General features: G+C 33.8%; 1 protein-coding gene and 1 non-coding gene across 2 annotated transcripts; both read right to left on the bottom strand.

Moving 5' to 3' along the window:
* Nucleotides 1-1,552: 1,552 nt before the first annotated feature.
* Nucleotides 1,553-39,859, bottom strand: COL3A1 (collagen type III alpha 1 chain). The gene is made up of 51 exons (XM_001163809.7): nt 39,561-39,859; nt 29,254-29,456; nt 28,969-29,019; nt 28,437-28,550; nt 27,077-27,157; nt 26,083-26,136; nt 25,574-25,627; nt 24,766-24,819; nt 24,066-24,119; nt 23,855-23,908; nt 23,162-23,215; nt 22,688-22,732; nt 22,497-22,550; nt 21,991-22,035; nt 21,279-21,332; nt 20,760-20,858; nt 20,164-20,208; nt 19,914-20,012; nt 19,652-19,705; nt 19,419-19,526; nt 19,150-19,203; nt 18,458-18,556; nt 18,070-18,123; nt 17,772-17,870; nt 17,021-17,074; nt 16,850-16,903; nt 16,486-16,539; nt 15,920-15,973; nt 15,521-15,565; nt 14,856-14,954; nt 14,662-14,769; nt 14,344-14,397; nt 12,789-12,842; nt 12,650-12,703; nt 11,888-11,941; nt 11,177-11,284; nt 10,774-10,827; nt 10,451-10,504; nt 10,095-10,256; nt 9,874-9,981; nt 8,782-8,889; nt 7,981-8,034; nt 7,788-7,895; nt 7,262-7,315; nt 6,667-6,774; nt 6,336-6,389; nt 6,132-6,239; nt 5,053-5,350; nt 3,907-4,094; nt 3,407-3,649; nt 1,553-2,670 (listed from the first exon to the last, which is right to left on the bottom strand). The coding sequence occupies exons 1-51, from the start codon at nt 39,637-39,639 to the stop codon at nt 2,524-2,526; spliced, it is 4,401 nt and encodes a 1,466-aa protein (XP_001163809.1). The 5' UTR covers nt 39,640-39,859; the 3' UTR covers nt 1,553-2,523.
* MIR1245 (microRNA mir-1245) lies at nt 35,973-36,041 on the bottom strand. Its single transcript, NR_035601.1, has one exon. It is a non-coding gene; the product is annotated as a microRNA mir-1245 (primary transcript).
* Nucleotides 39,860-60,948: the final 21,089 nt, after the last annotated feature.

Here is a 60,948-nt window from a genome sequence, read left to right as displayed (position 1 = left end):
TTGGAGTATCCATTTGGGCCCAGTGCAATCATTTGGTTCCTTAAAAGTGAAATAGGAAGACAGAAGAGCCAATGTCAGAATGAGACAATGTGAGAAAGACTTGACCAAATATTTCTGGCTTTGATGTTGGAACTGGCTCATGAACCAAGGAAGCTGGGCAGCCTCTAGAAGCTGGAAAAGGGAACACACAGTTTCTCCCTAGTGTCTCTAGAAAGGAAGACAACCTTGTTTGACACTTGCATTTGAGTCCAGTAAGACTCAGTTTAGACTTTTGATGTTCAGAAGTGTAAGACAAGAAATCTGTGTGGTTTTAAGTCACTAAATTTATGGTAACTTGCTACAGCAGTAATATGAAGTGAATACAATTATCCCCAGATTGAGACCTTCAGGTGTGTGTCTCTAATTTGCCAAGCTCAGGTCGCATGGCCACTTGCCTACACCCTAACTCAAGACAGGTTAGGAAAGCAACTGTCTATGGCCTCTAACCTCAACCAAGACTCATCTAACTGTAACTTCCCTGCAATGAGATAGGGCTTTAGATACTTGGTAGCAAATAAATAAACAAATAGGCAAACAAGTAATTTTAACTAGTGTGTTCATTAAACTGAGTATTGGGATCAATAACACACAATAAGTTAGAGCTATATATAATGAAATGAACTACTCTCTGTGATACATTAAGTTACAAATACAGGAGGCAGAACATTGTGTTCCAGATATCTTTCTTGGTCTAAAATAAAACTCCAAGTATCTAATTTATTAATTCATACTATTGATTTGAGTTCTCTCTCTCTCTCTATACATATATATATATATGTGTGTGTGTGTGTATACATATATGTATATATATGTATATGTAGGAAGACAGAGATACATATGCATATATATGCAGTATCTCAGGTTCTCATCATTTCTTGTGGTGAGAATACTTACTCTCTTCGCAATTTTCAAAAATATAATACGTTGTTATTGACTGTGGTCACCACGTTTCACACTAGATCTCTTGAGCTTATAACTTCTATCTTACTGCAATTTTGTATCCATAGACTAAAATCTCCCAACCCCACCCCACCTTCTGCCCTTGGAAACCACCATTCTATTCTTCATCAATGAATTCAACTCTTTTAGATTCCACATAGAAGTGAGATCATGTGGTACTTGTCAATTTTTCTTAATATTAATATATTTCAACAGACCCATATTACAATTACTTTCTGATAAACTATCAACATCTTCCTCCCTTATTATTCCCAGTTTGGGAACACCTTGATTTACTGTGTTACCATTTCCAGGGATTGATCCTTTCAAACAGAATGCCCTCAGTGTCCAGTATGTCCCACAGGGGTTCCTGCAAATATGATCTAAAAATCTGCAGGATTCCTCATTGAGCATTATCTCTACTCTGAATATATGTTATATTATTTTATATTCTTAAAAATTATTGCATTATTAATCTATAGAGTTAGAATTCAATATACTTTTTCAAGATTACTGGAGTTCCTTAATGTAGACGTGCATTTTTTAAATCTTTGAAAAGTGACAAAAAACAGGAGAATTTTAATATGATATTTTATTATGGGTGTCTGTAAGGAAAAAAAAGATCAACAACCACATACAAGCTTACAAAGTTAAATTTCAACACATTCTCTATGCTAGTGTGACAAAAGCAGCCCCATAATTTGGTTTTTATTGTTGACCTTTACAGGATGAAGGAGGAGAATCCCCTGTGGCATGCCAATGAATCTTTCTGATGGGAGACATGTACAGATTTTGTGCATTTATGTTCTGAATGCAAGTCAACAATTCTGATCTAGAGTTTAAAAGTGAAAGTACATTAGCACCATAACATGCGTCTTTAAAGCCTTCCCAAATATTAGTAATCTTGACCAGCAATGACAAGAAAAAAGAGGAGCACCTTTACAAGCAGTTGATATCCAATATTAAAATAATTGTGGCTTTAAAAATATTTCTTTAAATTCTTGCACTACACTTTTCTTTTTAAACTAATCTTCCAGGAGATTAATCATGAAATTTATAAGTTTTATCAACTTATAAAATTTTTTTCATCTTCTGGGACTCATAGAATACAATCTGTGTTTCTGACCAGTTGAGGTAGTTAAAATAGGGAGGGCTTTTCTAATTTCGTATTTGACTATTTCAGAAAGAAAGGTTATCTTTTACTGGTGAGCACAGTCATTGCTCTGCAGATGGGCTAGGATTCAAAGAATATAACACAGTGTTGTTATCATAAAGAGTGTTGAAGTTTATTTATTATAGCACCATTGAGACATTTTGAAATTGGAATTGGTAAAAAAATAAAACAAAAAGCATTTGAATTGTATTTGGTGGAACAGCAAAAAAAGAGAAGTATCATTTTTCTTTGTCAAATTATACTGTTTCCAAACATTTTGGAAATAAATAACTGGAATTTTGTCGGTCACTTGCACTGGTTGACAAGATTAGAACAAGAGGAACACATATGGAGTTAAATTTTTTTTGTTGGGATTTCAGATAGAGTTTGGTTTATAAAAAGCAAACAGGGCCAACGTCCACACCAAATTCTTGATCAGGACCACCAATGTCATAGGGTGCAATATCTACAATAGGTAGTCTCACAGCCTTGCGTGTTCGATATTCAAAGACTGTTTTGCTCCATTCCCCAGTGTGTTTCTGTAAAAAAGGACAAAATGTACATGATCATGACATTACAATTACTTAGACAACTCTGACTTAACAAGTTAAAGAAAACCTTTTTACTCTAAAGAAGCATTCATCGTGCCATGTTATTATTCATATATATGAGACCTGCTCTACTTCAAAGCTGTAATCTTCTTAGTTGATAAACAATATTCTTAAACAAATGCCTTGTAAGGATTCTTAGTAAATGCAGCAGGGCAATTGCTATAGACCAGTGCATCCTCAGGAGGCCTGGTTCCGGCCATTGCTAACAGGTTTATAAATGGTTTATTAAAAAGAGGATAGGTCTCTCACAATGAAATTCGCTAATATTAGAAGTGAGTTTTCCCTTTGTTCACAAATAACAATAACAATGAGAGAGTTGAAGTTAACCTTTAAAATTTTAAAAAACAGATATTTCAAACTGAGTTAATGTGACAGGTATTATTCAAAACATATAGTAACTATCCCAATTATCTGATAAAGTTTGCATTATGGATTTAAATTTTAAATGCTTTTATTTAAACTGGTTTTCATCTGGAGGCTAAGATCCATTTTGTTGCATTTAACATTCCCTGCAATGAATCAGTAGATGCAATGTATGTAATTCATACCAAATGCTATCTTTATTTCATCCTATTAATTTTATTTCTTCTACTCAAAATAATTTGCATGATTAAACTAAAATGCTGACTGCTTTATGACCTATATTGAGAAAAATGTTTCCTACCGTGCAACCATCCTCCAGAACTGTGTAGGTGAATTTGCTATTTCCTTCAGCCTTGAATTCACCTTCATTTGACCCCATCAGCTTCAGGGCCTTCTTTACATTTCCACTGGCCTGATCCATGTATGCAATGCTATTTTTGCAGTGATATGTGATGTTCTGGGAAGCTCGGCTGGAGAGAAGTCGAAGGAATGCCAGCTGCACATCAAGGACATCTTCAGGAAGTTCAGGATTGCCGTAGCTAAACTGTAATAGGGAACAAATAAAACAGATCAAACATTTCAGTTGCAACTGCACGCAAGGGATTCATATGGGCTGTTTATATATTTTATGTATGAGTATTTTATGTGTGAAAATATTTTTATTGCATGCCATCACTTTCAGTAGCAAAAACTGCAATTATGTTTGTACCAACCTAGTAACTTTGCTTTGTGATGAACGTATAGGAAGAATACAAAGGATATAGAGGTGACTTATTTAAAAAAAGGTATATCCTTTCCTACCTGAAAACCACCATCCATGGACTCTCCAAACCAAACGTGTTTCTTCTCAGCACTAGAATCTGTCCACCAGTGTTTCCGTGGAACATTCAAAGGATTGGCACTTATGCATGTTTCCCCAGTTTCCATATTACAGAATACCTTGATAGCATCCAATTTGCATCCTTGGTTAGGGTCAACCCAGTATTCTCCTGAATAGTCACAAAAAAGAATGGGAATTGGTTATAAAATCCAGTAATAAAGTGATTTTGTTTGTTTACCTGTAAAGGCATTCATAATGTTGACTGCTAATGTGTCTGCATTTTATGTATAGAATGATGGAGAAGCTTTTTGATTGAAATTGCTGAGGTAAAAGAGTTAGCTATGACTACAGAAAGCACTGAAATAAAATGCAACATCTTGGTTTCTAATAAGGATGATACACTAAGCTAAGACCTTTTGATTGCTGTATAATATTTGCAAAAGTCTCTCCTTTAAAAAAGATGATTATTATATGTAATCTTGCTTAATAATATAAGCTGGTTGTCTAACCTAGATTTATTCCAATAGTTCTAAAGCTGAAGTCCCTATGATTGATGCTTGTCTCCTATTTTAAGTAATTTCTAGAAATGACTCCTAGCAAAGGCAGTGTTCCATGTCAAGATATTTGAAAACTTGAAATAATTTTGCTTTTCAGAAATATTTAACCCAATATATGCAAAACCTTAAACTATTACAATATTCTATTTAATTTTATACAGTATTCTGAAATTTTTCACTTGTTTAATTTGAAAATTTTAATAATTAGATTCATTGCAATAAGTAAATATTACAATAATCAGATTATAATTGTCTTCATCAAATTATGTATATTTAATCCTGAGAAAAAAATGATATATGTTACTTTATACTCAAATAACTTACGATTTATACTACAACTTCTACAAAAATGTCTTTATATTTTTCTGTATTTGGCATGATCTGAAGTTATGTTATATTTTACATCTGCAAAGTTTACTCTTTTATATCAAGCAGTTTCAATTCAGTTAACTTTCTTAAAGTACTATTTCAGCTTTCTATTGAAAGTAGATGTTTTTTCGTTCCCATTCTAATCTAAGCAGCTTTCTCTGTAATCCTGTTGCCATGAAGATGAAAGACTACCAAACATACCACTCTTGAGTTCAGGATGGCAGAATTTCAGGTCTCTGCAGTTTCTAGCGGGGTTTTTACGAGAACCATCAGGACTAATGAGGCTTTCTATTTGTCCATTAACAGACTTGAGTGAAGTCATAATCTCATCGGTGTTGATTTTGAAATCCATTGGTTCATCTCCATAATACGGGGCAAAACCACCAGCTTTTTCACCTCCAATCCCAGCAATGGCAGCGGCTCCAACACCACCACAGCAAGGACCAGGGGCACCAGGAGGTCCAGGAGGGCCTGGTTGCCCTGGGTGGCCTGGGGAGCCCTAGAATGAGTAAAACATGGATCACTGAGGTATGCACATTCAGTCACCACTCTAAGAATACATTGCTAGTCCAGGGAAATGCCTTAAAAATAATTCATTCATTGTGTCATCAGAATTATTTTACTAAAGATTTATTTGGGTGCCTTTAGGGTCACGTGATCACCGATTTATAATAACTACAATTCATTATCAAGAAAGATATTGTTCCACTATGTAAGAATCAGTAATGTCAGAGCACAAGTTTTCTCTATCATTCTTCCTTCTGGATGACTGATGTAAGCAAACACCTGTGAGCTACAATTCCAGTATTGACATGAGAGAGGGGAGTGTAATTTGTTGGGATAATTGTTTTTATTTCATTTACCCAAAGGCATGGAATAGAAAGTATTAGGAATGATAGTATCATTAACAAAATAGTAACCATGGAAGCTGTTTGAGAAGTAAAATGCACTACATAAATGCAGATAATTATGAATGTTGTAATTCCGAGATCTCTAGTGGGATAGCAATATGGACAGGGTTTATTTGGTTAATTGGGCAGATGTCATTATTCTGATACGATGGATACCTGATCAAATTTTTAAAAAGATATTTTTCTCCTGTTACAGTGTGGTAGAAACATTTTTAATGTGATGGAGAATGTCTTAAAGTCATTGTTCAGTTTCTAAATTGAGTGGATGCATTGCGTCTCTCTATTTCAATTTAAACATAATGCGCTGTGTTTCTGAAAATTGAAAGATTGTAGCAAATTAAATACACATACGTATAAGTGATGTCTTACCTCAGATCCTCTTTCACCTCTGTTACCTCGAGGCCCTGGTGGTCCAATGGGACCTGGATGTCCACTGGTTCCATCTTTGCCAGGAGGTCCACTGGGTCCAACAGGTCCCTAAGAAAGTATCATGACATCACAATGCCAGAATATCTTTCTGAAATGCAGACATCTGAAACATGTGGACCTGTAATATCTTTCTGTGCTACTTACTCTGGGGCCTGCAGGTCCTGGACTGCCGATTGCACCCTGCTGACCAGCAGGGCCCTGGAAAGAAAGGAAGTGTACATAGGAGTGAAGGCCTTAAAAAGCACTGGGAAACTGTACATTCAAGATCAGATCAAGAAACATGGGGATCATGATGAAATTTTTTTTCTTTCTTTAATCTTCCCATTGTGTCATGCTGATTGTTGTTTCAAATTAGCCTTCAAATCCATTTCTCATCTCTTCTAGTACATATTTTTAGAGATGGAAAGCTTTCTTCTCTTAATCTCTAAAATTTGTATACATTGAAGGGATTTTCCAACAAAATGAATGCACTTACTGGAGAACCTGGGGCACCTGGATTACCAGGGAATCCTCGATGTCCTTTGATGCCAGCAGCTCCACGTTCACCTGTTTCACCTTTGTCACCACGTGGGCCTTGAGGACCCTTTAGAAACATATTTTGAATTGAAGTCATATACACACATACATATTGGAAAAATAAAATAGAATTTATAATAATTAAATCTATTTTATGGCTTTCTATCAGCTAAAAAATCCCCCATCAACAGACACTTCAGATAGGAAATGAGATTTGTTTCTGTGGTTGTTTTCATTTTGGACTGATCATTGCATGGATCCCTAACAACTGATGTTTCTATCCTTGGCTCCAAAGAACTTTTAGATCCTGAACTGCTTTCCATATCATTGTCATTAAAGGAAAGTTTATATTTGTTCTATCTATCTATCTATCTATCTATCTATCTATCTATCTATCTATCATCTATCTATAGATAGAACAAATATATATATATATATATATATATATTCATTCTTTTTTCCTGAACACGCTGGAAAATAAAATATTTCCTACACTGTAGAATGAGTTAAAAAAAGAACAAAACAAAATAAAACCAAAAAATGACAAAACTTACAGGAGCACCTCGGGAACCAGCAGGACCGGGAGCACCAGCAGGGCCAGCAGGGCCCTAAGATGAAAGCATACATACACGGAATTAGTTTTATGTGTTGACACAATTTTGTTTTCAAAAGTAAATAATTTCATTATAATAGAATTATAGTATGCATGCAATTATTGGGAGTTAATATTGTTTTTGCCTTCAAAGTGCTAAAGCCCTGTTTATAGCTTTCTCAGGGGATCTAAACAGAAAAGTTGGGCAAGAGCCCTGTTAACTTGGCCTTGCATTTACCCAGCATATAGATAGTTGGTCTGATTAATATGATTTCGGGTTTCAGTAATGAATTCTTTATTGACTACTGCCAAGTACTTCTGGTATTGATTTATTCACACATTTGTCTAAGGAACAACTAGCATTAAAACTGTAAAACAAATGACAGTGGATATTTTGGTTGGCAGATCTGACATTCTACCTTCTACCTACAAATGTCTTTATTGAAGGAAATAGACAAACAAGACAGATGCTGCTTCTGGGAACTCACACTTTCTCCTCTGTCACCACTCTTTCCAGCTGGACCGACAGGACCAGGTGGGCCTGGATGACCAGGAGCGCCAGGGGCACCAGGAGAGCCATTTTCACCACGATCACCCTGTGAACAAATTCATAGGTACAAAATAAACATGATGATCACTTATTTTGATAACACAAATCAATTGCACATGTGTTTATTATACCTTGCCACCAGGAGATCCATCTCGGCCTGGAAGACCATCTGATCCAGGGTTTCCCTGATTAAAAAATGAGAAAGGAAATAAAATTTCTTGAAACCTTCCAAACGCCATTTCATCCATGCATTCTCAGCAGGGCAATATAATTCTCAAGGGGGTTAAAATTGGTTCTTGGGGTAAGAAATCTTAGATATTACAAAGCAGTGTGGCCCTTCAAAGGGTCACAATGTCCAAACAGATAGTTAGTGTATTCATGGAGGAGAGGTGATTAGAAAAATGATATCCAAAAAGAGTCTTTACAGACCTCTAATAAATAAAAGTTTAAGAAATAGTGATCTAAACTGTTAGTGGAAATCTACAGTTTAATTAGTTTGCTTTGATCATTCCACATTGTATACATATATTAAAACATCACATTGTACCTTATAAATGTATACAATTATGATTTGTTAATTATAAATAATATTAATTTTAAATTCTTTAAAAATAATAAAAGACTAACCATAGATAACCGAAGAATATTTTCACTCAGAAAACATGTCAATTGTGGTTCTCCCCACTAACTTTTTTCCTAATTTAGTTAGAGATAATATTTTCTCCACAAATGATTATTCATTGGGTAAATACTAATGAACAAGAGCTTTTAAGTCTATCCTAAATTGTAATGAAAGAATTTCTGTTATTAGAGATAGAAGAACTTTGCTATGTGGCCATATTTACACTCTTAGACATTAAAGCTCAATTTCACCTTTGCTGAAATAAATTATCAAATTCTACCTGGCTGGTTGAATAAAAACTGCTACTCACATCTCTTCCAGGTTCACCAGCTGTACCAGCCAGACCAGGAAGACCCTGGGGTCCAGGGGGACCACGTTCTCCACTGAGACCGTTAGCTCCTGGTTTCCCACTTTCACCCTGTATACAAAGGAATGAAAAACATTTTGTTTTAACTTAAGAAATCAATTAAAATGGTGTTATCAGATATCTTTATTTTCAGGTAAAAAACTTATTTTATTTAATCTTCATTGAATTTTAAAATTAAAACTATGCCTGCTATGGGAATAAATATGGGGGAGCAAGCTTCTTGCATTTTCTAACTTGCTCAGTGACTCTGGATGGCAAAGGGCTGAATAGTTACATTGATTATCTAATTCAGAATACTGTACATTCTAATCTGAGATGAATACATAAACATGATTAGTATAGGGAAAAACAATAATGAGCCATCATGAAACTAGAGGTGTATGGTGATCCTTAAAATTAGGTTATTTGTCTCTATCTGAAGAATATACACTTACCAGAAATATCATATCAATTGAACACACTTAAATATGAAATATTAATTTTATGACAATATTACATAATATTTTGTTGAAAGAAGTACTTAAAGTGCCATAATATGAGCCCTAATAAAAATGCAATTTTATGATCCTGTTTACCAAACGAATGTTTTAGATGCTAAGCACTAGAATGTTATAGGAATATAATACTAGTGAAAGAGAGTCAGGAGTGCAAGATGACTTGAATGGATGGATAACTAGCATTAATGAAAGGCTTTCCAAGATCTATAAGCTAACACTATTTCCCCCTTCAAAACTGACAGTCAACAAATTGAAGAATATTCACAAGTTTCCTAAAAGAGGTGTTTGAGATGGCAATATTGTTTTCATCATATTAATTTATTTGTGTTTATATTCAAGGTTTGTCTATGATATGCCCTGTTTTGTGTTCTGGAGCCATTTATTAAAATGTATGCTTTTAAAAATCTAAAAATAAAAAAAATTATCTCCTGGCTAATTTACTCCAGTGACAGAAAAGCTTTTCATCCTTGATATGGTTAAGTGATCTCTGAAGGCTACCAAAGGAAGGAAGAGTGTAGTGGAAAATGACTATACTCACCTTGACACCCTGAGGGCCAGGGCTTCCCCTAGGACCTGGCATGCCTGGTGGTCCTGCAAGACCCCGTGCTCCAGTGATCCCAGCAATCCCAAGTGGGCCTGGAGCTCCCTAATACAGATAATGAAGACTTAGCTCATCTTTATGTGACAGTGTTTTTCTCTAATCGATTTGTGATAAAAATCAAAATAGTAGAATCAATTTAAAAAAATGAAGTTACTTACTGGTGGGCCCTGGGCACCAGGCGATCCCTTCTCTCCTGGTTGGCCAGCATCACCTTTTGGTCCAGACACTCCAGGGCTGCCAGGAGCACCAGTGTTACCCGCAGGACCTGGGGGCCCATCCTTGCCTGGAGAACCGCTGGGACCTGGGGGTCCTGGGTTACCCTACAAATAATTGTTTGAAATTTGAATATTTATAATAAAAATTGCATTTTTTCTTTCTTTTTTTACTTACTTCAAATAATTTTATTTGAGACTTACTAGAGAAATAAGTAGCAATGTGTAAGTTTCTCATCCTATACATACATGAATGCTCTTTCTGAAGTGTATGATGAGAAAAGACTTTAACAATTACTTACATTACTACCAGGAGGACCAGGAAGACCACGAGCACCAGGGAAGCCAGCAGCACCCTGTGAAATGGTAATATATTTTTGAATTTCAAAAGTAGAACAAATAACTATACAACAAACAAAAAGTATAATGTGTGGTATGATCTGCATTGTACCTGAAAGTCATTTATGGTTTGTGTTTCCCCTTGGAATTTACATATAACTCATGTATGAATGAGCGATTACAATTTTTACATTCTCTTTATGGAACTAGTGTCTCAAATGCAGCTTTTATACAGGTTGATATCAATTAATGCTTTTCAATAATAGTTAAGAGGATCAATACTTACGGGTCCACCAGGACTGCCACGTTCACCTTTGACACCTTGGGGACCAGGAGGACCCTATATGAAATGGAAGGAAGGTATGTAAGAATAGCACCAAAATCAAAATTTGGGAAAAGCATTAAGCCTTTGAAAACCAGGAACTCTATGAAGAGGTTAAAATAACTTTTAGACTGCTGGTGCTGAGATTCATACTTGGACCATATTCATATAAAGATTATATTCTTGCCACTATGACATGCTATCTCAGTATAAAATATTAAATTACTGATAAACCTCCATGTTTTTCCATTAGAACACTTAGGACTTACAGAGGGGGGAGAGGGAGAGAGAGAGGGAGAGATAGACAGATAGATCAATAGATAGATAGATGATAGATAGATAGACAGAGAAAGAGGAGGGAACTTACAGCAGGTCCAGAACCTCCAGGGGGTCCTGCAACTCCAGGAGGGCCTCCTTCACCTTTCTCACCCGGAGCCCCTCTTTCTCCTTTACCACCAGGTTCACCATTCTGTCCCTACATGCAACAACAACAGCAATCTCTCAGCTGACACTGTTTATGATACACTTGGCTTATTATTATTTCTCTTCAGAATATAGAATTCTTCAGATGGAAGGAGTTGAAATAAAATTTAAAAACAAGGCTTTCTGAAGACATGACAAAATGAAGCCAATCAAAATATTTTCATGATCAAAGAACATGACCAAGAAAGCATAAACTGTACATTATTTGCCATTAGGGAGGGAGGAAGTGTCTCTAAGGATTAAACATTTGAAAATCAGCACCAGTAAATTTTTTTGAGAAAGACCGGATTTAAGAGAAAATTTTAATTAGTACCATCTTATAATGGAAGAATTTACAAAAATTCAGAGTGCTTTTAAATCCATGATACTGCTTTAGTTCATTACCCAGTCATAAAAGCAGGACAGGTGTTTTTATTTCCATCTTTCAAAGAGCGACAATAGGGGTAAAGTAAAACAAAATAGGGGTACAATAATCCTATAGGGAATGAGCAGCTAAAATGAGACTAGAAACCAAACTTGACTATACTTCTGTAATTTTTCAGCAAGATAGAGATCCTGGGCTATGGGACATGTATGTATAAATATTCACACTTACAGGAGCACCAGGGAAACCAGCAGGTCCTGGAGGGCCAGTTTCACCTCTCTCACCCTGAAGAGAAAAATATCCTCCTTAGTCACAGTGAAGTGTGCGTCATCTCCTTTAGGCAGGAAATGTCATCTTATCATCTTATCTTTTCTTTCCTTTAAGCAGGAAATGTGCAGAGTAGCCAATAAACTTCTGAAGACTTTGCCACTTCTCAATAAAATTAGGAGTGGAAAATACCAGAACCATTGATTCCTTCTGCCTCCTACTGTGATATTATTTGCAAGAAAAATAGTTTGAGAATTTTCAAGTATTTAACACATTTATATATATAGATATTTATGTATTTCAATATATGGTAGAAGCTTAACTGAAAAATTAACTGATTTATTTTTAAAAACCATTTACTAAATATCTTTCCAGAGTCTTAAATCCTGAAGGTCAAGACTTTTAAATCTAGAAGGAGTCTCAGGCAAAGATTCTATAGGCTTAAGAAATACCTAATTATAAACATGTACTACTTGTGCAATTCATGTATTTTTTCCAAAGTTATTTAGGAAAGAAATCCTGATTTAAAATGGTCTCCTGTGAATGTTAGATTTAAGAAATTTAACATTCCCTTGCATGCTATATGGTTCCTTATATGGTTTTTGAAGATAATATCTCCAAATTGAGGCTCAGCGAACTGAGGGCAAAACTGCCAAAAAGGGAAGCATAAGTAGCTACTGTCTGTATGGGGTTAAAAAGTATGTTGAAAATGTCTTTAACACTTACAGGGCTACCACGAGGTCCAGCTATACCTGGAAGTCCGGGGGCACCACCTTCACCCTGGAAAAAGAGAAGCCATGTCACTGTCTTGCATCCAAAAGAGAGAGACATTTTCTTTTTATTTCCAGATAGTATTAAGGGTTACCTTATCTCCAGGCTGGCCAGCTGGGCCAGGAGGACCAATAGGACCAGTAGGACCCTAGAGGAAATAAAAATATTTTTTAATTTTGAAGATACAAATATCGTTTTTTGCATTAATCAAACAGAAAGTATATAGACATAGATACCTAATAAACTAGATAACATACTTTTAAAAAATTTTTATGGCTTGAATGCTATGCTTTTCTCTCAATGTGTAAATACTGCAGAGCTCAGTAAACACAAGCCTCTTTGGGGATAACTCTGGGAGAAAATAGGATTCAGCAATAGTTTATTGATTCATTTATCTTTATCTCCATTGTAGAAGATAAATAGGATGTCATGTAAGATCTTACAGTAATGTCTTTTTAAATTAAAGTACATTTCTTTATTCAATTGCTTGATAATTTAAATGTTTTCTCAAAGTCTCATTGTACATATTAAATTTTTCAACTTGAAATTTTCAAATAGTCGTTTTACTTATATTACAAAAGTGAAGTATTGAGCACTTTTTTTACCTGAATGACGGCTTATCTACTTAGTCTGTCAAAAGCGAAGCATTTATGAATTTCTTTAAGGCAACTATTATATAAATTTATTAAAAGACTTAATTATAATCATATTTAGGAGATGTTTTTTGTTTTGTTTTTGACTTTTAGTTTGAATTATAGATTCATAGGATGCTGCAAAGGAATATACAGGGAAATTCTGTGCACCTTTCTCCCAGCGTCCCCTAATGTTAACATCTTACACAACTATAATATAATATCAAAACTAGGAAATTGAAATTGATACCATCCATAGAGCATGTTCAGATTTCACCAGTGATACACACATTCATTTATGTGTGTGTATATGTAGCTCTATAGAATTTTATCCCATGTGTAGATGTGCCTGACTACCACCTCAATCAAGATACTCAAATGTGCAATCACCCTAAGACTCCCTTGTGTCATGTCTCCATAGCCACATCCATCTCTCTCTTTCTCATTCTTAACTCCTAGCAACCACTAATCTGTTCTACATCTCTACAAGGAAGTTATTTTGCAAATATTGTAGGAATGGAATCATGCAGTATGTATCCCTTGGAGACTGAATTTTCTTCACTGAGTATGTTGTCCTTGAGGTTTGTATAATTTGCTGTGTGTACAGCGTCAATTGTTCATTCCTTTTTGTTGCTAAATACTATACAATTTTTAAATATTAAGTCTGTTAATGAGGAGTACTTACTATATTGAATTTTGATGACTTTTAGTTTCTTAATGAGCAGCATTGATTATCTTAAATTTCAGTGATTATCTCAGATTTTAGTGACTCACAAATGCTAGTTTGTGACCTTTATCATACTCTTGAGGCTTTTTCATTCTTTAGTCACTGTAGATCTATCAAGTAGCCATAGATATAGACCACAAATTTAATTATAAATCAAGTCGTTCAGGTCTTTAGGTGGTAAACTATCTAATTTCTCTTGAGTAGTTTTTGGAAAAAATTAAAGTTGAAGTGCAGGACTGTCCCATATGACATATAGATAAGGCCTGCTTCTCCTCACTGGAAATACTTACCCTTGGGCCATCTTTCCCTGGGACACCATCAGCACCTGGACCACCTGGTTCACCCTGTCAAATAAAAGCCAATGTCATCAGATTCAAAGTATCTTCAGTGAAAATCAGCCAAGAAGAGGAGTAACTCTCAGGATTTGTAGGGATATATATTGGGTGTTCTAATTCATTGTTGCTTTAGGAATCCATCTTAAATTTCACTTACTATAAAATGATAACATTAATTTTGAAAATACAGTCGATTACTTTCCAGGAGTGTTGCTTTTTTAAAAACCTACAATGACTGATTTATTGAACAATTAAGAGAAAACAAGTCAACACCTTGTCACCCTTTGGACCAGGACTTCCAAGACCTCCTCTTTCTCCAGGCATTCCTTGCAGACCAGGAGTACCAGCAGCACCAGGTGGCCCAGGAGGACCAGCAGCACCCTGAAAATAAGTGAGAAATAATAAATGATCAGAAGGAAATCAAATGCATTTTTTAAACCTAGGTGAATGGAATGCTGTGGAGTTACCTTTCCTCCTTCGGGACCAGGGGGACCAGCTCCACCTCTAAGTCCTGGGGCCCCGGCCAATCCAGGAGGTCCACGTTCACCAGGGGCACCAGCATCACCCTGTGACAAAAATATGTAAATAACCATATTAGACAACCCAAAGCTAAAAACAAAGCACCTTAACTTGCATCATTTTGAATCAGGCCACTAGGTTATATTATATTGTGAACAATCTGGAAATTTGTATACTTAAAAATAGTTGAACAGCTGGGTGGGAACTAGAAGCTTAAAAGAGTGTCTAAAATAAAACTTGGATACTTAGTCTGGTTAAGTATGAGCTGTCATTGAAATACTTATTATTTTATTCACAAGAGCAACATTTTAAAGTTCTTTTACCAAAAAGTTTTCCTACATAGAATCAACATATTGGCAATATTTTTCCATTTGAAATTTTAAGCCCGTATTTGATTCTGTAGTGATTATGAATGTCAGAGAATTGGACCTTCCAGATTAAAGCAAATTTAATGTATTGAAAGTGTCTTGAGTTTCTCTAAGTGTACTTACCAAACATTTGCAATGATGCTCTTTTAAAGAAAGAGTATTTTGGCTTGATATACTAAAAATATACTACTAATCAATTGCTCTATAACCTGCTGAAGAAGGTAGAGAATAAATTGAAATACTACCTTGCCTCCTGGAGCTCCAGGTGCACCGGCATCACCCTTTGGACCCTGGGAGATTGGCATTATATGATTAGGCCCATATCAGAGTGCATTTTATGTAAATATAAGCAAATATGTAAATATAAGCAAATATGTAAATATAAGCAAAATACACATTTGTCATGTTGGCATACTGTATAATTTTTCAAATCTTGAAACTATGAACTCTCTATTTTATGGTAAAATTCAAACTCTATATAATAGCTATCTTTCAAATAATTTGTCTTTGTTTTGATAATATTTCAAAACTAAATGTTAAATCTCAAATATCATGGCATAAGAAAATTAAGAAGTTAATAGTTGACAAACAAACAGTGTGTATTCTTTTTGTTTCTGAGTTTTGAATAATGAAACGTAACTTACTGGTTCCCCAGGTTTTCCATTTTCTCCTGGAGGACCACCTGTACCAGGCAAGCCCTAGAAAGAATCATATTTGTATTAGGTAATTACCTCAAACATGGCTTATAGAAAAGCTTCTCATATGTACACATGTTTCTGCAAGATATTAAAAAAAAGTTTCAGTGGTCTTGTAGGGGTAGAAACGTTGTGCCATTCAAAATCCAGTGACACATACGTGATAATCATATTTTACAAACCCATGTTCATCTCTCTCTGTTCTTTCAATTGCTACACATAAAAATGTATTGACCAGCATGGCAGGATAGACTTGGCTATATGGATTTATGTTATAATAAAAATAAGTGTAAGCAAATAGAATTATTTGAGTTTCATTAATTCTTTTAAATAACTTATTAATGTGCTCTGGAACGGACATGGAAGATATGTCTATCTATTAACATTGCCTAAAATTTTATTTCCAGATGAAAGACAGAATCACAAGTTAAGCTTCAGATAAATTATAATCTATTAGGGACACAAAAAAATTTGACAGTCAGATATGCCGTGACATTTAAATAACAAGTTCTTACTTGTAATCCTTGTGGACCAGGGGGTCCTGTGTCTCCTTTGTCACCACCAGGCCCCTAGAAAAGTATAATGATACACTCTGTTATAAACATCCTTTTATATTTAGTCTACAGTATCCATTTCAACAGGCCTCTTGCTTAATTATAAAAGTAGTGATGTGAAGAAAAGGGAGGACCTGGACCCAAAGCACACATGTACACTCTAAACTCAATGCTAGCATTTAGCTAGATAACCAGGTCAGCAAGTTTCATCATTGCTTTGGTAAACTATAACAACATAGTGTCAGAGATTATGTAATTTTTGAAGCATTCTTCCTGCCCCACCTCCACCCTATTTTCATCTCCAATTTTATATGCGTGAACTTACAGTAGGCCCTGGGGGTCCCTGAGGTCCAGTTTCACCATTCTTTCCAGGAGGACCCTAAAAACAAGAACAGTTAGGGAAGTAGAAATAATACAGATTACAGAGAGAAGTCAGAAGGTTGGAGATGAATGCATCTATTAGAAGGCTAGAAATAAATTGAGGAAAGCTACGTACCTGAGGGCCAGGTCCTCCAGGGCCACCTCGTTCTCCATTCTTACCAGGAGCACCCTGAAGAAGAAGTGGTCGGTATTTACTAATCCTCAAAGGGCAATAACTAATCATATTATTGTCTCATATATATATGTCTCATATATATGTCTCATATATATATGTCTCATATATATGTCTCATATATATATGTCTCATATATATCTCATATATATATATATATATATATATATATATACACACACACACACACATACATATTTTTGAGACTGAGTCTTGCTCTGTCGCCCAGGCTGGAGTGCAGTGGCGCAATCTTGGCTCACTGTAGCCTCTGCCCCCTGGGTTCTAGTGATTCTCTTGCCTCAGCCTCCTGGGCAGCTAGGATTACAGGCACATGCCACCATGCCTGGCTAATTTTTGTATTTTTAGTGGAGACAGGGTTTCACCATGTTGGCAAGGCTGGTCTAGAACTCCTGACCTCAGGTGATCTGCCTGCCTTGGCCTCCCAGAGTGCTGGGATTACAGGCGTGAGCCAGCGCACCCAGCCTGTTTCATATTTTTTATCTGCCTGCTCCATACACACACATACAACCATAACCAATTATATATTTAGCTCCCTTCCTACATGCAATTTGATTTTCATATACTCCTCCATGCTTTGAAGAGGAGACTGAGTTTTGACCATTTCTTTACTCCATATGGAAAATAAAAGCCTTCCAGTCAAATATTTATTGAAGAAATTAATGAAGGAACTCACGTCATTTCCTTTAGGACCGGGGAAGCCCATGACACCAGGCTGACCTCGGGGACCAGATGGCCCAGGAGGACCTGGTCGACCACTTTCTCCTTGACTTCCCTAATAAGAAAACATTACATTAATAAAGTTTTGATAAAGATAAGATTAAAGCATGCTATATATATAGTATGTGTGTGTGTGTGTATATATATATATACATATACATATATATATACACACACACACACTCAAGGATAGGCCAACATATACATTCCATTTTAACTGGCCTTTTAAAATGAGATTTTAAAAATGTACATACGGGAGGCCCTGGTTTCCCATCACTTCCTGGTCCTCCTGGACTTCCGGGCATGCCCTGAAGTAAAGAAGTCAGTTGTTAGGTGATTTAAAATGAAATAATAAAAAATTACAACATACACTATTTGTATGATTTTGATATTTTCACTTACATGTGAAGCCTCAGATTTGCACATCTTTTTTCCTGCCTATAAAGTATCTAAGGCAAGTGTTCTATCTTCTCTTCTCCTTGAACTATCTCGGCTTAAGTTTACTTAAAAGAATTTTGTTTTGTTTGGGGCCTTACAAAATATGTAATCTGATTGATTTAAGTTGCTTTTTATCTGTCTTCATTTGTCTTGCCTTTCTTCTGTCTAAATTAAAGTGTCATTCAAACAAATGTTTCTCTGTACCCTCATTCCTGGACCTCCAGGGACACCATCTCTGCCAGGTTCTCCAGCAGCTCCTCTGGGCCCTGCAGGGCCTGGAGCACCACGCTCTCCAGCAGGACCCTAAGTAGTGAAAGAAATTTTAAAAAAATTAAAATAGCCTTCACTAACCTAGATAGCAACAATATTTTGGTTACAAATAGAGGACGTCATCTGAACTTTTAAAAAGGGTTCGTGTGTTGCTGAAACATTTATACATAAAATCAGTTATCTTAGCTTGGATTGCCATACTGAAAAAATTTTGAAGCAACTTTGTGAACATCACATGCTTAATAAAACAGTATTCACTGTGCTTGAAAATATAATTATGTGCAGCTAAAATCAAATATCTTAATGATATGAAATCATATTTGGATGTAACCTTAGAGTTTTCAAAGACTTTTCAGGCATTTTAGTTTACTGTACTCTTGCAACGATGCTCAGATAAATGCTTTCCAATTAACAGATAAGTAAAGGATTCTCATAGAGGGTAAGTAAGTGGCTTTAGTTACAAAGCCAGGAAAGTTGTTGAACAGAGGATGCATTATATTAGGAATTTTTTTTAACTCTAATATATATTCTTCAGATATTTAGGTTTTCATGAATGAGAAATTGTATACAAGAACTGCCCATTTGTGGTGCTAGCATTTAGGAACATAGAAACTAAAGTTATCTACCTTTTCTCCTGGGATGCCATTTGGTCCAGCAGGTCCTCGGAACCCAGGGGCACCCTGAAAATAATGAAAGACAAGTATTTCAGTCCAAAGGATTTCAATTCTTTTTCATAATTCTTGAGTGGCAAATATTTTTATGTCATAGAATGCTTTAAACAATATTTTCCACTGAACACTCAACTTAAGAAAAATTGTCTGTCTTACCCTGAAGGTAGTTTTATTTAGATGAGAGTGATGCTGCTTTTCTTTTAGATGCCCCATGGAAAACGTACCCTTTCTCCTGCAGCTCCTGGAAGCCCATTTGCACCAGGTTCTCCAGGTGATCCATCCTTGCCATCTTCGCCTTTAGCTCCTGGAACACCTGGAATACCAGCCTCACCCTGAAAAAAAAAATGGTAAAATAAAGAAATTATGACTGAATTTAGTTCAAAGTTTTTACCTGTTTACTTTCTAATTATGTTGCATTTTTTCAAGAAATAACCAGATCTGTTGCAGTAAAACTTACGCGTTCACCACGTGGTCCGGGCTCTCCTTTGGCACCATTCTTACCAGGCTCACCCTAAAGTATAACAAAGTCTTGGTTGAAAAACAGGGAGGATTCGACTAACAAATCATCACCAGTAACACATAATTCAGTTATAAGTTATAAGACAAGAGTGAAGTCAATATAAATTTAACTGAACAGGAGCAAAATTTTGCTATTAATTTTTTGTTGATGGAATTAAACTATACCTTTCAGTCAACAGAGAAAAAACAAGGCAACTTACTGCACCACCTCGCAGTCCAGGAGCACCATTAGCACCGGCTGGTCCTGGAGGACCCCGGGCTCCCATCAGTCCAGGAGCTCCAGGAATGCCAGCGGGACCCTAAGAACAAACCAAAGACACTATATCAGCCAAACTTGAATGTTCTTTTATGAATATCTCACTTAAATATCACAAATCTATTGTCATGCAAAATGCAAAAGAAGCCAGTAATGTGTGGATGAGATAAGGGTGAGGAGTGGGGACAGCTTACCATTTCGCCTTTACCACCAGGACTACCATTAATCCCAGGAGGGCCCTAAGTATACAAAAAACAGATAATGTATTAATAGTAATGCAAATAGTTCGTATATATTTGAAGTTGTTTGTGTGAAAATAAATGTATCGATGAGTGTTATGCTTTGTAGAGATTAAGTGAATCCTCCAACTATAACACAACATATGAAATGTGGTCAAAAGAATCATCATTATCTAAATAAATTAGAGATAATATGTACTTCGTATAAATTATTAAATGATACATACATAGAAGAGATTTTGAATTTGGTTCTTCTCTGAATTTTTATGATTGGTGATTAGCTTGGGGCACATTCTTGAAAGCATCAGAAAACTAGTCTATCCTCTATTCTTTTATATAAATATAAAAAATCATGAATTCTGGAATAGTGCAACAGTCAAAAACTATCATTTTTACTACTAATCAAATCAGTATGTGTCACAGGAGGATCATTTTAGAGCACTAAGCAACAATTTTTTCAAAGTAATTTTCACTGATAGCCATATTGAAGCACATGCTTTCATGGAGTAAGCATGAAACTATGCTTACTCCCTCTCAACTATGATACTTACAGGAGGACCTTGAGCACCAGCGTGTCCCTGAGGTCCAGGTTCTCCTCTTTGTCCAGGGGCACCATTTGAACCAGGAGACCCTGCAGGTCCAACTTCACCCTAATGGTAAAACCTTGTGTAGTCAGTTTCTCTTACCACTTCTACTCACTTAGCCACTTCACCCTTCAGTCCTGTTTAAACACATCTCCCAAAGGTTGGAGTAGTGGGACTCTATACTGCAGGTAAAGCAAGGAATCATTACTCGTAAAGGCAGAGAAAAATGTAACTATTTGTGTGTGATTGCATTATCAGTTTCCTAGAAAGAGTCTGGGGAAAAAAAGAAGGTAGCAGAAGAAATATCAAGATAGTTGAATACTAGGGACAACACCTCTTTTAGAATCAAGAATAGGGCTTTAAAGACATGTGTAGATAAAAGCTATCCATTTGACTGATTAAAAAAATCAGTTGCAAGAAGCAATCTAATGCTTTTCTCTTGCCTCCAAGATATTTTTATACCCTTCTATAGAAACACATGTTTACCTTAGCACCAGGGGATCCAGGGAATCCGGCAGTTCCAGGAGGACCAGGAGGGCCCTGAAAAAATTAAATACAATTTCAAGAGCTCTTTTTCAACTAAATGAAAGCTGACATACTAGTAAATAAGTGAGCACATATAAAGTAAAGAAGATATTTATGCAGATAAAAATGATATTCATATTTTATGGATATTATGTAGAGAAACAATGTGGTAAAATAAGAAAAGAGTGAAATCTAAAGTTAGAAATTCTTGGTTTCTCCCTACTTTGCCATGAATTCTGTGACTTAGTGCAGGCAACTTTTCCCTGGGCTTTTGTACTCCAGTTTACAAAATGGAGGTAACATCTATTTTATCCATTTTGTAGGACTCTTTAAAGTGCCATGTCTTACATAGGATATTAACTAACATTGGGAGCACCATTCAAATGTTAGCAGTTGATCAAGCAGAATGAGTGTCAGAACCTAGATTTTGTTTATGGGCTCAGTGTCAGTTTTAATCACAGGGGTGTATATACAATATTAAGTATTGGGGCTACAATATTTTTTCACTTTTTAAATTGTAAAAATGGTCAACAGAGATGCTAATGTGTATATTAGAGATATACATATGCATATATATATACCTAAGAGTATATACATATATAAAATATTAAATAATCCACAATCCATAACTTCTCATTACCCTACAACACATAAGAGATAGAAAGTTACTTACTGGTTGACCATCACTGCCTCGAGCACCGTCATTACCCCGAGCACCCTAAAAAGAGAAGTTTACATCAAATATCCTTTAAATTCTGAATGGCTGGTCATGAGTAATATTTTGACTAAAATTCTGACTCAAGTGAGTTGAGTTTTCTTCAAGTACATTAAAATCTGCTTAATAATTATATATTTTAAAGTCAATTATTACAATTCTGATATATACAGCAACAATCAAATGTAGAAGGATTGGAGTCTGTGTTTTCAGGACTGAATGCAGATATAATGGCTCAAATGACATATGAAAAGTTAACACAAAAATCCTCAATAGAGATAATAATTGTAAAACAATTATTCATTTCCTTTTAACTATAGCCAAAACTTTATCACAGTATCATTGAGTATAATTTTGTGGGAAGGTCTTTTTCCTAACATATTTTTACAGCCTGAAACTTTACTGAGGCTGTAAAAATCTGTCACTTTGGGTTGTAATTGTGTGATGTTAGCAGCAATACTCACTGCAGCCCCAGGAAGTCCTGGCCGTCCTCGCTCACCAGGAGCCCCTCTTGGACCCTACAGAGTAAAATCAAAATATGGTTTTACTCTAATCTTGACTTGTGTAAGAACAGTTGGGGTGGGAGCAAAGCCAGTTTTAGGTAACAATGAGGTTAATAATAAAACTGAAAATTATACATAAGAAACATAATTACCATGGGTCCAGGAGCTCCATTTTCGCCTGGAAGACCATTTTCACCCTAGATACATATAAAATATGTTACTATTTTACAAAAGAGGAAGAAAATATTATAGATTTTTAAATACAGAATATTATGGAAAAGTTTATAGAGCCTAGAAAAAGATATACATTTTAACAATATTAATTTTCTGTTAGTATTTTATTTACCAGAAATCTCAATTTCTGTATTTAAAAACTTAAAGACTAAAGTGAAGTAATTGATAAGTTATACTAAGATGCTCAACTATTTCTAATCTAGACTCTTCAAGTTGTCATTTTTCATGGAAGCGTTAATAGAATATCTGAATTAGTTACCATTATTCACACCTAATAGGTAAAATTCAGGTAAATTTCAGAAAACAAGTTAAGGCTCACAATATGAATCTTATATGTAGCTTTAATATTTAATGAATTTACTTATGAAAATATGATTTTTGTTGTGATTTACCTTTAATCCAGGAGCACCTGTTTCACCCTTTTCTCCATTTCGTCCATCGAAGCCCTAGGAAATGTATAAAACCAGCACAATTATTAAAATCTGTTAATAATCTAGAATGATTGATAAAGTTTACATGGTATTTTTCTAATTGGTCTTCATAACACTACTTGCAAAATTAGCTTAAATAATTTAAAACTTGTTTAAAGGGGTTGAAGATATTTCATACTGATTTTACAACAGGAAAACATGAACTAACTAGAAAGTGCAATTTAGTCTGATAAGAAAGTTGCCTTAACTATAGAGTAGCAAACATGAGTTTCATAGATTTTATTACAATTAAGTTGATAGGTTGTAGGCACAGTTGTTTGAATGTACGAAATATTTTGCATAGAATAAAGTTGTTCAACTCAATCTATAAATCATATTGTCAATAAAAAACATAATTCACAAAATGTTTTTATTTTTCTGATAGTGGTAGTAAGAAAACGATATTTTTCAAGAGTACTTTATACACTAGAAATCAACTCCTTTATTTTGCAAAAAATGACTAGTTTGGTCAACAAACATAGTAGACTTAAAAATATCAAATTAATTAATTGTCAGAATCATATTTTTTGGCACATAATTGTCCAGTAAAATTGGTTAGGCAAGTAAACATAGCCCAGTGGAATACCTTGTAAACAACTTAGAAACTCTACTTACTCTGTGTCCTTTCATACCAGGGAATCCAGGTATCCCAGCTGGACCTTTGATACCCTAAAAATAATGAATGAAAAAATATTAATGAACCTTCAAATAGAATCACAATCTAGTAGTAAAACACTTTCTGTGTTTAGGTTTAATTCCATTGAATTACATAATAGTTTTCAAGCTAAGATTATTCCAATTAATTTATTAGATGCTGAAGACTCACTGGAGGTCCAGGCAATCCTCGCTCTCCAGGTCGTCCGGGTCTACCTGATTCTCCCTAGGTAGAGAAATAAAGAATACGTAGGTGCTCATGTATGAGAAAATACATTGTAGCCAATAAGCAAAATGGTTACTTTGCATTTTTCTCACAAAGGACTCATTAAAATGGTTCCACAAAATGTATAGTTGAGATCAGCTTTCTTGGTAGAAGGCATGAGGAAGACCTTTCCCACTTTGATATAAGCTTATAAAGAGATAATGCAGGTGCTTCTAATCACTGAAATAACATAACCCAGTGAAAAGAATTTGCCATTGGAGATTAAGAGGGAAAGAAGGAATGCCATTGAATTGAAGGTATCTATAACTTCTCAAGTTCATTAAATAGTGGTATCAATTTCATCATTAAAAGAGGCAGGCAGAGACACCTATTTCTCCTCCAGTTAAATGATATATTCAATGGATGAGTCTTCTCCGCAGTCAAAAAGCACTTTAAGGATTTTATTTTGGAATTCAACAAATGATATATATAGGTACGCGAATACTGTATAGCTACTCAAAAATTAGTATTAACTAAAATGTTGTTAAGACAACAATATTTTGAATAACATTTTTTTTTCTTCTGGGATTCTGACATAAAGCATATACTGTTTAGAATACACCAAGTTAAATTTTGCTGTATTCTTATTTAAGTTTTAAAAACTTACATCTTTTCCAGCAGGACCAGATGGACCTATAGCACCAGGAGGTCCTGGAGGGCCCTGAAAATAAGGAAATAAAAAAAGAATAGATTTGTAAATTTTTCTGTTACAATTTATTATTACACAGTGTATGTATTCCTGGAAGGAACCTCCTTTTAGAAAATACTTTTAATGTTTCTGATAATGAAAATGATACTTACTGAGTTAATATTATACCTCTATTATATCAACTTACTGTTAATAAAAATTAAAAGCATCATATATTACGTGTGTGTATTTATAAATCCAAATGCATTTCTACATGTTTAGGAATATTAAATATATCTAAATATAAAGGTATTTCTAAATGTCATGAAATGTTGTATTTAAACTATTTTACTTGCTTATTTACAGAGCATATCCTTCTAAAGGACTCTCTAAGATTATGTTTATTTCTACTGTCTAAGATATATGTATATGTATATTTACATATGTAAATATATATAACTATATTTATCAGTAGATTTGATATGAGTGAACTGAGTGTTTACAGAAAAATGAAATCTATGTTTAATATATACAGAATTTTTATCAGCTCTGGGAAGTGGACTATTTTGATGGCTAATGATGAGGGAATTCCTTTATTAACTAGTGTCTCTAAGATAGCTAACAATTGAAAGAGTCCAAAAGACTCAATAAAATGCTATTTGTTATTTACAAACTTAAGGGTAAATTTAATCTTCATTCTGTAAAGACCTATACTTGTTTTAGAAAACAAAGGTAGGTTCCATATGGAATTATCAACTTACTAAATATAAATTTATTTGTTACTTACTGAAGGACCAGCTTGCCCAGGTTCACCAGGGGGTCCTTGGTATCCTGGAGATCCCTAGTGAGTAGAATATGTAAATAATTTTAAAGTAACAAAATCTTCATATAATTCATTTACATCTTGACAGTAAGAAATCAGGATTGTGAATGTAATCAGCAAATTATACTCCAGTTTATAAATATTGAGACCAAATTATTTTTAGATCAGAATGAAGTTAATGTATTTCATTCCATTCATTGCAATCCATCAAAACTGAATGGTTTTGAACTAAAAGTCATATTACATGCAAATTAATGTGGTTTAATTTTACCAAGATTTCAATTGCTAATAACTGTTGGTGGAAAGGAATTAAATATGGAATTCCATCTTTGAAGCCTTAATCAGTTTCTTGGTTATGATTTCTCTAGTTAACTGGGATTATGCATGCTGGAATGGCTGAATTATAGCAGAATATATATTAATTTGATTTTTCTAAAAATGAGGAAGAAAACACCACCAATGGCTATACTTACAGGGGAACCAGGATGACCAGATGTACCAGGGGGACCGGGAGGGCCTGGGGGGCCCTGGAATGTGAATTTGAATGAAAAACAAAATAAATGAATGCAAAATACACTTTATCCATGCTTCAAAGCAATGACACTCGCATTGTTAAAACTATGAACAACTATATCTCATCTTTTGATAACTTTTTGATAACTATTCATGAGATCTATAATGAAGATCTTAGCAAGCAAACATTACTGTAATGAAATTCTCACAGATTCTATATAAATTATTAATAAATGTTATAAAATGTTGTCCTGAACTCTTAAGGAAGGGAATTAAAAATCTGGAAAAATTAGTACATAATGCTATGAAAATCCCTGCAATGTTAGGGTTATATTGCACTGGTGAAGAAGCAATTTCTCGCTTGGCAGCCAAATTCAGTGCAGAAAAACATTTATTGGCACACTAGAAATCCTATAATCAAGTATCTAAAATAATAATGTAAATCAACCCAAAAGTCCCATAATTATGTTGATATATCTATCACAGAGTTAATTGACATAGAGATTTATATGATCATGCAAGAATCATCGTACATAGGACAATTGATTTATCATTGTTCAGAAATACAGATTAAACTAGAAAACCTTCAGCAAGCTGAAAACAGTATGCTTCAGTTTTGTAACATGCTGTTCCTAAATACTGATAGTAAATTTATAAAACAATAGTTTGTATATTTCCATTTTCTCTTATAAACACTTTTCTGAGATGTTAATAAGTGTTGACTTTGGTTTTTTTTTTAGTAAAAATTTATATGTGATTAAAAATAGGTTTAATAATATGAATAAGATAGAAAGAACATGATAATGCTACCATTTTCTTTTCCAACCTTAGTAGGGGTAAGCTATTTTGTACAATTCCATAAAAATACTGAATTCCTAGAAGAGCAACCATTCAAGATTTTACAAACCAGAAAGATAATAAAGCTCTAAAATGCTGAGAAACATTTGTACGTACAGCTGGTCCAGGATAGCCTGCGAGTCCTCCTACTGCTACTCCAGACTTGACATCATATGAATCATACTGGGGAGAATAGTTCTGTGGCAAGGAGACAAATAGATATGATCATTTTAATAGACAGTTCATAATTCTTTTAAAAAGCATTTAGAAGTGCATGCAACATCTACTATCTACTGATAGGTTTTTGTGTGCCAAAAGATGTGGTATGTATTCACTAATTATCTTGTTTATCGTGTCTTTCTGTAGATTTAGACATTAGATATCCTACAGAAGCATTTTCTTGTGGGATGCACAAATCTTTCCACTGTGTTCAATGTTAGTTCCCCCCAATTTTTCCTATTATGCGCTTACTTAAGCTATTATTTCTAAGCAGTAGCTACATCATTACAAACATAGGATCATAGGCTGTTTGAGGCCAAAAGAGTCTCGAGATCATATAATACACCTTCTCATTTTGAGGAAAAAAATGAAGTCAAATTATTTTTCAAACACTTAATGATACAAGTAAAATTCATATCCCCTGGATTCTGGTTAATATGACTAAAAGATTCACTCAAAAATAAACATCTCCATAGAAAATAAACCAAAAAATAGTAGAAAGGCTCATATGCTTATTGGATTTCTTTGAAGCTTTTTTTAAATTCTAAGTTCCAGGTCTAGAGTTAGGTTCTGTTTGGTTACTAGAATAAGAATAACTTAGACAATATACTTTGGTTCTTGTTGAATTGCTTTTTGAAATGCACTTATTAACCTCACAAAAATTTGTGTAATATATTTTCTCATTTCACCTAATTCCATGCAACAGAATTTTTTCATATTTATTTGTTTGGTTGTTTTACCTGCAGATTTATTTGGCTGCCATGCTTCAGGAGAAGCAAGGTGTGCTCTGAAGTATTAGCAAGAGCAGTTTCATAGGCAGAAATAATCCTGTTCAATAGGAATACTCACAGTTCTTCAACTTCTTTTTGTCTAAACTTTTTAGAGGCTTTGACATCGGTATTAGTAGGAGAATAAAGTATGGATACAGTACTAACTAAATTATTTAGGTTAATTTTTTTTGTAAGTTCATAGTTCACTTCTTAAACATAATGTGTATGCTATATATCTGCTGAGAAATTAGCAAATTTTCCAAGGATACAGTAGCAATGACATTAGCATTATGAGGAAGAATGAATACTTATAAAGTACTTAGAATAGTGCCTAAGACATAGAAGCACTAAATAAGGATTTATTAAATACATAGAATCAGAGAACAGACACAAAGAACTCATAATAGTGAGATGTAATATTGAGTAAAGAAAGAAGATGAACTAGATAGTTTTATGAGGGAATTTTTTAAGTACCGTAGTTGTTATACCTGAGGACCAGTAGGGCATGATTCACAGATTCCAGGGGGGCCAGGAGAACCAGGGGAACCTGGTTGTCCTGGAATACCAGGGTCACCATTTCTCCCAGGAATACCAGGAGGGCCCTAAAAAAAGAGATAAAAATAAATTAAATAGTGAAAAATCCTGGTGATTCAGAATCATTATCAGATTGTTGTTTCTCCACTTTATAATATTAGGAAACAATATAAGTAATATATTTTCTTTATAACACATACTTTTTAATCAAAATTTTGTGAATAATTTAAGTATAATGTATTCCTTTGTATATTGACCTACACACTTTCTTTAAACTGATCATGGGGGTGAAGACATAATATGAAGTTTGGGAAATTGAAATCTTTACACGTACAATTATGGATTCTCAGTCTGTTGTTTGGTGCTATTATTCAAATATGTGGTAATAAAGAGAATGTATGATGAAAGTTCAAATCTAGAAAAAGCAAACTCTTACTAGAATTATCATTAGTATTAATTTTATTCTACTGAAGAATGTTTACTTACTGGATCTCCCTTGGGGCCTTGAGGTCCTTGACCATTAGGAGGGCGAGTAGGCTAATAAATGGAAAAGAAACAAGTTAAACAAGACACAGAATTTGCATATTATTTAGTAACCCAGATTCTAACCAATCCTTATCTTTAAATCGAAACGTCCACTTTTTACTTGTAATACAAACATGGCTATTTGATGAACATGACTTTCATTCCCTTTTAGGCTCCTATGATATAGGAACTATTCATGTGTCTAAATATGAATATTGAAGATGTACAGTTTATCTTTAAACTCACAGCAGTTGGAGGCTGTGGGCAAACTGCACAACATTCTCCAAATGGAATTTCTGGGTTGGGGCAGTCTAATTCTTGATCGTCACATATTATGTCATCGCAGAGAACGGATCCTGAGTCACAGACACATATTTGGCATGGTTCTGGCTTCCAGACATCTCTATCCGCATAGGACTGACCAAGATGGGAACATCCTCCTTCAACAGCTGAAAAACAAGTTAGATGACGTGAAGTTTCCTTAGGTTTTGCTGAAACGTGATTTTTGTTACTCTGTCAGGACTATTAACAATAGCCAAAGTTGAAAAGGTTTGAAACAAATAATTTCTTCCTTTCATTAGAAAATTATACTTGCCCTATGTAATTTGCTAAGTAGCAAGAAATTAATTAAAATATCATATCTGCTTGTTAACATAAAATTGGCACACCATAGTCAATTTTCCTTAAGACCAGCAGATATTTTAATTTCATTTATAGTAAGAATTAACATCAATGTATATCACACAAGCATTTAAACATTTATTTATTAAAGGAAAATTGAAAATAAGCTTTTCTACCCAATTGCTATTCTTTGCCTTAACAGCAGATGGGAGCATTAAACTAAAAAGATGATTTTGTCACTAACTCTGAAGACTTTCTGGATTTTATTAACCTAGTTGAGAAATTCAGGGGAAAACTGAGCTAATCTTGGCAGCATAAAACTCTACCAGATTTTCCTGGGAAAGTTTTAACAGAACTTATTGTGTGTATTGAATGTCACTGTTAGCTCTATTTGGCATTAGTAGCTCAACATGATATGACATAACATATTGTATATCCCATAAGGATGTAAAGACATTTCCAAATCACCAAAAGAAAAGAAAAAGATGTTTTTAAAATAAATATTGGCAAGGAATAAGTAAAAATAATAGGGAAAATATGAATCATAACCATCTGTATTTGTGGCTTAAAATGGTAAAAAAAATTGCTTCAACCAAAATTTTAGACTTGCTTCATAATTATATACAAGGTACTGAAATTTCAGCAGCTATTAACTATGAATCAGCTTAGGAATTGCCAGAACAAAATCTGGTCTCAATTCTTAAGGCATTAGCTGTGTATTGTGGTTAAATACAACTTTAGTTCTTGACAATTAGTATGATAGTTTGCCAGTAATTGAGTAAATAAATAATAAGTTTCTAAGCATCTGCAAAAATTTTTGCAAACAACAAATGATGTACTGTTCAGTAATTTATATTTTTGTGAGACGGTGAAATTTTTATTTTCTCAAAGCCAAGATATTTAAAATGTCTATTGAAAGAGGCCTGCTTCCGAGTAGGCAAGTAGTTCAAAATTAGTTTTTGCCGCCTAGTGGTCAAGAGGCCTTTTAGTGGTCCTAAGATTTTTCCATCTGGGCACTACATGCAGCCACAAAAGATCACCTTTTCAAGTTCTTGTTGCTATATCATCTCTCTGTCTAGGGTAATAATAATTTAGGTTTGTGTTTAAATGAGTTGAAACGTTTAGCTGATTTAGTAAATGTTCACCAAAAAGAATTTCAAAACCTAGACTCTAGAAAGTACTGCAATTGCTTCCCCACCTCATTTCCATTTATGTGTTCTGATACAAATTTAATGATATTGTACAAGACACTTGATCTACTCAAGAAGTTTTAAAAATCCATTCTTTTTTAGGTTACAATTTCTCAATGTAGATTACAGCTAATGAAGGAAAGCTTCATTTTTTAATTGCAATTTTAAGTAGGCAAATAATTTATTTAGAAAAGTTATTCTAATTCCTCCCCTATGTTTGAAACACATATATGAGAACATGGGATATATTTTCTATATACATTTCCTAAGCTTTTAAAGCAGCATTTCTTAATTCTTAGTGAATATAAAAGCTGAATACCAAAATGCTTATCTCAGTGGAAATGAAGTAGGCCTATTTGAATGGTGTTATGGAAAATATATTTAAGAGAAGAGCAAACAGTCATTTACACATTGGTGTGAAGAGTAATAACATAGGTGAGTCTATGCATTAAACTCATTTTGTTCTCTAGACAGAACTGGCGTTTCATATTTAAGTACTAAGTTCACCAGTCTGCAGAAAAGGTCCGAAAATTTGGGGTTGGAAGATTGTGCAGTAAAATTACATGGAACACTGTAATTACATTGGTTCCTTTTCTCAAAATGAACCACTTAAAATTTTTCTCCAAATCAACTTTATATGAAATGTTCCTACAGATTAGTTTCAGCTCAAGATTTTCCCATTAATAATGTGTATTTTAAGCCCCCCAGATCCATCCTCAAAAGCATTGTTAGATTGTACGGATGATTCTTTTAGCTCATCGCCTCTGGATCAGGCATATCTTTTCACACTTAATACAGCATGTGGATTATGAAAAACAGCTATTGAATACTAAAGGCATATTAAAGACAAATGAAGATAATAGTTAAAGCTAGGCTCAAACATTTCCTATTTTAAGTATCTTCTATATGTTCTTGATCTGCCTAGAAATTAACATAAATACTTTTCCCTCCTGTGTATTCATCCTCCTATGTTTATGTCTCATTAAGGGTGTCCTCACATCATTAGAAATACAGTACTTTCCATTTTTTCTGGTAATTATTAAATAAATGAGCACAATATTGACTTATTAAAATTGTAAATGAGTTTGTTAAAATTGGGTCAAATGCAATGTTATAAATATTAACATTGTTATTTAGCTTATTGTTTCCAAATTTTATTAGAAACATATTAGTACTTTTTAAAACATGGAGGCCTCAATATAAAGATTATTTTAGTGCAATTTAAAAAATTATCATATTCTTAAAATATTTTTCTCTTCTCACCTGCACATGACAGTCAACATGGTGCACGTATGTTTTGTTTTACTTTAGAAAGTCATATTGTTTTAAGTAAAAAAAAAAAAGAGAGTTGGAATGTTTAAAAAATAAGAATTAATGCAACTTTGTTTATTGCCATAACTTATTTCACATCCACTTGAAATAAATTTGGCTCTCCTGAGAAGTCAGTTCCTGTAAAAACTTGTGGCTGAAAATGAGCCCTTTCTCTGTTTTTCTACCTTAGTTACCTTTGCTGAAAAAAATAGTTTTGTATAGCTTCCTTTATTATTCCATGCATGACAAAATATAGTTAGCAATACATTCTACTGAAAGTTAAAGCTCTTAGATTGATGTTTCATGGACCTTCATTTAATACCTAGTAATATGTGCGAAAATCATGGCAAAGTCAAGGAAAAGAATGTTTTGTTTCTAGAGGAATAAAAATGCTCTAGTTAGCCATTTGCAACATTTAGAAATAGAATAGAAAATGGGATTTAGAAGTAAGTCATCTCATATTATTCTCTTCATTTCTTAGATATCTGCATTCAGAGTAGCTTTGGTTAAAAAAAAAAGTTAATTTTTTCCAAAAATATTAAATAAAAGGCAAATAATTTCATTTTACTATTGAAAAGTAATGGACTTTCCAATTATTTCCATTATTTTAGTTGTTTAAACTAAATCTGTCTGTTCCAATTTATAATTAATTTTAAATTCCATCTCCCATGTCATTTGGTGTTTCTGTTCCTTACTACGAAGTACAATTCTGAAAGAAATTTACTTGTGATCACACAAGCAATGTATTAAACTCAATCATCTCCTCGCTGGGATCTATAATATAAAACATATTGAAGCTAACACATGTCTTAAACCACTCTTAGCTGCTTCTTTCCTAGTTTTCTATTTTGGAATTTTAGAGAAAAATAAAGCCAAATAACATAATTTTATATTTTTAGATGTGCATAAAGCTTACTATTTTGTGATTTTTTTTGTTTCCATTCTTCATGTTAAATCATGCTGACTTGAAGAAATCATATTGTTTGGACAAAAAATGAATGTTATGTTTGTCTTAATACTATTTTTGGAGCAATAATATTATTCCCTAAAGCACCTAATTAAATTAGTTAATTTGGCTTGAATGAAAAGTGAATATTTTTTCCTTTTCTCTTCTTACTAAATCCTTATCTGGGAAAAGATGTTGTATAATCTGAAAATCTAAGAATCACAGATATGATATATAAATTATCATAATTATTTTCATTACTTTAGAAAGCTGAACATTTTGTACGTGTGGGTATTTGGCATTCATATAGTTTCCAATTGAAATATGTTTGGTTTGCCTTTTAAATGATACTGTTTGGAAAACATAAATTTTAATAAAATATTTTTTCTGCTGCTTATGTATTTATCAGAGTATCTTAAAATATGTTAGATTACTTAACAAAAAGGACTCTGAAGAAAGTATCTGTAGACATTCTAGGTGAATAATTTTAACTTAAAAGCACTGTTTTGCATAGAAAATAAGATTTTATTTATTCTTGCTACCTCCAGGAAAAAAAAGTTGATAAATTATCATTTGTAGATATTTTCTTGTTTCATATTTTATAGATATATGCTTTTTCAATCTCCTTAGAAATGTCCTTTAAGTTGATTAATCTTTTAGAATTCAATTAATCTTTTAGAATTGTCTAAAAGATTAATCTTTTAGAATTCAATCTCCTTAGAAATGTCCTTTAAGTTGATTAATATTTTATCCTGTTAAAAATAAAAATAATTAGATAATTAGCAAATTTTAAGTATCATATATCTAACCACCAGCAATTGCATATATAATAAAATCTGCTTAGTGTCAAATTATAAAAACATTGAGGAGAATATATTCTACTTGTCTTATTACATTTGGCAAACAACTTTAAATTGTATAGTCTTGTAAGTAAAATTTTACATTTCACCATCCTTATCACTAAGTTACTAAGTACTTTAATTTCTTCCTTAATTTTATTTGCCAGCGTTAGTAAAACTAGTGCTATAGTACCTCCTATCTTGTAGGCACTGCTCTGAGTAGTTTGAATATCTATTTTGCTTCATACTCCCAAAGGCCTTATGAGCTTACAGCTGTCATAATCCTAATTTTACAGATGAGGAATCTTAACTACAGAAACATTAAGTAATTTTCCCAAGGTTACACAGTCAGGGTGAAAAAGAAGATCTGAGTGTAAGAAGGCTTTCTCTAAATTTGATACTCTTAATTACTGCATTCTATTTTCTTTCTGCTATTTCAAAACTGAGTACGATTAAAGAAGCCAACTCCAAAGCTCTGTCCCATATGATTTTTTATCCCTGCAAGGTTAAAATCTGAATCTAGATAGGTATATTTTGAAGGACAACAGTTCTTTGCAAAATATTTTTCTATCTGGCCTCAAAACAGGAAGATGCCATCTGGAGTTAAATTCTCCTGTTTATTTTCTCTTGACCTTATGAAGAAGGGTTATATCTCTAAAGCTACCCTGATGACATCCAGACCACCAACAGAATAAATGTGTGACTCAGAAACCCTGCATACATTTTGCTATATACAAAAAAGTAGGGTTCCAACAACAATAGTACCAGACAGAAAAGACTTCTGCATCCAATGCAAAAATATGTTTAAGATGTCTCATTAACACACTGTTTTTCAGAAAATATAGTTACTAAATGATTCATGTTAATATACATCTAAGTTCATCAGAAGTTTTCAATGAATGAAACTGGAACGTTGTGAACATGCTATGCAACTCCAAAGAGTATTTCTGTGATTTTAATTTACTTGAGAAATGCAGTCTCTGTCATCCTCCACACAAAATACTATAGAAAAACAGTTTCAGAAAAATATATGCCATTTTACTGAAGCAGTACTTTCTTAATACTAGAATTAAAAGGGAAATTTAACTTTTAATAATTTCTGGATCTTTTCTCTTTGATGTTTACATCTTTTGGGCATTTTGACTCGTCCTCTTTCAACGTTTCATTTTGTTCATTAAGACTACATTTTAAACAGCAGTGCTTGACCTCAGTCATGGAAAAAAAAACAAGGGTTTTATTAGTTAATCTGAAAGGAATCCACTTCTGCTGTGTTTTCATTAGACACAGACTGAAACTCTGGTGGTTAATGTAACTCCCCCAACTGCAGTTCACAAATGATTTATGTAAGAATAGCTATCTCATTTTTTCCGTTGTCATCTTGACATGAAACAGGCAAAGTTTCCCCTTTGAAAAGTCTGGAGAGTTTTTTTTACACTATATGATCTTTTTTTTTTTTTTTTTTTTGAGTGTGGAAACAATGGGATTGAGCTTTTATCTTAGGGAAAACTTTTACAAGAAACAGTTCACTGAGAGGGTTCCAAAAAGTTATTGTAGACCTGGAAACTTTACAACTGTTCCTCATGTCCAGCAAAAGCAATAACATCTTTCATCTTTAAAGCTTTAATTCTTAAGCAATCTACTTTAATCACTTCAAGGCGGTGATATCATTAGATGTTACAAAATTAAAGAGCTGGGCTACATAATTTTTGGAACTCTGCACCAAAGAAGCCATTCACAATGGAAACTGTGGAGTTTCGGTAGATGGCACTCTTTTCTCTGAGTGACAACTCAAGGTCCAGCATGTGACTGTAGATGTAGAACAGGGGCTTTCCTGAGGAGCTGTCCTTTAGCCTCAACTATAATCCTGGTAAACTCACAGCCAATCATTCTTGATTTTTAAAAAGAAGCCTGTAGATAAGACATCAATCCAGGAATCTGAATTAGTTAAGAGGCATTTAATCACAGTCTTTCCTTCTTTCCCAGAATTGTTCCAGTGGCTTTGCTTTCTTTTCTTATAATGCTGAAATGTTTAATTCCAGAATTTAATAAAAATACCTTTTTATATGTAGGCCTTTAGATCACTTAAAGAGTATTCAACATCAGATGATCTAAAGGCTTATACATAAATAGGTATTTTTGAAAATCCAAATTTTTCAAGGCTCTGTTATTACCTGAGCATTTTTCTTTCCCTAGAAAAAAAGCTCAGGTAAGTAAATACAAGGTATCATGGATGAAAAACACAAAGTGTTATAATACTTTATTTACTCACACAGAACTGGTGATACTTTCTTTTAAAATGATAAGATCCTGAGCTTCTGGGGTTTAAAAAAATTAACGTACTACTCTCTATAAAATTGAATATTAAACAGAAAAATACCTATTCTTTTTTCACCTTTAGAAATGCATTATTAGTTCATGTACTTTCTAGGACGATATATAATTTTTTTAGTATCTCCTTTCAATGACAAATAGTTACAAAATTAAGAAAATTCAAATATCTGATTTTAATGTGTATTCTATAATTATCTAAGACTGAACAGAATATTGGTCCTAGCCTTGACTCCATCATTTTCTAGTTTTGTAATCTCAAATAAAGCACTGATCCATGTTAGGTGACTGACACTGAGATATGTGAGCAACTATGCATTCTCTCCCTTTAAAAGTGCAATTGTTCCTAAATGTATGTAACCTTTTCCTGTTAGTTCAGTGTGTTTAATTGTAGGGACAAACACAAACCAGAAAACTTGAATGTTACCTGAGCAAGTTACAAATTCCCTATTAAAGCATAATGAAAAAAATATACTCTCATGACGTCTAATAAGAAACTGATTCTCTGAGTCCATTTACAGTTTTAAAATTCTAAAACAACTAGAGGCCTACAGTTTATTTTACTGGAATTATCACTGTAGCAAAATGTAGAAACTCAAACATTAGTACACATTAAATTAAAATAAAGTTTCTGTTTCTGCCCTAATGGAGCAGTATTACTTAGTAACAGCTGTCTATAATCTATCTAACAATTAAGCAGTGAATAAAATACTTATGTCAAATAAGGACTACATCAGAGACACGAAAAATGTATTTAAACAATAGTCGTATGTAGAATTTTTTAAGTGGCCGTAACATTTAAGCTAATTTCCAAAAAGACTCTGAATATTGTTACCATTGTGTTTTCGTGTCAGTATATGTGTTTGCAATATTTATCCGTAACATACTAATTTCCTTAGGAGAGCAGTGTTAACATTTAAAATTCATGCATATGAATTTTTTAAAGCTCAATATAAACTACCAAAGCCAGCTACATAACATTAATATTGGCATTCGTTATGTAAATGGTAACCTGGCTTGTCAGCCACTAGGTGACGCATCTTTGTACTTAAAACTTGGCATGTTTATAATCTACAGGAAATATAAAACAGACCATGTTTCTCCATTGGTGGATTAAAACACATGAATTAAATACAATGTTCACAAATTTGTAAGACGACCAAAATTCTTTTTGAGGACTTGTTTGTATCCAGAAAATGCCTGTGAGTGAACTAGAAGTGAGTGCTCATTAGAGCTGTGCCGTCTCTGAAGTTATGAGGGCATATATAAGAAACCCCACCCCAGAACTTTATGACAGCTCTCAGTGTGCTGTATATTCAGATACCTCCTGTAACTTTTCCAAAGCTTATCTAATAGCAGAATTTCCTTGTAAAACCCATAGGGAACATAAGATGTACTGTCTTAAGTCACTTCAACTTTACTTTTACTCATGACAAAAAAAATAGGCTGAACAGTTCTCTTTCAACTCTTTTTGAGCTTAAGAACACACAAACACATATCAGCAAAATTTTATACTTATTGATTATTTTTTGCATCTAAAGAGAAAGAGGGAAATAAACAGAACTTAATGTGATGTCAAGGTACTGTAAGTGGCAAACACCCCCCCTCTAAAGTTGGATTGGGAAGAAAAATAGCCACAGTGCTTATAAAAAGCTTGCAACCACGAGGCAACTACAAATATGTTGCAATTTTTTGAGCTAAAACCCCTAAGTTTGTAGTCTTTTCAATAAATGGTTGGTGGGGGATAGTAGTCATTTGGTATCCTAAAAAAGGACTGTGAGTTGTAGCATCTCCTGGGAAGAGCAGGATAGGGAGGAAAAGGGGAGAGGAATGAGAAAGGAAGAAGGATTGAGAGTTCAGGGGAAAGAAAGGGTGAGGAGGCAAGGAGAGAGAGAACTAAAAAAAAGAAATGGAGGCATAAGGAGGCCACATGGGGAGTAGGGAGGGAGTAACAGGCAGGGAAGACAGAGGAGGAGAGAGGAGTAGATATGGGCTTGCCTAGGAAGGGGTGGGGTGATGAGTGAAGAGAAGTCTAAAGGAGCCAAAAGGGGTGGAGAGAGATAAGGAGGAGGGCAAAGCGAAGGAGAGGAGGGGTAAGGAGGAGAGAAAACTAAGGAAACAAGGAAAATGGGTGTTTCTTTTCTTTTGTGTCCATGGGCTGAATATAACTGAAGACATTTCATTGTATATCTACCCCTCCCCTCATACACACATTTACATGTATTAGCTATGAGGACAACAAATACATTTGATATTACAAACAAAAACCAAATTTTCATGCAGTGTCCTTTGCAAAATCTATATGTTTAAATGTAACCATGTTTAGTTATGTGCAATAAAAATTGTCTAATAATTTCTCCTAGCTATCTTTACATTTAGCACTTAAATATTTATTTCTACGGAAGTTTGTATTCCAATTTGTTCAGCATTTTCATGACTATGGTAAATAAAAGAATATTTTCACATAAATAATGAGACAAATGTGTTTTTAGGGGAAATTAGAATATGAAAAACATTACATGCAATTATTAGAAAATATAGCAAAACAGCTTTCTGAAGTCAAACAGTACTAGTATCTTTACCTTGTTTGCAGCAAAGTCAAACCTCCTGTTGAAACATTTTAAAAAATATTTTCTTCATTAATGCGAATGTGGTTAAAATGTAGAATATGTGGAAAATATTAGTCCCTTAATATCAAGCTACTAGAAAGATGAATTAATCAATCATTCTTAAAATAAAAACAGGAATAATAAAATATTTTAGCAGTTTGATCCCTTTGAAGAATGTTTATAGGTATCTTGTAGCCATTTTACAGAAATATATTCAATGATTCTGATAATGCGTAGAATCTTCCTTTAGACTGTTCTTAATCCATGATATTTGAAAGGCATTCTTATTCAGAAAACAATGCTCAATATTCTAACCTTACAAAGAATCCAGCAGACAAAGAGGAACATAAAATTATTGCAAGAGACCAATAACTTCCAGACTGCCTGGGGAAGTATTCCAAGATGTTAACAATCCAGGAGGGAAAAATTTTAAAGCCATTTTTAAAAGTTTCCAGTGCCTTTAACATGAAAACAAGTTAGTACAAGAACATCTTATCTTAACCACAGAACTCTTAAAAACACACATAACTCGATTATTTTTCAAGTAATGTAAAAAGCACAGCCATGGTCAGTTCAACGTTTCACAATCTGGAGCTTATAGAGGAAATTATCTTGAATCAGGCAACTGATTTTCCCCTTTACACCCCTCTTTGTGAGGAGAAGAAAGACAAAAATCCCATAAAGTTTCTTGAAATCAGTACCTACTCACCTTCCTGTTGTGCCAAAATAATAGTGGGATGAAGCAGAGCGAGAAGTAGCCAGCTCCCCTTTTGCACAAAGCTCATCATGTCTAAATATCAGACATGAGACTCTTTGTGCAAAAAGGAGAAAAGAAAAGCAGTTCAAAGTAGCACCATCAAGTTGTTCCCTGCCCTTCAGCACCGGGCCCGTCATAAAACTCAGCCACTGAGATTCCTTTGCTTTGGCCTTAAATAGGAAAAAGTTTGGCTTCCCTCATTTTCCAGCCCCTTTCTGAAATATGAGAGCCGCACCCATCCCCTCAGCAGTAAAAGAAATGATAAATATTTTTCCCTTATAGAAGACACAACCCACAGTAAGAAAAAGAGCACATCTGGAGTTTGTATGCATCTGCTTATGTAAAAGTTTTTTTACATATTTCACTCTTACATATATGTTTGTATAACTTAGGAACGTATAGAAATGCTCTGCCTTGTTTTAATACATACAATGTAAATGCATACATTTTTATTTCCCCTTATAAAGTTAACAACTGCATAATTTTGAAAAACTGCTTGATGCCCATTTATCTAGTATGTCTAATTTGCAGAACTGATCTTCCTAGAAGATTTTTATGTTGGGATTTTGCCAGAAGTAATCCTAACTCAATTTAAATAGGAGACTGTAAGAGATTCACGGAAAGAAATGCCACCGTATGCCCCTTCGACTCATCCACCCACCCTGGGTCCTAGAAGTTAAGTTTCAGGCAAATATCAAAAGACAAAGTATTTGAGCAATGTTTGAATGGCTTCCTAAAAGTTAGATACTTATCTATAGCTGTTTCCATTTCTCACAAATTTCTTTAGCAAGCCAGAGTGCTTTCTTGTGAGATTTCCAATTTTTATGCTGCCTGGGAAAGACAGAACAGATTTTTCTAGAGAAAAATTCAGCCTTTTCATGACATAACTTTTTAGGAAACTGGAAGAGAAAGAGTTTATCACATAGAATAGCAAAAGAGTACCAGAGAAAGTGTTCATTTTTTCTGCATTACTCTAAAGATTAGTATAAATATTTCTAATTTAGACTTTTAAGTGTATACTTTCCAGATCCTCATCCACAAAACTTTCCAATGTATTTCTGGATCTATCTAAGCAGTAATTTTTGTGTCATATTTGAAAGAGGGGCAAATACCATTTATAGGTCTTTGATAAATCTCTGCAGGAAAAATATGCTTGTCCACAGTATAAGGCTATATCTGGCAATGGAGATATTTCTTTACACCCTAATCATCAGTTCATAGTTAGTTCATCTATCTCTATAATCTACAGTGGACATTTCAATTCTAATCAAGGTCACTTGAACTAATTTTCTTCATCTTCACCTAAACATGTCCGTCTCTATGCCTGTGCACATAAAATTCTCCCCATTTCACACCAATTCATGGAAGTCACTTCCTTATGCCCCAATGCAAAACTTTCCTCCTTAAGTAAATTACCTCCTTTAAACTAATTTTCATCTTTCTCTTTCTTCTAATTTGTGTTACTAAATTTTCACTCAACTCATGTCATATGTATATTCCCAGGTGTAACGAATCCTGTAAGCATGGACAGTGGCAAACTTGCTTTCTTGTTTCTTGCATCTTTTTTTTTTTTTTTTTTTTTTTGAGACGGGGTCTCCCTCTCTCGCCCAGGCTGGAGTGCAGTGGCGCAATCTCGGCTCACGGCAAGCTCCGCCTCCCGGGTTCACGCCATTCTCCTGCCTCAGCCTCCCGAGTAGCTGGGACTACAGGCGCCCGCCACTACGCCTGGTTAATTTTTTGTATTTTTAGTAGAGACGGGGTTTCACCGTGTTAGTCAAGATGGTCTTGATCTCCTGACCTCGTGATCCGCCCGCCTCGGCCTCCCAAGCTTTCTTATATCTTTAGTCACAAGGGCACAAACCAAGACATCTCAATGTAGATGACATCATTTGATGACAGGAAAGGAAAACTAGAACGAGACCAACCTCTTGTGTATCTTTATTTTAGATTGGACAGTCACTGCTTGGGGGCGTGGGAGAAAAGTAACTGTTGAGAATGGTCATGAATATAAGCTTTTCTACTGGATCACAGTAGAGATGCTGGGGAAAGGCTGTTATATGCATCTTTCTTTCAGACATCTTTGTCCTGTACATAAAAAATATTTCCTGTGTTCAAACCAATTCAGAAACATAGTTTTTCTCATGATGTCTTTGTATCTACGTAGAATTCATATATCTATATTAGATTTCTCTCATTGTTTTAGGTGGTCTATAAAAGCTGAAATTTATCGAATTTCTTCATTAGATTTATTTTCCACTGTGAAAAATTAGAAATGTTATTTTTAAAATAATGCTTGTTATGCTTTATTTTAGGCATTATAAATAAAATTACTATTGTTCTAAAATTCTTAATTTGCTTAGCTATTCAAATAAAAGCCTTATACTCATGAGAAAAATTCGTGATTGATGCACTCACTTAAGAAACATTAGCTGATGTTTTGCATATGGAAGGATTGTTGTATTTTAAGGTCTTCAGGAGAGACCTAGAGAATTCATTCTCCAGATATTCTGATTTACGATTCTTCACTACCTCGAATATGGAGGTTTTGCACTAGGATCCTTTGCATTCTGTGTCCCAGATCCTATTTCTCTACCTCCTGTCAAAGCATTTCCTAATACGGGGTCAAAGCATTTCTTAATACAGGGTCTGAACTAGGTGAAATGCATACACTTCTGAATCCTATTATGCCATCCAGGAACTGCTGTCCTCATTGTTATCTAGACACACATTTCTTCCCATACTTCCCTGACTTCACTGATGTTAACCAGGACACATAAACATGTCATTTTGCTTTTTGGATTGCATTTGGAGCTTTAACACAAATCTAAATACCTGCACCAACTAAAGCACTGATTAATCTGGATCTCCTTTAACAAAGAGAGTGCCTGGAAAGATGAGGCAAAGCAAGGGTGTGGCAGATTATCAACCAAAAATTCAAATCTTTTCCAATTCAGTGGAAAGTGGAGCTTGAGAGAGATGCACAAGCACAGCTGTGATGAACTCAGTAGGCCAGTGAATGCCAGCAGTGCTTTCTACAACAGCACTAAGAAAATCAATTATCTCCACCATGGAAAACACATGGAACAGAAATGTTTCAATGTTTCTCTCTTTCCTCTCCCCTCCCCTTTGTTGTGCGGCTTTATGTGTGATTTTCTTTTTGAAGCCAGCAAGATGCTTTATTTTTAGGGACATTTTCTAGATTTCAAATCACTGTAAAGCCATTTAAAAACTACTTGTGATAATAGAACTACCAATACAACTGTAAAATACAATGCAGGTCTTCTTTATTATTCCCAGAGAGGTTGATCAGTTCACTCAGTTGATAAAGGTAAAACCACATTTGAAGAGTTGTGTTTCCTTTAAAAGAATTTGAACAAATACTAGTATGTGCATAGTAGAGCCAAAAATATGGTTGAAAAAGTCATGTTGTACTTGCAGGACTTAAACATATTTAACCATAGATATTTCCAGGATTGAGGCAAATTACACTGGCAGTGGGACATGATAGTCCAGTTTTTGAGTGATTATATGACCAAGTCTTCAAGACCCTTTTCTTTAATTTCCCCTTAGTCCCCAAGGTAGAGTTCATTGACCCCTTGTTTTTTTCTTATAGAACCATTTTAATAACCATTTCTTTTTAGCCTGGAAATTTCACTTTTGTACAGGATTTATATTTTCTTGACATTCAGTAAAATAAAGTTTTAGTAAAATTTAGTTAGGAAACACGAAGTATCTCAATTCCTATCTATTCTTTGTTATTAAACTTAAGGCTCTAAATTTTTATCTTTGTATTTTGCAACTGAAAAGTATCCCAAGAATGAACAGAAAGTTTAAAGAGGTTACATGACTCTCAAAATTACTCATTGGAACTGTAAATAACTAAAAATTTTCACTTTTGTACAAAATCCGTATTTTCTTGACATTTAGTAAAATTAAGTTCCAGTAAAATTTAGTTAGAAAAAACTGAGTATCTTGATTCCTACCTATTCTTTGCTATTAAAGCTAAGGCTCTGAATTTTTATCTTTGTATTTTGCAGCTGGGAAGTATCCCAAGATTGAACAGAAAGTTCAAAGAGGTTCCATGACCCTCAAAATAATTCATTGCAACTGGAACTGACTAACACACTTTACAAATATTTTCACCATGCTTTCCACTAATCACTGATTGTGGTAAAGATATTTTTATGCAATTTAGAAGTGTGGTAAATACAAATCTGACACTTAATTTTGTATGTTTTCTAATGAGGCATTGTGAAAGGATGAAAAAAATGATAGTGTTATGGAGTTAATGGCCAATTTACAAAAATTACCATTCTGATTTTTGTCTTGTCATTAATCTTTGAGTAATTTTCAGTATTGTATTTAAGTAAAAGTCCACTACTTTACACTTAATGAAGTACAATCTTAGGGCGTGCAAAAGAGTTCACATATGTGTTTTTGTGTGTTTGCATGTGTATATGTTTATATACCCCCCACATATATATGTATAATTAAATACGTATGTATATACTTTTAAAAGCTGACAAAAATTCAAGCAAGTAAAAATTTCTAGGAAACTTCCTTAATATACATGTAAGATAACTTGTATTTGTTATATCAATGTTGCTTCACATAAGTAGATAAGTAGCTATGAGTTTTTGCTTATGTAGACATAAACATGTCACCTGAAATCTTATTTAACATGACAGACTATTAATCATTGAAAGGGAAACTACTGGTAAGCCTCTACTTTAATTGTGAAACTTTCTGAAGTATTGTAAGCATGTTCTCTTGAACGAAGTTCTTATATACTTATATTTTAATTATAGCTTTATTTACTATCATAATTATTATTGTAATTATATTTGAAAATTCATAGGAAATTGAAATTCATCTCCTTACCTAATCTCATTCCTGAATAGTGTGATTACTTTATAAATTTACCACAGGGGTGACACAGAAACTGGGATGCCACATCGTGAAGCAGCTCAGGAGTTCCCTGTTGAGTCTTCAGTTAACTTAATCATTCTCAGGGTTGAAGCGCCACTCTGCAAATCCCACTAGACTCTCTATCAAATATAATTTGTCATCTGAGTCATCCTTAGGAATTTTCAGCAATATCCAACACAGCTGTAACAGCTCTTCAGATGTAGCCAATTCTGTGTAAAGATAAAAGGAAGGCCCAAATCACGATCTTCTGATAGATACATGAAATAGGTCAAAGCCAAACAGGGAATCTACATGCTTCAAATGGAGACTGATTTTTAATTCCTATCAATATCTTTTCTATTCAGATACACAATGGGGGCTCAGATTTAGGATCTTTGATTCCAAATAATTCTTAAGTACACAAAAATTGAAAGCCTCCTCATCAGTCTCCCTTGCCTAAAATAAACAGACATAAACAGACCTTTCTGTGTTTAACTTGCCATGACTATTAAATTGTCTACTAAATTGTCTAAAGCCTTCATTTTTTGTCAGTACATTAAATCATGTTTAAAGAACTCTACATTTAGGTATGTTCTTGGTATATGGAACATTATTCTTGGAGGAAGGAGGCCACAGCAAATAGTCTCCTTTCGTTCCCAAGGATTCAAGTGTTGCCCTCTGGAGTCTTGGCTTTCTTGTGGCAATGTCCGTTTTAGAAGCATTGTTTTGTATTTCTTTATGTACTTATTTTACTCCTCTTTGTAATCTTTTTTGTTTCCTATCCTCACCCACTTTTAAAAATCATGAACAGTAGTAAACACGATCCCTTGTACATAATGAATACTGATCAATGTAACGAAGACTGACTGAATTAGGATGGCATTAAATAGTATTTAAAATATTATGTGTTTAATAACATAAGCATTTCTTAAAAAAATTCTAGGACCCAGACCATGGATCAGTTTCTGCTCTTCACCTCTTTATTTTATAGATATCAGATATATTTCATAAAGTGATTAAGGTAAAACATATGACTCATGAAAATAAACTAGTCCAAGTAGAAAGTCTTCACATAAAAATTATGCCATATTGATTATTCAAAGTGCTAACCTTTGGATAATAATACTAAATAGATTAATATAATTTGATTTCTATTATTTCATGTCCAGCCACTCTCTCTATTTCTCAACCCAAACCAAGCAGGATACAAAACACTATTTTAGATAATTCTTGATATGCAATTCATCTTGATCCAAGAACTATCTTCTTAGTAAATCAAATGGCTCTCTTTTTTTTTTTTCCAATACCTACTCTACATTTCTGGGTTTCTATACCTTTGCATATACTGTCTTTCTGTCTAAAATGATTGTTCCTCATTCTGTATGTTCAAATCCTATTTTGAAGATTCTACCCAAAGATCAACTAATCTACAAAATCTTTCTGATCCTCCCTGTTAAAATCATTTTGCTCTTCTTCTAATTTACCTTACCTTTCCTATGCCTCTTAGTTTATTTTAATTTACATCTTTTTATGTCGTTTACTAGGCTGAAAGCTACTCCAGGGAAAAACTAAGGTTTATCTTTCATTTTATACTCCATCGTAGCTATTACATGGCCTTGTGCATAGTAGGAAATTAATAAGAATCAAATGGCGAATGACTTAAAATATGAAACACTTAATCCAGAAAAACACATCTGAAGTAATCTATTTCCTTTGTATCCTTTAGAACTCATGTAATTTTCAATAAGTTAATTATTTCCAGTATTTCCATCACTCTTAAAAAAGAAGGTCACTCTTTCCAGCATAGGAAGTCTTTGGATTTATAATAGATTTAAAAAACTTCCAGATGTTATGAATTTATTTATAAAATAGAAAAAATAAACAATAGAACTAGTTAGGAAATAAATTGAAAGCAGTCAAACTCTGTGTTCACCACAAGTATTACAAGTCAGAGACCATTAAAAAAATTTATAAAATAGAAAGAAATACAGGTAATTTACCAAGGATCATGAAAGAGAATGACAGAAAAGCCAAAAGTTAATTTCAAAATGAATTGAAATAATTGAACTAGAAATGCATCATAATTTAGTTTATTTTTATTTTAGGGTAAAAAGAAAAAAATGACATATAAATAAGCATCATGAAATTAAAATGCTTCAAAGAGGAATTATCACACTTTTTGTTTAAATTGTTTTCATTTTTCTTGACTCAATTTCCTTACAGTGAAATTTTTAAAAGGAAAAAACTGTGCAAAATGTCAAATAAAAAAAGAAAAAATACGAATCAAAATACTGAAAATTCCTTGCCTTCCCACAAATACAGACACCCCACATGTAATGTAAGACAAATGTCTAAAGCTTTATATTTTATTGCTTGATTTATTAGCTTCAATTCCCATGAGAATTGTGGGAACTTCAATCTGTTTAGTTGAGCATGCTAAGGAGACATACAAGGCAGGTAATAGTATTCTAGAGTGGTCCCTTTATGTGTAGAAATTGTAATCTACTTTTTGGTTGTTCAGGGCAAGGTTAGCTGCAAAGTGGACAACCACATTGACCTAGATTCAGCATCAGGGGTGTGTCGCCGTGGATTGTATCCTGGTGCCCAGCTGAAACAGTCACTTCTAAAATTTTAGTTAGGGTGTGGCTGGCGGTGTTGCTGGTGGTGTTAGATCAACAGCTGAAGGCTAGCTGTTGGAGGTAATGTGTGATCAAACTGGGTAGGATTGTGTGAGATTTCCCTGACCCTTCCCATTTCCTAACTTGAAGTTGTGCAAGTGACATACTTTTTATGGAGAGGAAGGGGAGAAAAAAAGTACATTCGCTGGTTATTTGTTATGATGACTAACTAGAAAGAAATAAGTAGCTAAAATAAGGCTCTTGAATTATTTTATGATACCAATATTTCCCATTCAAAATATGATCGAGAACTGTTTGATCTTTTGTTATCACATAGATTTAGAGGTGAAAAAAGATACATCTTGGAAGATTTCATCGAAATTAACATCAAGCTGAAGAAGATAATTTTATAGCTGCACTTTTCGCTATAGCAAACACCAGGGCAAAATATGGCCAGACAGTCAACTGGGACAGCATGACACATCACTGGAAAAAATGATTGTTGAGTACAAAATTACGAGAAAAGTAAAATCATTGTTGAAGCCACGTTAGCATACTCTGCTCAAATTATATCTGATTCTCTAGACACTTCTTTTGGAAGATTCCCCAAAACAAAAGCAGAGGAATTACATAAATGGTTTTACAGGCCAACCTTTCTGATTTAGTGTGCTGTAAGTTGCTTACAATGTTTCTCCAAGTAGGGGATCCAGGAAAATTCCTAGGGGTTGTGGATTTTGGAATTTCACCAAGTCCTTAATGATTGCAGCCCACTAGTTAGCAAAATCCTTCCTAGCTGTTATTAAGAAGAAAGTATGACAAGGCAACCAGAGGAAACAACAGCAGCAGTGATAGCCAGTCAACATCTCCAAGTGCCTATATGTACCGATCACGGTGTGTGTCAGCTTTCTTCACTGTTATTCCCACCACTACATTGCTGTAGTTAACTTTTCTTCTGCTTCACTAGAAATAAGGATAATGCTTCTCATTTCTTCTTCTCAAAAGTTTAGAATTTAGGGACAATGGGCACCAAAATTTTGGGTAAAGATATTTTACAATATTAAAGAAGAATACCTAAATATGGATCATATTGAATGGCTGTATTCCAAAAGTGCTTCATTTATGTTCTGATAGTTATAATAATTTGCTCATAATTATTACTTTATGTTTTCTGCAAGACTGGAAGCTCCTCGGGGAAAGAGTTGCGTCTGTTTTGGTGGTCACTGTTTCTTTAGCACCTAGCAAGCAGTCCAAAAGGGCAGACATTTGGTAAGGACCTGTTGACTGATGAGATGCTGAGATTCTAGTCAAATATGGATGATTCAAAGTTTTCTGGCAATATCATTATTTGTCCAATCTATTTTATATAATTTAAGTTTAAATTAACCCCCCCCCCAATTTTCAACCTTGAGTTGTGGTTTTATAAGAAAATTATCACTTTATAATAAAAGTATCCATGTGTGAAATCTTAGGACATTTTTCTGCATTTTTTTTAACTTCCAAATTAAAATCCCTGCCAAGTGAAAGAAATACAAGGAAACTCAAATAATTTGCCAGAGTCAAGTTTATTAACATTTTCCCAAAGCCTATCTTATTTGAACTGTTTATTTTGGATCCCTATCCAAGAGATAATTTTTTTTTCCAAAAGCTTATAAGAAAAAGCTTGGCTTGCAAATGTTAGTTTGCATAGATAAAGGCAAAAAATGGGGTTGACTGAAGAAGAGGAAGAGAGTCTTTCACAATTAAAGTAGTCTCAGAAATGGTTTTTGACTGTGCGATTTAAGTAGTTAGCCCTAAAAAGTGTTATGCAGAGAGCTTCAATCATCTCAAAATAAAATCTGAGAAATATTAAATATCTAATGTCTGATGCAGTTCCTGGCATGTTAGTTGCTCAGTAAATGTGTATCTAATGGTGAATTATGAGATGGGCTACATATGTTGATTTTCTTAGTATAAAAAAGTTGTTATGAAAAAATAATTGTAGATGTTTTTTATAATTAAAACAATAAAGAATTTCTGAATAATCATAGCTATACACACACATGCACACATATATAAACTTAGAATAGGGCTCGCGCATACTAGGTACTATACACTCACACACAAACACACTCACATACACACACAGAAAGTACCCTCATCACATTCTTATGAATGTGTACTACTTTTATATGTTTTTTTAAATGAGTAAACTGATTTGTCTAAGATTACACACTTGGTAAATGACAGAGCCAAGATGCTAATCCAGGAAGTCTGGTTCTGGAATCCATTATTTTAATCCCAATATATTGTGTGAATTTAATACCCCTATGCTTTTAAATATGTCAAAACTATACATTCAAATAAGTGGTTTCCTCTTTGATGGAATAATTTTGAGTAACTACATTTTGTTCAATTTTTTCTCAATTACTTATTTGTTCAAAACATATTATTGTCGTGTTCCTATTGGTGGAATCATTGAGGGTAGGGTTAATTGTTTTTAAATGCCAAAAACAATTTGTTGCAAGTTGTGGTTTGACATTGCATCAAAAAATATGAATACATAGTAATGATTCTGATTTTTTGAATGTCTCATAAAATGATCCTAAAGGAAATTCCATAGAGCAGTTCCAAAAGTGTTTTTGAAAAATATGTGAGGATCCAGTCAAACACACATTCTTTCTGTTGTGATTACAAAAATAAAAGTAAATAATAGAAAAGAGAAAAACTCAGTACTCTATGACATTTAAAAGTCAATGGAAAGCTCCTTTAAATTTATCGTTTTGAATTGAGATGGTGTGACCGTACGATGGAATACAAAAGATCTGAATGAGTAGACTCACGTTCTTCTACTAAGCTAGATTTTTTCATCCTATTTTTATTTTTCTTAAAATCTGTTAGGATAATCCAAGTTTTACTGTAGTCAGTATTAAGCTTAGATTAGTCGAGTAAAGCCAGAAAGTGACAAATCAGGCTTTCCCTCCCCTCAGAGCCCGTCCACGTTGTAAACTGTAAAAATGATCCCACCCTGACAGTGCACAAATGAACACAGTTTCCAACAAAACTTACTTATGTGGCAGGGAGCTGTCCTGAAATGACATACTTAGGCAAGTATTTCCAAAAGGATCATAGGTTTTTCTTTACAACACTGTCCCAGACTTTCCAACATTTCTCAACTTAGACATCTCTTTATCACTTTTTCAAGCTTGATAAATTCCCCAGTTTCTTCAAAGAAAATGTTTTGCTCCAAATAACATTTTAGTTGTTATATATACATATAGTTATGTGTATGTACGTATATATGTATATATAATTTATGCAGTGCCAAAAAGCAGTTGAAGAACGTGAAAGACAGTTAAACTGAGGAACACTGTACATTATCAACAGTTAAATAAATAAAGACAGCTAATCAAATTCCAATTTTTATAGTATTTAAGTTTTAGTCATTAATGATTTGATAGATGTGTCATTTACTCTCACTTTATAGATTTGGGTTTTCAAGGGTATTATCCACTTTGTACATACTGCCTCCAAATTACTTTCCAACCATTTAAGTAAGTGCCTCCATGCAGATAGTGGTATAATTTACAGCTCAAACAATTTTCCTTCAATTAGTTAAGTATGCTATTCAAATACATACTGTATGCAAAGCACCATACTGAGTTTGTCAGGATAGAAACAGAAAAGCAATGCATAAGCCCTAGCCTTAAATCCATTATAATCTAGTTAGTATTAAAAACTTAATATTATTTGGCTACTCGGTATAAATTCTCTCACTTATAAAGTGGTAAATTTAAACATGATGTAACACTTATTTGTGTAAAGAAGAGTGAATGTACTTAAAATGATAGGGCATAAATTGCAACGTTACTACCATATGCTTGGACAATTCTGCATGTTTGAGACTAAGCAGAGATGCTCAAGGTACTTCCTGATACTGCAGGGTTCATGTTAGTGAATTTGGGCAAAGCTCATATTATCCCTTGCCAGGTAAGTTAAGACCTTTTGGTGAAATGATATTGAACGAAGATGTATGGAATTATTTTACTAATATTTCTGTAGAATTATGATTAGTAGACATAGCAAAAATTCATATCAAGTTTGTAGGTAAGACAAGGTGACACGTTGCATGATAGCCTTAAGATTAAAAGAAAAAAACTTTTTGTTTTTCTATTAGACTAATAAAGTTGTATAAGAGATAAATGCAAAATCGTTGGTAAAAAAGTTGATTGCACAAGAATATGGTGAAGAGAAATATGGCTGCACAGTAATAGTTGATATAAAAAAATTAGATGGGTTTCAGATCAGTTTTTCTATGAGATAAAGTAAGAAATAAGATAGATAAAGGCACTGTAAAAGGTAGACTAGTTTTTCTTTTTTATGTACAGATCATAATCCTAGTACCCTTAAAATATTCAAAGTTAGAGCAAGCACATCTACAAAAGCCTGAATATACCCTATCCCACAGTTCTGTTGATAACGTTTACCAGTAAAAGTGGAATGTTATATACTACACAAGGAAGACAGGCAATTTTGTAATGCATGTGGAGGAAGGCTTTATCTAAATGGATATTTTGGCAGTAATACAGGTAACCTTTATTTTAAGGTAAAGGATACCTTTTCTTTTCTCTTCCCTTGCCTTCCCTTTCCTTGCCTCCCTTCCCCTCCTCTCCTCTCCCTTTCCTCCCTCCCTCCCTTCCTTCCTTCCCTCCTTCCTTCTTGCCTGCCTGCTTGCCTATTTGCCTGCCTGCCTTCCATTCCTCCTTCTCCTTGTCCTTCTTCTATTCCTTCTTTATTATCCTATGATATTTTTTCTTTTTTAAAATTTATTTTATATTTCAATAGGTTTTGGGGGAACAGGTGGTGTTTGATTACATGAATAAGTTGTTTAGTGGTGATTTCTGAGATTTTAGTGCACCCATCACTCAAGCAGTGCAAACTGTACTCAATGTTGTAGTCTTTTATCCCTCATCCCACTCCCACCCTTTCCCCCTAGTCCCCAAAGTCCATTGTATCATTCTTATGCCTTTGCGTCCTCATAGCTTAGCTCCCAATTATGAGTGAGAACACACGATGTTTGGTTTTCCATTCCCGAGTTACTTCATTTAAAAAATAGTCTCCAATTCCACCTAGGTTGCTACAAATGCCATTATTCCATTCCTTTTTATGGCTGAGTAGTATTCCATGGTATATACATACTACAGTTTCTTTATCCACTCATTGATTGATGGGCATTTGGGCTTGTTCTATATTTTTGTAATTGCAAATTGTGCTGCCATAAACGTGTGTGCAAGTATCTTTTTGGTATAATGACTTGTTTTCCTCTGGATAGATACTACATAGTGGGAATGCTGGATCAAATGGTAGATCTACTTTTAGCTTTTTAAGGAATCTCCACACTGGTTCCCATAGTGGTTGTACTAGTTTACATTCCCACCAACAATGTAAAAGTGTTCCCTTTTCAACGCATCCATGCCTATGTCTGTTATTTTTTGGTTTTTTGATTATGGCCATTCTTGCAGGAGTGAGGTGGTATTGCATTGTGGTTTTGATTTGCATTTTCCTGATAATTAATGTTGTTGAGCATTTTTCCATATGCTTGTTGGCCATTTGTATATCTTCTTTTGAGAATTGTCTATTCATGTTCTTAGCCCACTTTTTGATGGGATTGCTTGTTTTTTTCTTGCTGATTTATTTGAGTTATTTGTAGATTCTGGATATTAGTCCTTGGTCAGATTTACAGATTATGAAGATTTTCTCCCATTCTGTGGGTTGTCTGTTAACTCTGCTGATTATTTCTTTTCCTTTGCATAATCTTTTTAGCTTAATTAAGTCCCATTTTTAATTTTTGTTTTTGTTGCATTTGCTTTTGGGTTCTTTGTCATGAAGTCTTTGCCTAAGACACTATTTCACAGGAAAAGAAAAGAAGGAACCCTCCCTAAATCATTCTATGAAGCCGGTATAACCCTAATACCAAAACCGGAGAAGAACATAACAAAAAAAAGAAAACTGCAGACTAATATCCCTGATGTACATAGATGCAAAAATCCTCAACAAATTACTAGCTAACCAAATCCAACAGCATATCAAAAAGATAATCCACCATGATCAAGTGGTTTTCATACCAGGGATGCAGGGATGGTTTAACATTTGCAAGTCAATAAATGTGGTACACCACATAAACAGAAATAAAAAACAAAAATCACCTGATCATCTCAGTAGATGCAGAAAAAGTATTTGACAAAATCCAGCATCACTTGATGATTAAAACCCTCAGCAAAATTGACAGAGAAGCGACATAAGTTAAGGTAATAAAAGCCATCTATGACAAACCCACAGCCAGCATTATACTGAATGGGGGAAAAGTTGAAAGCATTCCCCCTGGGAGCTGGAACAAGACAAGGACGCCAACCTTCACCATTTCTATTCAACATAGTACTGGAAGTTCTAGCCAGAGCAATCAGACAAGAAAAAGAAACCAAGGGCATCCAAGTTGGTAAAGAGGAAGTCAAATTATCACTGTTTGCTGATGATATGATTCTAAACCTAGAAAACCCTAAAACTGATCCAAAAAGCTCCTAGAACTGGTAAATGAATTCAGCAAAATTTCAGGATACAAAATTAATGAACGCAAATCAGTAGCTCTGTTATACACCAACAGCAACCAAGCTAAAAATCAAATAAAGAACTCAATCCCTTTTACAATAGCTGCAAAAAATAAAATAAAATAAAATAAAATACTTAGGAATATACCTAACCAAAGAGGTGAAAGAGCTCTACAAGGAAAACTACAAAACACTGATGAAAGAAATCATAGATGACACAAACAAATGAAAACACAACCCATGCTCATGGATGGGTAAAATCAATATTGTGAAAATGACGATACCACCAAAGCAATCTACAAATTCAATGCAATTCCCATCAAAATACCACCATCATTATAGAGAACTAGAAAAAACAATCCTAAAATTCATGTTGAACCAAAAAACAGCCCATATAATCAAAGCAAGACTAAGCAAAAAGAACAAATCTGAAGGCATCACATTACCTGACTTCAAACTATACTATAAGGCCATAGTCACCAAAACAGCGTGGTACTCATAAAAATTGGGACATAGACCAATGGAACAGAATAGAGAACCCAGAAATGAAGCCAAATATTTTCAGTTAATGATCTTCAACAAAGCAAACAAAACCCTGAAGTAGGGAAAGGGCACCCTATTCAACACATGGTGCTGGGATAATTGGAAAGCCACATGTAGAAGAATGAAACTGGATTCTCATCTCTAATCTTATACAAAAATGAGCTCAAGATGGATCAAAGACTTAAATCTAAGACCTGAAACCATATTATATTATTTTAATTACCAACGTATCCTTACTTATATATTGGGCGTATCTTTACTTATTTATTGGGCAAATCGTTACCTAGGGCTTTTGCACTTGCTGGTTCTGCCACCTGGATCACTCCTTCCCAATGGCTTCATGGTTTGCTTGCTCATCTTCTTCAGGTCTTTGCTTAAATATAACCCTAGGGAGTACTCTTTTCTTTCATTTAAAATGGCATATTCTTATCAGCACTCTTCCTTCTCTATCCTGCTTTATTTTTCTTCTCACTACTTATGATTCTTTGATATACTATCTATTTTACCTCTTTTTATGTTATTCTCTCTCCAACTGGCTTAAAAGAACTTATAAACATTGTTTGCTTTGTTCTCTTTTGCAGCACCAGTAGCTAGTTTCAGTCCCCAATATGGGACATGGTAGGTCATAAACAAATATTTTTAAAATAAATGAATCACAAAATAAACTCAAACATTGACTTCACTTCTGATTTCTTTTCCAATTGTTAAGCCATATATCCAACTGTTTACTAAATACATCCACTTGAATGTCTCATGGGCAACTTAAATTCCATGTTATAAACGTATTCATTGTTTCAAATCTACGCACATCACTACCCCAGAGATCGTCACTATAGTCTATCTTCTGCCTAGATTTATGTAACATCTTTCAAGTTTCTAGCCCTGTTTCTAGTTTTTAAAAAATATTTATTCTTTTTACTTTCTTGAGAAATTGTTCTAAAATCCAAGTCTCATCCTTCTACTCTCCAATTCATAAATTGTCAATGGCATTTCACCACCCATAGGATAAAAATTTACACCTTAAGGATTACCTAGTTCTTCCTCATCTCACTTTGTTGTCTCAGATTTCAACATGCTAGTCTTCATTCTGACCATGCTGAACTAGTTTAAGTTCCTCAAAACTGATCACCTTCTTTCTTAACCTCCAGATAATCAAATATATTCTACTTGACACTCTTCCCACAACCCACTTTATCAAACTATCTCCTATCCATTTTTCATTGTCAGATAGCCATAGTGTGGGAAGTTTTCTCTGAAGTGTAGAAAAGTCAGTTGTTTCTCATATGCACCTACACTTTCTCAAAACAGTCATCATGCTATTTAAATTGATGATTTCTCTGTTAATTTTAATAGAGTCTAAGAATCAAGCAGATAGTCATCTTGTTTGTTTCACTCACACCTAGATCCCTAAAGGTCAGCATAGCCCCTAGCTTCTAGTATGTGCTTGATATTTGTTGAAAGTAAAAGTGAGGAAGAGTAAGAATGAATGGAAGGGAGGATGTGGAATTAGATTTTATTGTTTTAAAAGAAGATCAGCTTAGATTACCCATGGAAATAAACTTTCTTAAAGTTTTTCATTGGATAATAAAATCATGTCTAAAATGCAGCAAAGAGTATTTCAACAGTTATGTTTAAGTCATTCTCTTGTTTAAATAACCCAATATTCTCCCTAGCCCATAACAGGTGCTAAATAAATATCTGAAAATTAACACACAAGACAGATAGCTAGAGGTAAACTTTGTGAGTATGCATAGATTGTTTGTTCAATACATTTACTGTATTTTAGCAAGAGCATTCAAAATGTCCTCCAGGCCAGGACATGGTCCAGCCAGCCTTGTATTCACCAAGAGACTGACAGTGACATCACAGGTAGAAATGGATGTATTGATTCTCAAAGGCTGTCTCAATATGTGTTTGTCTGTTGCAACTGCAATATGTCTCTTGCTATTTTAATCAAGTAATTCTAAACTAACTATTTTTATCTTAATTATCTTATTATCAGAATTACTATTAAATTGCTTACATCTTCAGGCAGCATCAACTATTGGGCAATCAAGTTATTAGTCACTGTGTTAAATAAGTGTTCTCAGTTGTTCTAAAACTACCTATTCAAAGCTTTCTGAGATGCCCAAAACTTCAAATATTTTTGGACTTCCCAAACAACTCCAAACCACCAAAGGCTTAGCGTCTCTTCTTGTTTTCCTTAACTTTGCTCAAATTTCTTATCTGCTTTTGCCTTTCAAGGAAACAGAGGCAAATATTTCCAAACAGTCTGCATGGACCTGGAAGCCCTGTGTGGACCTGACATCTCCATTTATAAAGACAGTAACATTAAATAGGTAAAATAGATAGTATATCAAAGGGTCGTAACTGGTGAGAAGAAAAATAAAGCAGGAAAGAGAAGGTAAAGGGCTGGTAAGAATACGCTATTTTAAATGGAACAAAAATCACCCATTAGAGTGATACAGATAGAGTGGGGTAGACTCTCAAGGATGTATAGACCAATAAGAAGCTTTTTGTTTGTGCACTTTTCTCAAAACCAAAACACCAATTTGAAAAAAAAAGTTGGAAACGTGGGTGAAGAAAGAGGGAGGAACCAGTTTGAGCCTGAGAAACTGCCGCCAAGACCTGTGTATTATTTTTCCTTGTCAAAACGTTATTGCCATCTTTCAGAACTCTGCTAAGAATTTGGAATTCAACTCTTTACTGAGTCTGCCACGTGTTAGAATTCTCCTCAGACTATGAGCTAATACAGAAGGATAACAGACCATCTGGTATTATTAGAGAACTGAACTTGATCTTCATGCTTAAGACAAATCACTGATGAGAATCTCTCATATGTTAGTAAATAGAACTTTCTCTTTCATACCACATTAACAAAATTATATACACACTGAAAAAGCAAAACAACAACAACAATTTAAAAATAGAGCTTACACAGGAACATTTTGTTTTTTTATTTTTATTGTGCCTGGAATGTTTTTATTTCCCACAGTCAAAATATCTTAATCACGTTTTAATGTAATACTTTTCTTATAGTTCTGCTTAGATATTTATGACTAAGACAACTATTTTCTAACTAAATGAAAGGGTAATATGTGGGAAGGAGAATTAAGTTATGAAATGCTAAGAAAATGAAATTTAATCAAATTTTATTATTTAAATCTAAGTGTCTGATATGGTTACTTATTGTTTTTCTGCTTTATCAAATCCAAAATGATTTGATAGTATGTTGGATTCACCTCAAAATTTTCAATTTATTGCAATGTAATTTCTAGAATTAAGATGCGACTAACAAAACTTGATATATGAAAGTGAGATATTAGAAGTAAGGGGAAAGAATGTGTAATTAACATATAACATAACTTGGAGGAGGAATTGAGTCAGAATTGAATTTTCAGATAGAAAAAGTATTGAACAAGTTTGTGATGTATGAGCCAGAAGTGCTGACTGGGTTAGGAGTGCAATAGAGGAAAGGAAGAAGAGATTTGGGAAACATGTATTAGGTGCTCCTATTTTATTTTATATCCATAATTTGAATATTATTATTGAATTTCTATGAATTCTTCAGGTAATAAATAATCTAGTATAATAAGTACACTCTCTAGCAAAACTCAAGTGAGGAATATGAACAAAAAAACCTGTTAGCTAAGTACAGGTTTTTTTCTTATATTTGACCACATTCATACCATTAGGAAGAATAGGCATGCATTGTATTTACTGTAACCTACATAAACTACTTGTTTTTCTCAACACATAACCTTTTATTTATATATCCCATGAAAGATATATACTGTTGCAGAGCAGAAGCAATGGTTTATAAACAAAAAAGATGACAGCGCACTCTTTTCTTTTTCTCTCTTTCTTCTTCCTTTCTTTCCCTTTTCCTTTCTCTTTCTTCTTTCTTTCTCCTTCCCCTCCCCTTCCTTCCTTTCCCTTTCTTTCTCTTTCTTTCCTTTCTGTTTTTTTTCTTTATCTCTCTCTTGCTGTCTCTCTCTCTTGCTCTCTCTTTCTCTCTTCCCTTATCTCTCTCTTTCTTTCTGTGTTATGCGATATGATTACTGAGAGAAAATAAGAAAAGCACGTGTTTCTTGTACTTTAATCCACAGATAAATTATCAGAAGTCAATGAGTTCTCTATGACACTTTTATATTTTTGTGTCTTTATTTTGATGATGCACAACCATGCATACATATATTTATACTTCAGAAATACATACCAGTCTTTTATCACCAAGTAGTGACAAACAGTAACAAAGTTCAAATGCTGTCATGGCTTGCTATATGAAATTTCACTGTAGTTCAAAAAGACTAGTGGTAGAACAACTTGAGGTGAGAATAAGGTGGGAGTCATAAGGGGAGAGAATGACATTTTCTTCAGTATACCCTTTGTATAATTGTGGCATTTGAAACTGTGTAAGTCTACATTTATTTTAGAAATAAATTAATAGAAGTGTGAAAGGGGAAATATAACTAAAAAACTGAAAGAACACTGAAACAAATGGATCTAATTGCATTTCAGTTGAATATCATAACCACGAGGAAGGGAAATAAATGACAAACTAATCAAAGTAACTCATGAATATGGTATTTAAATATATATCCTCATTCAAGAAGAGATAGCAATAGCAACGAACCCACTTGATGCCCTTGTTTTGTTCTCTGTTACTTCTCTTCATTAAAATGAACCAGGACACCTTGAAGACAGACACCTAATAGCAGGGCTGAGGTATGGTAGATTCAAGATGATTGTGGCCCTTCTTGTTAGGCCTGAAAGTAAGGAAGTATAAAAAAAAATGGAGGTGTATCATAAGGATACAGGTACCAGGCTGAAGGGGCTCTGATTGGCCAAATCTAGGAGAATTTGAGCACCAAAATAATTACATACCTTAATTAATTATAATCTTCTGAACAAATGGGAATTTATAAATAGAGAAATAAATAAATGGAGAAAAGAGATATCTTCCTTAAAGTAAATATTGAGGACTAACTGACAAATATGGAGGAAATGTTAGACTTGGAAAATAATCGTTTGGTAAATATGTAATATATGGATTTAGGCAGGCTCATGACTGTGCTAACCTTAGAAAGAACCTTTCATTAGGAGAGTATATGCATTGTCTTAAAGTGTCACACAAAGGCTGCATATTAATTTCAATGGAGAAAAAAATCAGTAATTATTCAATGGAGATTTGAGCACTCTATTGTGACCAGGTGATCAAAAATTTAACAGCATCAGTGAGGAAGAGATGGACAACATGTACTTTCAGATGTGATAATTTAGAAAGACATAAAATCAAGTATGTAGTGTTCTAGGTGAGAATACATAACCATAATCCAATCATGAGGAAACATCAAATACAAAAATAAAGAAAAATTTGAGTCTAAAAGGTGATTTTTATTCTTCAAAGTGTCAATGTCATGAAAGATTTTTTAAAAAACTGTGAAAATGTACCAGATTGAAGGAAAATAAAGATACATGGCAGATAGCACACTATTTTACTCTATACTGGATCCTGTCTGAGAGCAGAAAATGATATAAAAGACATTAATTGATCAACTGATAAAATTAAGGTATAGACAGTAAAATAGTTATAAGAAATGTATCAATATAAACTTACAAAAGTGATAATTATACTGGGATTACGTAAGAATACATCTTTATTTTTAGAAAATACACATCAAAGTTTCTAAGGGCAAAGTTTTATGGAGTATGTAATTTATTATCAAATGGTACAGAAAAAATATATATTAATAGATAGATAAAAACTTACAGAAATAGATTTAAGGCTAATTTTAATAATAATAACTTTAAATATAAATGGACTAAACACCCTTTTAAAAGGTAAAGGTTATCAAACTGGACAAATAAGTGAGCTCAACTAGATGCTGCATATATGAAATTCACAAGATACAAATAATAAATATAAAGGCAACAACAAATGCAATATCAACCAGGAAAACCACAGGGAAAACAATGAAACCAAAAGCTGGTTTGTGAGGTGACCAATAAAATTGATAACACTCTAGTCTGGCTGATCAGGGGGAAAAAAGAGAGAAGAAACCAATTACCAATATCAGCAATGAGAAAGGTGACATTAGGACAGATATTACAGTTATTAAAATGATAGTAATGGATATTATAAAAACTTTATGTCAGTAAATTTGACAATTTACATGAAATAGGCAAATTCCTTAAAAACCACAAACTATAATCTTCACTCAAGAAGAAACAGACAACCTGAACAGCCATAGGTCTATTAAAAACAATGTTATTGCAGATAAAAAGAAATCTTCCCAGAAAGAAGTTTAATTCTAGGTAACTGATGAATTCAATTAAATAAAGAAGACATAATATCCATACTATATCAACTCATCAATAAAAATAAAACTTATATTATGAGACTTGTGTTCTGTGATCCTAAAATCAGATTAAGATATTACACAAATAGAACATAGCAAGCCCACATGCCTTGTGAACATAGGTGCAAAAATTCTTAACAAAATGATAGCAAATTGAATCCAAGAATACTTCATAAAACATAAAAATCACTGACCAAGTGAGTTTTGTCTGAAGAATACAAAATTTGTTTAAAGTTTGAAAATCAATGTAGTTCATTGTATCAGCAGACTAAAAAATAAAAATACATAATAATCCCAGTAGGTGCAGAAATAGCATTTGATGACATCA

This window comes from Pan troglodytes, chromosome 13 (genome assembly GCF_028858775.2).
Source record: "Pan troglodytes isolate AG18354 chromosome 13, NHGRI_mPanTro3-v2.0_pri, whole genome shotgun sequence".
NCBI lineage: Eukaryota > Metazoa > Chordata > Mammalia > Primates > Hominidae > Pan > Pan troglodytes.
Note: the sequence above shows the minus strand (reverse complement) of the source record. Positions and strands in the feature narration are given on the sequence as shown.

Bases quoted from the DNA above. Each gene is read 5' to 3' on its own strand.
- COL3A1 (XM_001163809.7), bottom strand. From the start codon at position 39,639: ATGATGAGCTTTGTGCAAAAGGGGAGCTGGCTACTTCTCGCTCTGCTT. The intron at 25,628-26,082 runs GTAAGTATAGCC...TCTACTCACTAG, and splicing joins CTGGTCATCCTGGTTCCCCT to GGATCTCCAGGATACCAAGG. The intron at 12,704-12,788 runs GTAACCCTTAAT...CTCTTTTTCCAG, and splicing joins CTGGCCAGCCTGGAGATAAG to GGTGAAGGTGGTGCCCCCGG.